Raw genomic sequence first — 72,089 nt, forward strand, 5'->3', positions numbered from 1 at the left:
AGAAGAGAATCGCTGGGTATGGATGGCTGGAGGGGGCAGGGGAGAGAAGAGAATCGCTGGGTATGGATGGATAGAGGGGGCAGGGGAGAGGAGAGTTGCTGGACATGGGTGGATGGAGGGGAGAGGAGAGTTGCTGGACATGGGTGGATGGAGGGGAGGGGAGAGTTGCTGGACATGGGTGGATGGAGGGCAGGGAGAGAGGAGGGTTGCTGGACATGGGTGGATGGAAGGGAGGGCAGGGGGGAGAGGACGGTTGCGGGACATGGGTGGATGGAGGGGAGGGAGGAGGAGAGTTGCTGGACATGTGTGGATGGAGGGGAGGACAGGGGAGAGGAGGGTTGCTAGACATGGGTGGATGGAGGGGAGGGCAGGGGACAGGAGGGTTGCTGGACATGGGTGGATGAGGGGAGGGCAGGGGAGAGGAGGGTTGGACATGGATAGAGGAGAGGAAAGGGAGAGAGAAATGCTGGATATGGATGGAGGGAAGGGAAGAGTGAGGAAGGAGATGAGATGATGGAAAAGGAAGAGAGGAGAAACTGCACATGGATGAAGAAAATAGGTAGAAGCTGGATCCACTGGGCAGTCAAGTCTGCGGAGGGCCCAGCTTTTACTTATGGATGTAGGGCAAGAAATGAAGAGGAAAGGAGGGAAGTAAAGAAATAAATGGAAAGGAAGCCCTGGAAACGGAGTTAAGAGGACAGCAGAGCTGTCAAGTTTCCCATTCCAGGAGGGAGATGTTTTGGCCATGGACTACAAGTCCCACACTGCTTTGGGATATGTTTAAAACCAGGACTTGACAAAACGTCTACCTCCTGGAATGAGTAACTTGGCAGCTCTGGGACAGATAGCAGCAGAATTGGATACTGGGCCAGTATGATCAGAAAAACAAAGTCACCAGGCAACAAAGGTAGAAAAAAATAATTTTATTTTCATTATAGTGTTTGTAATATATCCACTTTAAGAATCAGGTGCTCAATATTAAAAGTTTATATTTATTTACAGCATTTTATCCCACATTAAACATGAATTAGATTGAACCTGGGATCATTTAATTTTTTTTTCCTGGAGTAATGCATTGCCCCTCCCCCCAGGTTCTCTCCCCGGCTATAGCCAGCTCTGCAATTTGGGGGGGGGGGGGGGTACACAGGTGGACCGGGGAGGAGAGAGCCTGTTCTTAAACATTTACCAGCACACCACTGGTATGTATTACAGGTGGAAGAGCAATCGTGGCCTACCGGCATTAAAGGTAACAGAAGAATCAGTAGTAGTAGTAGTAGAAGAAGAATCATGGGTCCCCCCTCTTGCACTCTTACATTTTGGAGGCGATCGGAGCTCTCCTGCAGTGAGTGGGGAGACAGCAATAAGCAGTAGGCCAGCTGTGCAGAGACACCGCCCCCTTCCTGTCACATGCTCGTTACGTATCCCGAATCAGCAGCCGTCACTGATCCTGCTGCCTGCCTGGGTTTAGTAGTCTCTATGGGGGTGAGATGGAGCCTTGTTTTCGGGGCTGCTGTAGACTGACCGCTGGATCTCTCACTCCCGTACCCGGAGAATGGCCGAGAAGGTCCTGGAAGACTGGATGGGCTCGCTAGCCCCTCGGCTCAGTACCCTGCCTCTGGCCAATCTGGCTATTCCAGGTAGGGATTCAGAGCTATTAAAGGTTTTGTTTTTTTCTTCCTGGTACACTAATATAAGTGGGAAGGATCGAGCGAGTCTGTCCCGTTTGAATGAATTCTGCATTTCTCTGTACATAGGGCACAGACAGACTTGCCCGGCTCCCCTAGCCCGTGTTTCTAGAGCGAATTCACCCTCTTCTAAACTGAATTCCAGAGGATCTTGCAGTCCTTAGGTACGGCCGCTCATTCGTAGCATTTGTGTGGGGTTTTTTAAGCTTTCATCCGATCTCTGGTCGCCTTCACCCAGCTTCCTGCTGAACAGATTCTCTGAATAGGAGATCATGAGTCGCAGGCCAAAGGTTAGGCACACCTTATGGGTACTCATCTCCTAAGCGTGAGGTAGGAGGCTCTCTCTGAGACTTGGAGCATCATAGCTTTCGTCATAACCAGTAGGACCGGACCCCCCCCCCCCCCCCCCACACACACAAAAAAACCACATAGGTGTAAAGGAGGGAGTCTAAGGTATCCGATCAAAGTGTAATGCAGTGAAAACAAGCTGTATAGAGTTCCACTCAAGCTGGAAATTATGTACTTTTCTGTCTTCGGTATTGTATAACTGGTTCTATGGAAATAAGGGAATTTCTTAGCTGGTTTTAAGGTGGTAACATTACGTTGTACATGTGCTGTATGCCTGTAGTTAAAACTACTCCAGCTGCTCTTTAGGTACACTTACAATTTTCTGGATACTTGCATGAATATGCGTGCCTTGGTGTTCGTTATTAAGGCAGGTCTTCCCAAGCCTGTTCTGGAGACCCCACAGGCCAGTCTGGTTTTCAGTGTGTCCACACGGAGTGTGCTGAGATAAATCTACAGGGTTGCAGTTTAGCATTTGATGCAATTAGATTGCTGATTGATTCTTTGGTTAAATTGATTCAGTTTACCTAGATTTTTCAACAGCTTTGAGCATCAACATTGTTACTGGTTCATCCATATTGTTCAAGACTCCTGATGCAGGCTATTCAGCTGAAACAAGGCCCATGTCAAGTCCTTAAAGTTATCCTTTCACTATTTATACTTTTATGGTTTGTTGGTCACCTCCAGCAGTAAAGTAGCCAGACAGCCAAATTTGGGTCGGTCTGAGCCCAGATTGGGTGTGGGCACAACTATCCAAGCATATGATTTCTCCTTTCATGGGAAGACTCATCATTGTTAGGGCTAACAGGATAGATAAGTAGCTGCCACGATGGCAGAAGAATTCACATCTTGATCATATACACATGTAGCTCTGTTCTTCCATCAGCAATTACTTATCTTTTTTTTTGGGGGGGGGGGGGAAATCCTGCTTTATTAGGAAGCAAGTCTCTACACAAACATAACAAAAACAATTACCTTCACTACTACTTTAATCTTAACTGCCTTACTGAACCCAACAGTGATCATTTCTGAAAGGGATTTTTGAATCCACTGCATATTCTAGGATAAGCAGCATAAAATCTGTTTACTGTTCTGGGATCTTGCCAGGTACTAGTTGAGACCTGGATTGGCCACTCTTGGAAACAGGATACTTGATGGGCCTTCGGTGTGTCTCAGTTTGGCAACGCTTATGTACATATGGATTTATCTCATGCATTTTTCAGTAGTAGTTTAAGAGGCCTGTTATATTCAGGTACTGTAAATCGGTATTTCTTTGTCCCCAGAGCATTGGCGTAGCCGCCGGAGACCTTGCCCCCCTCCCCAATTTGGGGTTTGGGTCCCCAAGGTCTGATGGTTTGGTTGGTAGAGGTCCCCAATCCCCGCCAGCAGAAGCTTTCCTGTGGTGATATTCAGCACTGTGCTGCCTGTCCTGCTTTCTCCCTCCCCCATGCGCATGCTCAGTTTTAGTGAGGGCCAGAGGGCTTACAGTTGGTTATTTGCTCAAGATCATTTGGAAATTTTACAGATGCAAGAGTCTCTTGATAACAAATTAGCAGGACATTGGTTCAGCATCAGCTTACGAATTCTATTGATAAAGCCAAGTGCCTTCTGTGTACTCAGGCCCAGATGCATCAAACAAACGTAAAAAAATCCAAAACGTTAAAGTCCTTAACGATTTCGAAAAACATGTTCGTAGCGTTATCAAGAAGTACAATGTATCAATGAATCGTAATCCCCGTCGGTAATCAGCCCCTAAATCATGCGCAGAGCAGCCAAGCGTTATGCTGGCTGCTCTGTGCATGCCACAAATGTCAAAAAAAACCCACAACACAAACACGTGGCTCCCCACTTCCCCCTGCACTAACCAAAAACAAACAAAAAATCCAAATAGATCGGGAGGGGGTGAAGGCGCTCGTCAGGAGCGTCTGGGCACCCCCCCCCCCCCCCGAGTTCGCTGCTGTTCCCCACTTCAGCCGTTTTTAATAAAAACAAATCTTTCCAAATTTTCTCAGCCCCGCTCCCCCTCCCTTCCTGTGTCTCCTGTCCTTCAGGGCTCCACCTCCCGCCCCCCTGGGGTGGTCGCCGCTGCTCCCACCGGACCCCCCTCCGCATTACCGTCCCGCGCAGCGCCTCTCACCTGTATGTGAAGGCGCTGCACGGGATAAAACAGCAGATCACCAATGGCTTCTCCCTCCTCCGACGTCAGTCTGTTGTTCCTGGGCCCACCCTCCATTGACGTCAATGGAGGGCGGGCCCAGGAACAACAGACTGACGTCGGAGGATGGAGAAGCCATTGGCGATCTGCTGTTTTATCCCGTGCAGCGCCTTCACATATAGGTGAGAGGCGCTGTGCGGGACGGTAATGCGGGGGGAGGTCCGGTGGAGGGTGGGAGCAGTGGCGACCACCCCAGGGGGGCAGGGCATGGAGGCGGAGGATGGCGGGAGGTGGAGCCCTGAAGGACAGGAGACACAGGAAGGGAGGGGGAGCGGGGCTGAGAAAATTTGGAAAGATTTGTTTTGTTTTTATTAAAAACGGCTGAAGCGGGGAATAGCGCGATCTCGGGGGGGGGGGGGGGGGGGGGCAAGGGCGCCCATACAGGACAAGATGACTTACAATAGAAATTGTATAAACATTGCTGAAAATATGTTTCCATTATTCCCTGAGATATGAAATACTGAGTCCCACCACACAATTTTTGTTGGTTTGTCTACATCAACAACATTTAATATAGTTCTACTTTATCCGGTTAGTCACTATTGCCATGAGCAATCGTAGATCAAAAACATAATATGCGTTTTTAATTTATTCCAATAAATCTAACAGGATCATCTTACTTACCACCTCCTCCCACTTTAGGTATTTTGAGTGTTCAAATACCAGTGTGGTGAATGCCAGGAAGAAAAAATGTTCCCACAATGCCATCTGCAGCCAAAAGATTTGTGAAAATCAGCTTGGTTACGGCCAGCTGAGCCGCAGCGCTGGCAACAGATTTTTCTGTGTGGTGTATGCACCGCGGGAGCACTGGGAAGCAAAGCAGACACTGTGAGACCCAGGTGAGAGGAGCGCACTGCGGCAGGAGCCGCGATGAGGTGGTAAATTGCCCACGGAGCACTCCCAACTTCCCTACCCAGACCCGTCCCAAGCACTGCACACTGAAATGTTAGGCAGGTACTGGTAAGAGAGCTGCTGATGTTTGCTGTCGGCTGCTTTCATGCACGTGGTGCTGAACTAAAAGGTTGTGCACTGCAACCTAACAGTTGCCTAGAAGACCAGCACTAATTGGAGGATCATGACAAACTGGGTACCCAGACCCACCCACAGCTATGCCCCTGATCTCCACTGTCTCCTGTGAGATAAATTTACATACATGGGATTTCCAATGTCTGTAAATTTATCTCATGCATGTTCATTGTGGATGTCTTTGGGGCCCAGCTGGCTGTGGGATCTCTATGTCAAGTTTGAAAAGCGCTGTTTGAAGGTCCAGCGGCTGACTCTTACCCTGTACACACACTCCTTACCCACCCTCTTCAGAGGGTTGGTGCTGGTGCTACCGAATAGCTATTCTGTTTTTGTTCTTGGTGAGTTTGAACCACATGGTTTCACAGCTTCTATGCTGTTTTCCTGAGCCTTTTCAAACAATGAAGAAGTGTTGTCAGTAGGCACCACATGACTTAAACTCACTAAGAGCTGCTTGGTGCCAGAAGTGGTGCTGGTGGCAGGCCTCCAGGGAAGGTGAAAGGGGATTAACAAAATAGGGCCACAGCCAGCTCAGAGGAGTTGGGCACAGGATGCTGATGGCTGACTAGTGGGGAGGCTAGTAGGGGTTGAGACTTGCAGGTTTGGATTTAGGGAAGAGACTGTGTGGGGGAGGGTTTGGAGAGGAGGAGTGTTTACTAGGTGAGATGAGTTAGAGGAAGATGGGTTAAGGGACAGGGAGAGGGTCTAGGAGCTCAGACTTCATTTTAGTTACCACCATTGGAGGGGATACCCTCTCTCCTTACTCCATTGCCCAGGGTTCAGCCATTTTGCCAGCAATGGTTGTAGATCTTTCTATGGTTCGTGCATACCACGGGGATTTTAAAGTATTTATCCAACCTGTTTGAAAAAATAGCGAAGACCACTGGTATACAGTGTAGGGTGTGCAATGTTTGCACATCTGTTTCATGCAGACAACTGCAGATATCCTAAAAAAAAAAAAAAACAGATGAGGTTGGAAACTGCTTTAGTAGAGGATGCCCCAGATGCCTATAGCAGATAAGAACTTTATAAAGTCATGAGTGGAACTGTTAAATAGGAAATAGCTGTTTTCCTTTTCAAACAACACTAAAACAAGTGGAAATTCTATGAAACTAATGACCAGCAGACTGAAAACAATTCATTAAAAATGCATGCAATACACAATTAACCTGTGGAATCTGATGCCACAGGACGTGGTCAATTTAGTGGAGTTCCTGGAAGAAAATTCCATAAAAAGTTATTAACCAGGTGGAAGCTGTTGCTTATTCCTTGTAAATGATTATGAAAGAGCTGCTTTTTGACACCTCAGTACTTAGCTGATCCCTATGAGAAATGTATGTTCTTCATCGCATAATCTGGTAACTCTGCTTTCTGCCTCTGGATATGTTTGAAATCCACCCTCCATTCTTCTTTTTCATATCAGGTCCCATTTATTGAATATTCTGACAGACGAGCTCAGAATAAAAATGTTTAGTCCAATATTCAGTGGCGCTTACCTAGATAACAGCACCTGCTATGTGGATAACTGCCTGGACTGGTCATTCATTGACCCCACAAGGGTAATTTTTCGCAAGTCACCGAAAGTTAGGTTCTGGGATGCTGTGTGCTAAGCAAAAATATTGTTGACAATTACATGCATAATTGCTAATACAGAATACTAGTATAAGTCCGCGGTTAATGCACCTAAATTTAGGTGTGAGCATTTATGGTTTATTCGACTCAATATATTGCTCTTCCTTCAAAGAATAACAGAGCAGTTCACAATGTAAAAACTAGAAACAGTGAAAGGACCGCCAGTTTCAAACAGGAAAGAAGATAGAGGGTATAGTTAGAAACAAGAAAGACAGAACAAAGGAGATACTGAGGCATTTGCGGACGTTAGTGGATCCCTAAGCCAGCAGAACCACCGAGCTGTAGGTTGAAAGCTTTCTCAAACAGGTAGGTTTTAAGAAGAGATCTGAATTGTTGATAGAATGACTCAAGTCTCAATATACAGGGAAGAGAATTCCACAATGAAGGTCCAAGTTTTGGTATTGAGCTTATTGTAATGTGGGAATAGAGAAGGCAGTTGTCAATCAGGGAGTGGAAGGTTCGAGAAGACGATATATAAATACTATGTTAGTATTACTGCCTAACCCAGTGGTTCCCAAACCTGGTCCTGGAGGCACCCTAGCCAGTCAGGTTTTCTGGATATCCACAATGTATATTCATGAGAGAGAAAGCAGTGGTGAAAGCAGTGCATGCAAATCTGTCTCATGAATATTCGTTGTGTATATCCTGAAAAGCTGATTGACTGGGGTGCCTTCAGGACCAGGTTTGGAAACTACTGGTCTAACCACAAAGCTCAAAAGGGTTTACATAAAAAGGTGGTTTAAAAAAACCCCCACAGAATAATTTGCTCAATTCAGCAATTACAGTAGCTAAATAATAAAACTTATCTATCTATATATATAAAAGGCAAGACCAACGTTCTATGAAGCCTCCAGCCGGAAGTGTGAAGCGCCAGAGATATCCGCTTTCCCCATGAGTGAAGGAAAACAGCACAGCACGAAATCTCACACAGTGAAGGACTCAGAGGGGGGAGGGGAGAGAGATGCCCTCACTCTCTCTGTAACAAAACCACAGAACAGCAGGAAACTTAACACTGAAGGACTGGACTCGGAGGGGGGAGGGGGAGGGAGAAAGGGCAGGGACACACACTCCCACATGCACACTCTGAAGAAAACCTTGCTAGCCCCCGTTTCATTTGCATCAGAAACGGGGCTTTTTTACTAGTTGTAAATATTTTACAAATAGCCAAGTTTTCCAAGCTTTTCCAAATCTCAAATAATCTGATTTGCATCGCAATTCACATGGTATGGAATTCTATAAATTTTGTATCACAGTACCTAAAAACCTCTTATGCATAAGTTGACTTCTGAAAATAGCAGCTGATGGTAATTCAAATATACTGACCTCTTAGATCTTAGACCAAATATTGTGACTCAATATTTTTCCAAATAAACTGGACATTCACCATACATTTAAAAAAATTAAGCATAAAAATTTTAAATGAATTTGTGCCGACACTGGCAACAGAGGAGTTTCTGTTTTCTATCTCTGTTTCCTTAATACAATTTTTGCAGTACATGGTGAGTGATGCTGAATCAATAGGGACAAGTAAGACGGAGTGTCAGTATGTATGACTTTATGAGTAGGGGCAAGAATTTTGAACTGAATGCTAGCTCATTGACTGGTGTAAATACCTGCTTGATAGCATTCTTTAATCTGCTCGCATAAGTGCTATGCATGCCCCGACCCGCCATGCCCCTCCCAGGTGCACATCCCTCTAGCAGTTGTACAGTATGGATTTTGCACGCTCACCCCCAAATTCTATAAATGGTTCTTTAAATTGCACATTTAAAGGTGGGCATGTGCCCAATTTGAATGTGCAATTTAATTGAATAGCGATCTAGTTAGCGCTGATAATTGGACCCTAACAATCAATTGTCAGTGCTAATTGGTATTAATTTAAATTTACACATGCATATTTTCATGCCCAGATCCACGCAGTCCAAAAAGGGGGTGTGGTCATGGGAGGGTCATGGGCGGTTTGGGGGTGTTCCCGCAATTTATGCACACTGTTATAAAAAAAATTCATGCACACTGTTATAAAATAAGGGGGGGATCTGCGCTTTATTTAGGCATGAGGATTTACACCAGTTTTCAGTTGGTGTAAATGCTCTTGCCTAAAAGTAGTCGCAGATCCCAAGGCTCTTTTACTCTGCTGTGGTAAAAGGTGGCCTTAGCGTGCCCTTATGCTGGTCTTTCCTGTGCAATAAGGCCATTTTTATCACAGTTGAAAAAAGTGCCTTTTTTCCTTTTGCATTAATAGCCAAGCGCTAATGTTGCCATTAGTGTGTGGCAAACAAAAAAGTGAGATGGACTCAAGGAGGATGTCAAGAAGCCTTTAATTCTCAGAAACTTAAAATCGACCCGATACGGCCATTTTTTGGCACAAAAGGCCTTCGTCAGGGGTCAAGTGGATCTCTTGTGTTGTGATGACAAAACGTAACTTTTCCATAGCTTACGTCACCAATGTTTGCCGATCAGATGGTGTTTGTATCACTGTGCTTTTTTCCTTCTGAGGATTACATAGAGGTTTGACAGCCAGGATCTTAACTTCACTTTTAAGTTAAGTTTTGTAGTCACAACAGAAGCGATCCACTTGACCCCTGAAGCAGGCCTTTTGTGCCGAAACACGGCTGTGTTGGGTCGATTTTACGTTTCTGAGAATTAAAGACTTCTAGACATCCTCCTTGAGTCCACCTCACTTTTTTGTTTGTTGCTCACGTTTGTGTGATGTTTTTTTTCCTTTTCTTTTTCTGCCATTAGTGTGCGACCTTTACTTAAAATTACTGTGTGAGCCCTTACCGCCACCTGTTTTGTAGGCAGTAAGAGCCCACCTGGTTATGTAAATACACTAACTGCTTAATGCAAGAAATCCCACTCTCTGCCCCTGACATGCTCCTTGAAAAATTAGCATGCGATTAGCGCATGCAAATTTCAAAGTTACCTCAGGATGCCTGAGCACTTCCTGCGGTACTCCATTTTTTGCTTTATTGGTGTGCTTTAGCACCTAACACCAGTGGCGTAGCTATGGGGGGCCTGGGCCCCCCAAATTGGATCTAGGGCCCCTGGTTTGGCTTGTGGGGGACCCCAGTCCCCCGTCAACTGAAGCCTTTCCCCAACATTGTTCTCTGCGCATTGCCTGCTGTGCTTCCTCTCATGTGACATGCATGCTCAGTTTTAGTGAAACTGAAAACGTTGAGGTCTGGCTACGCCTGCCTAACGCAGCTTAGTAAAAGGACCCCTTGGATTGCCAATGGAATGGAGAACACACAGCAATAAAATATTATTTATTTTACCTGCTGAAATGTATTTTTTGTGTATGTGTATTTTTCTAGGATCACATGATTCTTTCAGCTTTTGGTTTGATGAGAAGTCCCCTGTTGGACCTGACCAGGCAGCTTCAATCAAACGCCTAGCTAGAATTTCCTTGGTGAAAAAGCTGATGAAAAAATGGTCCGTTACTCAAAGTCTGACATTCAAGGAACAGCTTGAGTCTGGCATAAGATACTTTGACTTTCGGGTGGCGTCTAAACCTGAAGAAGCTGGAGAAGAGATTTTTTTTGTACATGGCTTGTTTGGGATTAAAGTTTGTGATGGACTAACGGCGATAGACACATTCCTCACACATCACTCTAAGGAAGTTGTGCTTCTGGATTTCAATCATTTTTATGCCATGAAGCCTGTGCATCACGTGTATCTCATTAACACGCTACAGGAAATCTTTGGAAATAAGCTTTGCATGACTGAACAGGTTGAGAATGTGACTCTGCAGTATTTGTGGAAGAAAGGTTTCCAGGTATGTTAATTTATATCTATGTGGAACTTTCTGAATTCTCTCAACAACATACACAGCTGTCATGGTTGTGCCCCTGGTTTATCGTTTCATTTATCGTTTATTCATTTTACCATGCCGTTTCAAATTGTGGTTACAAAACAAAAATGGTTTACATGGAGGCATATTTTCAAAGCACTTTGGGAGGCTAAGTTCCATAGGTTTCTATGGAACTTTGGGAGGCTAAGTGCTTTGAAAATATGCCTCATGGTAATATAAAATCATAATAAAACAATCATAAAAGAACTCCATTGGAAAGCACCAATTCTTACTCCAACAACCATTCATAACAAGTACATGAGACACATATAAAGTTCTGCTTATTTAATGCTGCCTACCTAATATTGCCATTTGTCACAAATTATTTTCAAATGTATCCTGGAACAAGTGTGTTTTTAAAAATTTTCGAAACTGAATGTGTGATTCTTCCAATCTAAGGTGTTTTGGAAGACCGTTCCAAAGAGAGGGGCCCAGAAAGAAGAATGCTGAATTTCTAGTAGACTCCCATCTGGCCTTCTGTGGTGATGGGATAATCAATTTGTTGTCTGTAAGTGAACGAAGTGTTCGCTGAGGTGAATAAGGCAAGATGAGATTTGATAAATACGACGGAATTAGTAGATATAGTGCTTTATGAGTCAATGTGAGGATTTTAAATTTTATTCTGGCTTCTACTGGAAGCCAGTGAAGTTGGACCAAAAGTGGCGTAATTCTATCGTATTTTGAGGCCCTGCAGATGACACGAGCTGCAGTGTTCTGGATCATCTGTAAATGTTTTATGTTTATCTTAGTTAGCCCTGCATAAATAATATTACAATAATCCAGACATGTTGTGATGTATGCATGTGTTAGCGTACATAATGAGGCTTTATCAATTAAATTTCTAATTGAACGTAGTCTTCGAAGATGATAAAACAAGTTCTTGACTACCATTGATATTTGTTCATTAAAAGATAGGGCTGAGTCAATAATGACTCCTAAATATTTAAAGAATTGTACTGTTGGTATTGGTTTATCAAATAAGATAGGTATAAGAGCAGGGACAGTATCACAACCCGTGATTCATGATGTTACAGTCTTGTCTGGGTTCAGGACTAAATGATGTCTTTTAAGCCAACTAGCCACTTCTTTAAGGCCATTCTGAATTTCAGTAAGGTCAAAATCTAACTGTTTTACATAGTGAATCAGAAGAAAATCGTCAGCATATGAATAAAAATTAATACCCAACGATTGAATAAGTAGAGCAAGAGGACTGACGTATGTATTAAACAGGAGTGGCGACAGAACCAATCCCTGTGGAACCCCACAGGAAATAGGATGCACTTTTGAGGTAGAACAATTTTGTACTACTTTGAATGACCGATTTGCAAGAAAAGAGGCAAACCAATCATAAATAGCGCCTGCAATACCAATTTCTTTTAGCCGATTTAATAGGAAGTCATGATCTATAAGATCAAATGCCGCTGTTAAGTCCAGTGAAATGATTAAAGCAACCCTGCTCTAGTCTAGCATGTATTTCACTTAAAAAAAGAAGTTATAACTGTTTCGGTATTATGTCCTTTCCGAAAACCCGATTGTCTAGGATGAAGTATATTTTTAGATTCTATATAAGATTGAAGTTGATTAAATACCACTGTTTCCAATACTTTAGATAGAAATGAGAGATTAGAAACCGGACAATAATTTCCAGGAGAGGAAGGGTCAAGGGAAGGTTTTTTCAAAATAGGCTTAACTAGTGCTTCCTTGAGTGATGTTGGAACTATTCCTTCTGTGAGACTTTTTGTAATAATTAGATATAAATGAGCTTGCAGTTTTACTGAAGAACTTTTCAACCAGTTTGATGGAATCGGATCTAGTGCACTATATGTGGGTGAGATATGTGATATCAATTTTTGAAATGATATTAAAGATGGAATCTCAAATTGATGCCATACTCCTGATAAAGATAATGTATTTGGAGTTGGTATATCCTCTATTTTGTTAGGCTTATCAAACTGCAGCCTTAAGTTGTCAATCTTTGATATGCTGTCATTCACCTCGCCCCCTGGTGGTTAGACCTGGTGGCTGCTATGGACTGACTGCTTGCTGTTTCCCATGTTCCAGAAGATATTCCGGTCCGGATCTTCCAGCCTTCCAGACTGTTTTGGAAGTTTTTTGGAACTAAGCAGTACCCGTACCTGGTGAACTCCCTTGTATGTTGCCTTTATTAATCACCTGGGAACTTTCTAGTTTGCCTTGCAACAGAGGTCATCTGATGAGTTTCCCATCGGTGAGTGTTGTTGCAGTGCTAACCTGTTTTATCCTGTCTTTGACCCTGTCTGGTTTCTGGAGTATTCTACTGCTTGCTGCCTCTTTGACCCTGGTCGGTTCCTGGTATATGCTACTGTTCGCTGCCTGCCTTTGACCCTATCTGGTTCCTGGAATATTCTTCTGCTCGCTGCCTGTCTGGGACCCTGCTTTGGTTTTTGGAGTGTTCTACGGTTTGCTGGCCAAGTTGTGAATGCCTGAAGTATAAATCAACATACGCGTCAAGTTTCTCTTACATATGCACTGCTCTGGAATTCTCTACCAAAACGCCTGACATCTACGAATAATCATTTAGAATTCTGAAAAAACCTAAAAACTCACCTGTTCAAGAAGTCATACCCCACAGTATCTGACATAAATATCGAATAATGAAATATGTCATTTCAATCAGGAAACGGACAGTATTCAACCCCGACACATGATCACAGCCTAACAAATTGTTTGAATCCTCCCAACCTATTTACTGATACTTCTTTATTGTATTTGACATTGTAATAGTACCCTTATACTGTATTTGTTTACACCGGAGTCTGTAACCACCTCTCCAGAACTATGTAAGCCACTTTGAGCCTACTAGTAAGTGGGAAAAGGTGGGATACAGATGTAACAAATAAATAAAATATTGGATTCTTAGTCCACCCTTCCCATAACGTAGGCACTCATACATTGCACTCACATTTATACTATAAAATACACACAAAACACTTATCTGTGTGGCATAACCGCCCTCAGCTTTAATCAAACTATTACATTTGTAACAAACTGAAACACCCCCCAAAATGGCCCGCTATAAATACATAAATCAGGTCTGTAACAAACTTGAACATATGTAAAGCCAAAACTCCATCCATAAAGGTCATCATCCGTCAGGATTTGTACGCTTTGGTCAATGTTTATGCACCCAGTTCTGACCCAAAAACTTTTTTGATAAAATAGGCACCCTGCTTAAGGCAAAGGGTCATCTTATTTTGAAGGGGGGGGGATTTTAATTTGACTTTTGATGTTCAGCTTGTTAACACCTCTAACAGGGTCTAGTACGGACAGACTGATAGGAAGTGGCTAAAGGCACTTTTTGACACGTGGGACCTCCTGGATCCATGGCGCCACTGGCATCCCTCAGCCTGCAACTATACATGTTACATCGGTCCACAACTTGTACTCCCAAATAGATTTTTGGGGGGGTCAGATAGATGCAGTGACTATTGAGCCTAGAGTATGGTCTGATCATGCCCCGGTCTGTCTGTCACTGTATTGTGACTCCACTTGCTTTGGTAGGCGCTTTTGGCGATTTGCAGATGGGCTATTATTGGACCTGAAGAATGTGTCCACCCTGGAGGGGGATCTACGGGAAAACCTGCAGTTCAATGCTGGGTCAGAGGTCTCTCCCTGTAGCTACCTGGGAGGGACTACTTGGAGCTATCAATACTGTTAAAGAGTGGGATGGAATATTCAAATGCTTACTTAAGCTCTCTATAGCAAGTAACCTAGTAGAGAATGGCTATAACTTGCTGCATCACTGATATCTCACGCCAGCTCACGTGCACAAAATATATCCAGCAGTTCCTGATGTTTGTTGGTGGGTCTGTGGTGGTTCAGGCACTTTTATTCACATATGGTGGACCTGCCCAGTGGCAACAAAATATTGGGACATGATATTTGACTTGATTTCAGATATCCTGGGCATTCCCCTACCAAAATCTATGGGATGTGCCTTGTTACACATCATTACCTGAAACATTAAATCCCAATGGGAGAGACAACCCAACTATAACCAATAAAGAGTCAATCCCTAATATATTCCTCAGGGATGCCCTTGCCTGCTTGTGAACAAGTATCCTTATTACCAAGCAATTTTTAAGATGTCAAGTACAACTTACAAATGGATCCTCCAGTTGGAGGGTCCATTTTATAAGTTGTACTTGCCACCCCCATTCTTCAGTTCTCTCCTCAGTAAATATGTGTCCGTTACTCTTCCTATGAGTTGGGTTCTTCAGGATGCCATGGCTCTTCAGCTCCCATGGGCGCAGCTCTTTGGATCCATTTCACAGCATCTGCAAGAAGAGCACGTGGCAGAGCTCATCTGTTTTCTGGATTTCCAGGACCCTTCCATTAGTCTGCCACATTGAGCCTGCAAAGAGGTGGGAAAATGTGGGATACAAATGCAATAAATAAATAAATACTTGCAAATGTGCACATGCCACTCAGTGATTACAGACAGCACCTCTGACTGCTACTAAATATAGAGGTTATTCTATGTGTTACATATTATGCACTGTCAGTGTGCATAGCACAGTAGTACAAACTAAATTATTGTGGCCTGGCCTGGTGGCTCAGTGGCAGTGCTCTGTAAGGAAGACCTGGTGGAATTCCCGGGTCAAGTCTTCTCCTTCCTGTGTCAGCCAGGGCTGGGGATGTTGCAGAGACACTACTTTCCTTCCCTGGGGGAAGGGAGTCGCAGTCGTCATTCAGTGTTGACTCCAGTGACCGAATTTATGACTGCAGAAAGCTCTGGCATGGCCCCCAGCTCAGGACCTCTTCTGCAATTATTATTATTATTATTTATTAGATTTGTACCCCGCGCTTTCCCACACAAGGCAGGTTCAATGCGGCTTACATAGTAGCTAGAATTACAGAGTCTTGTAAGGAGAAATATTACAGGCTGAATAAACATAATAATAGTGAGGTTTTAAAATAAATGAATTGGATATGGGAAGGTAAACAAAGATAGGATAGACAAAAGGATTAGAGACTGGGAGGGATATGGTATAGGAGAGATGGAGAAGAAAAGACTGGGGGATGAGTATAAGGAGATAGGGAGACAGGGACTAAGGTATAACTGGTGTCAAAGTCAGTATCATTATCATCTCTAAGGTCGACCTAAATGTCAAGATTTGGGCATCCCCGACCGTATTACTACTACTACTACTATTTAGCATTTCTATAGCGCTACAAGGCGTACACAGCGCTGCACAAACATAGAAGACAGTCCCTGCTCAAAGAGCTTACAATCTAATAAGCTAATTATAACTGGGCAAGGTGATTAAGAAAGTAAAGGTTAGTGGGTAAAAAAAAAAATTGTGAATAGTTGCAAATGAAGGCTCAAGGCACCATAGGTCAACAAAAGTTGGCTCAGATTGGTTGGAAGCCCAAAGGAACTGCCAAATCCCTGCCATTTCCACCAAAAAATTACCCACCTAAATTATCTGAGTGCAAAGTTAATTGTTACACTATAATATAAAATATAAACGTTCTGTAAGAAATTGCTAATTCATTAGACAAATAATCAGAATTCTTGGCTTAAATCATGGTGAATACAGAGTTTTATTCTATCTACACAGGTACTTATATTTTACCATTACCCAGTGAGCCAGGAGTACCCATTCTTGTGGCCTGGGAGGAAGATGCCTGCACCTTGGGCCAACACCACAAATGTACACAAATTACTACAATTCCTAGAGACCACTCTGACTGAGCAATCGAGACATGGCACCTTCCATGTGTCACAAGCTATTCTCACACCCAGGCTCAAAACCGTCCTCCGTGGATTTAAAACCGGCCTGAAGAATACACTTGTTGAAAGGTGAGTGCTAATACCATACAATATATAAAAACAGCTTATTTATGTAAATGTTGATCATGACCTCTTTTTGGCTAAGATCGTGTCTAGGCTGTGAGCTGTGATCTAAGGATGTTCCCGTCTTGGTCTTTGGCTGAGGTTGAAAGCTTATAGGGTTGAGCTTAGCAACCTACCACATAAATCCCCACTGAGGAGACAGGACTACTATAACCATTCCCCTCATTCTATAAAGTTGTGCATCCAACTTGACACCCCCAAATTCTATATATTGCGCCTTAATTTCTGTGTGAAAACCGAAGCGTATTCTATAACAATGTGTGTAACTTAATTGGTAAACTAGCTAATCAGCACTGTCAATTGGAGGTTAAGCAATTAGCACTAATTGGCATTAATTACGATTTATGCACACAACTTGCTAAGCTATAATGTGGTGCGCGTAAATTCCAAGTCAGACAGTTGAAAGTCAGCTGCTCTGTGCCTAATATAGGCATCGGGATTTATGCCAAGTAAAACATGGCCTAAATGGATGCAACCAAATTTGGTCACGTGGAGAGGCGCTTGGCAATATTCTATATACCACATGGAAATTTAAGCCTATTCTATAAAATTTAGGCGTACTTTAGAGAATATTCCTAGGTGTATTTTTTTACTTTGCAGATTGTTCAGGCGCCATATATAGAATCTACCCCTTAGCACGCAAAGGTATTTGCCCAAGTTATAGAATAAGGGCAGTTAATACACATGACTTAATTACTAGTTGGCTTTAACAAGCAGTTGACTATAATTGTTAATTGGCACTGTCCCGAAACGCCTAGCCACCCACCTGTGTGTACCCCTGCGACCACTTAGAGGGTCTATTCCCCAGAACAGCTCAGGACCGCCTGCACCTGCCACTTGTGCTTTACACTAGCACCCTCCTCCTACCGACTGAATTCCAACCGCCTCTGGGCGAGTCTCCCACTCTCAAATTATCCCCAGTGATTCCTAGGTTACTGAGGCCACACTCCCAGTGGTCCCACAGTTCCTAGAAAGCACCCACAGACCCAACACACAAACCACCAGGATTCTTAGTTCAGAGAAGTAGAGGCAATAAACTAAAAGTGTTTATTTTCATTAAAAATTAGAACAGTGAACAGAAAAGGTACAGTCTGCAAACAGCAGGTAACTGAAATATGGATCAATTATGACACTATCTAAACATTTCTTTACTATCTAAATAGTACATGGGGAGATCAGGTTATCAAATATAACTGATCACAGGACTTCAGCAAAGAGATCCTTTTCTCTTTTCTCCCAGGCTAAGCCAGTACATCCTAGCTGAATTTTGAGCTCCTGGGCCAATCAGAGCCCAGAACAAGTTTTAAAAATAGCTGGCCACATCACTGCAGCTTACCTCTTATCTGTGTTAACTAAAGAGGGAACAGTCATTTGTCTATAGCTGCTTTAAACATAAACATGCACCACCTGCTGGCCAAACTAGAGAAATACATTTCAAGAAATAATACATTTTTACAGGCTTAAAAGCCCACTGTTTTGTTACAGGCACTAATTAGCAGGCCCTTTTCCTGTCCCATTTTTTAAAAATGCCATTTTTTGTAGATTCTGTAAAAACTGGCCCTGCGCAAGCCCAATACAGGCACCTACACTACCGCAAGCCACTTTTTACTGTGGCTTAGTAAAAGGGCCCCTAAGAGTTCAGGTTTTTCCAGATGTAGCAAAACCCACACAAAAGCATTAATTTGTTCTAATGAGGCCTAGGGTTTTGGCCCTGGGTGATTTATTTTCTCTGAAATTGCCATGCAAATGTGTGGTTAAATATCAATCTCAAACTTACTTTTTCTTTGATCCCTCTCAATTGATACTGCTTTTGAGTAATAAAATTTTTTCAGCTGGTCAGAGCTCCTTTACCTGAGTAAAGAGCCTCAGCTATAGGAAGAGTAGCCCTTCTCTTGCCTCTAATTATTTTGAAGATTTGAAACAGTTACCAAAAAGTATTTTCTAGATTTTGTGGATTTTTCCTTATATTTTATTGGTATTATGTGTTATTCTGCACAAAATTCAGTAACGATAAAAAAAAGTAAGCAGTAAGGTATAAAACCCTTGATTATCACATTAATACTCAAACTTGGGCAGATCCCCGAGAGCCCTGAGAATTCAAAAAACCATGGGCCTCTATTATCAAGTCACGCTAGTGATTCCTGCACGGCAATGCCGACGGAGCCCATTCAAAGTGAATGGGCTTTGTTGGCATTACCGTACTGGGAACCTGATAAAAGAGGCCCTATGTAATTGGATTGGATTAAGTATATGTATGTTTTATCCTTAAGGCAGTGTTTCTCAACCCAGTCCTCGGAGTACACCCTGCCAGTCAGGTTTTTAGGATATCCACAATGAAAATGCATGAGAGCAATTTGTATGCACTGCCTTCTGAGTATGCAAATCTCTCTTATGGATATCCTGAAAATCTGACTAGCAGGGTGTGTCCCGAGGACTGGGTTGAGAAGCACTGCCCTTAGTTAAACCATACATTTACAAGGAAATCAGAGTTGGAAACGAGAAATCACATCATGGTGGAACGCCAAGAATCTTTTCCTTCTTTCTTGTGTCCAGATACATCTGGAAAGATCTGAATCTTTTCTCCCTTAAAAATCATAGGATGAATAATTTTTAAGTTGTTGTACTATATGCACTTATGTATATGTTTGGATTATGATTTTAAATATTATTTTATTAAGTGTAAAAATGCAACCATTTAACTAGGATCTGCACAGTCAAAGCTGCACTCTAGAATATGAATATTTTTATTTTCTGAATCCATTTTATGTAAATCTTGTATGGTACTAGATAACAGCTCTGTGGACTTGTAAAGCAGTGAGACCCATAGAGGAAAATGTCCTATAGTAAATCTAGAGTGACTTCCTAGTGGTATCATAACGTTGTTTAGTGATGGCAGGGAAAGGTCAGTTGGCCCATTTATTTATGCTCCAAATTTATGTATCACCTCTATTCTCCCCCAGTTCAACATTCTCCATCCCCATAAATTAAGTGTATTAAACTGAACAAAGGAGAGGAGTGGGAGCAAAATCAGGCTCTGCAACAAACAGACCGAGGACATCCAAGATTGAGGTAAAGTTTATTAGGAGAAGACTCTACAAGGTACCCTGTTTCAGCACTGGAAGTCTTCTGTTTACCAGTGGCGTCTAGAAGCCATATTTTAAACTATATTCCAGAGGTCTTTCTAAAGACTCCTGAAGAAAGGCACTTCCAGTGCCAAAACAGGGTACCTTGTAGAGTCTTCTCCTAATAAACTTTACCTCAATTTTGCATGTCCTCAGTCTGTTCTTTGAAGAACCTGATTCTGTTCCCACTCCTCTCCTGCTCCTGAGATTATCCGTGGGACATTTTTGTTCTTTCCACTTTTATGGTCGTGCTTAAGCTGAACAAAACCATACAAAGCATCCTATGAACCCTCTCCCACCTCCAACCTATCACCTTGCAATTCCCCTACAGACCAGCTGGAGCCCAAATATTCTGAAGTCCTTCCAAGTGCCTGATGAAGTAGCCATGTGTGCCTCAGCTGTGATCTCTAGAAACATGACCAATTGCAAGCTGCTACTGCTTCCTCTTCAAAATATGCACAACCCACACATGATTGATTTGATTTTGGATTGTGCTGTGCCATGGCAGAGACTGAGTTGGAGTATTTGTTTTTGGTTTTAATAGGATTTCCCTTATCTATGGGTTTCATATGAACACCTACAGCAGCCTGGCTAGTCTTATATCTTAAAGGGCTAGTACTACCATCATTACAGCAGAGTTGTGTATCTTTTCACTGTTGAGCTCATTTCAACACTTGTGAGTTGACCTCAGTATGACCCCTACATCATAAAGGGACCATCCTCAAACAATAGCAGACCAAAAAGTGTTACAGTCTGTCTTTCACCATAATCATAGGCCTTAGGGCTAGTAAATATTTTGTCATGTTTGCTGTTCACCTGTTGACTTGGATGCAGAGACAGTTTAGGGCCTCCGCCTTCCAAGTGGATCATTCCATCTCTTTCCCTGTGGGAAACTGCTAAGTCATTCAGATACCTATTCTAATCCCTGTGGCAAGATCTACAAGTAATGGCTGCCACATTTCCTCTTATAGTGTAATTCACAGGTGTGAATGTTAATTACTTTCATTGAAATGAGGAAGTTCCTGTGTTTTTGCTGAGTTAAGAATGTAGAGAGGGTGTGTGGTGTCATCTGTACAGTGACTCAGTGTTGTTTGTATTGTGTGTCCCATTTTATGTGAGCTAGTGCATAGTATTTCACTGGGCCTTCTCTTGATTTGGCTGCTCAGGACTTTTCTGATATAGATCAGGTTATCTGCTGAGGGATGGTATGGTTTTGAGTGTTTTGTTTTAATGTGATTACCTTTTTCTTTGCAACCCAACTCTGCTTGAATGTGGCTATCTGTGTATTTTTTGTTTTAAGCTCCTATTTTTCTTTTCACTTTGCAGAAATCTTCCACTTATTTTAAGCTGGATAAAGTCACAGAAACCTGGCATTAAGGGTGTGAACATCATCACTTCTGATTTTGTGGAACTGGTGGACTTTTCTGAGACGGTTATTGGACTAAACAATCTGCTTCTGCAGGACGAGAGGCCTTCTGCTCAGTTGTAGCGTGGGTACTTCCTCCCCTGCTTAGCCAAAGGTTAATTGAGCTTCGTTCACAGACGTTTGGCAAGCTTAAAATATATAAATACATGGGTTTTTAATTTCATAAGTCAAGGATAGTATTTTGACAAACCTACTTTTCAAGAGAAACTGTTAGAAGTGTGCTCAGAGGGAATGAGACATGATGGGTTTGATTCCGGAGCATCATAGCTACCTCCTATTGTGTTCCAGATGCTCCTGTTCAGCTTAAAGTAATGGGAGAGGAGCAGGGTCGCAGCAGACAGCATCTTAAATAGACACACGGTGGCTGATTCTATAAATAGATGCCCAGTGAGAACCTATTCTTTAAAGCAGGGGTTCTTAATCCAGTCCTCGGGACACACGTAGTCAGTCATGTTTTCAGGATATCCACATTGAATATGCATGAGATAAATTTCCACACAAACAATATTAAAGTGCTAGAGTCCAAATCACCTCTGGAGTGGAGGCGTGGCCTAGTGGTTAGGGTGGTGGACTCTGGTCCTGGGGAACTGAGTTCGATTCCCACTTCAGGCACATGCAGCTCCTTGTCACTCTGCAAGTCACTTAACCCTCCATTGCCCCAGGTACAAATAAGTACCTGTATACGTAAGCCGCATTGAGCCTGCCATGAGTGGGAAGCGCAGGGTACAAATCTAACAAAAATAAAATATCATAGGCAAAATATATATTTTTATGCTATGCAGGCCTCAGTAGTGCAACTCTAGCCTCAAATATTCTGCCATGAGAATTAAGCACTAAGTTTGTCATCGGTCTTCTTATAAACTCTGTTGTTCTTTTACCTTTACAACTGATATATTGTGATTAAATATTTGTTTAACAGCGTTGGTCGGCAAGATAAGGAGCATTGGCTAGATGGGGGTATGTCCTTGAAACAGCTTTATACAAAATATGCAGCATGTCGGACCACTGCCCCTGAGCCGACAAAGCTAAGTTTATTATTATCGTTTAAAAAAAAAGATACTCAATAGTTAATCACAATATATCAGTTGTAAAGGTAAAAAGAACAATACAGTTTATAAGAAGACCGATGACGAACTGAGTGCTTAATTCTCATGGCAGAATATTTGAGGCTTGAGTTGCACTGCTGAGGTCTGCATAACATAAAACTATATTTTGCCTATGATAGAGGCGATCTGGATTCTTTGTGTGCCATCGTTACTAAAGTTGGGGTGAGATAAGCATCAAGATGTGTGAAAGTTTAACTGGGTCAAATATGGCACTTGCATGCACTGCCTCCATGGTATGCAAATCTATCTCATGCATATTCAGTGTGGATACCCTGAGAATCTGGCTAGGTGCTGGGTTGAGAACCACTGCTTTAAAGGAATATAGGTGCCTACTTATTCTTATAGAATATTAGCATAACCTGATACATATGTGCATGTGTGCATTTAGGTGCAAGCACTTAGGCCAGCCTTAGAACTGGTGTAAATGTGCATTCCTAAATTGTTAAAACACGCATCTCAGGTTATAACTGTGCATCCCACCCATGCTCTGCTCATGTGAATGCTCACATGCAAACTGTGCTCTAATGAAGATATGGGCATAGTCCAGTGGTCCCCAAATTTTCTCGGGTCACAGCGCCCCTATGCTACACGTTTCTTCTCAAGTCTTCCCCTCCTTCCCAACAGTGTTGAGTCCTACCTTTACTGGCAGGGATGCCCAAGCCCCGCTAGTTGAAGAGGTCCACTGCCCGAGGCCTGAGCTCCATGCTACGCAGTGAGCAAATCTGTGGCATGCTTCAGCCATGGACACCTGCATTCTCACGCATGCCCTCTTTCTCTTCCCCCTTTCCATTCAGTGTCTGCCCTCCCTCTCTCCTCACTTTTATCTAACCTCTGCCCTCCCTCTCGCCCCACTTTTCATGCATCTTCTGCCCTCTCTCTTCCCTTCCATCCAGCCTAAGCCCCCTCTTAGTCCCCCTTTCCCCCACACACACACATCCCTGCTGCTGCTACTGCTTCTCTAGATGAGCAGCAGCAGTGGTGAAGCAAGCTATGGCCACCGCAAGGCAGGACTCTTCATTCACGCGACTGCTGGCTGTGCCCCAGAACAGGACGTGACGTCCAAGGGAGCAGGACCGGCAGCCACGTGTATGGAGAGTCTAGCCCTGCGGTGGTTGCAGCTTGTTTTGCCACTGCTGCTGCTCATCTAGAGAAGAAGCAGTACCTGCTTGGGTGACGGCAGGAGGAAGGAGGGGAAAATATACCACAGCACCCCTGAGAGTTTGCTGAGGTGCCCAGTTTGGGAATCACTGGCATAGTCACAGGGATTTCCAGCAGCTGTGCAAACATTAGCGCCTTCTGTATAGAATTACCCCGAGTAGTGACAGCACAGGAGCATGGTTTGGGTGTGGAGTAGGACTTGAGCACCTGTCATGGGAATATAAGGGGTGCAGTGCTGAGACAGGCCGGTGGTCCATCAAGTTCAGAATCCTGTCTCCAACAGTGGTAAGTCTGGATCAGATCCTAGAAAGAAAGTCAATTTCCTATTGCTCGCTCCCTTAAGTATAAAGTTTGTCTGGCTAATAACCATGGCCGGGCCTGTTCTCCAGAAGCTTGTCCAGACTGTAAAGGGCTGAAATTCAAGCACTTGAAGGGCTGTAATTTTAAAAGTAGTAAAACTAATTCTCCACAGGTGACAAATGTGCACTTCTCTTTTTCTTATTATCAAAGAGATTTATTTCTAAATTCAAGCAAATTCACTCAATGTGTCCTTAAACTCTGGGATTCATTGCCAGAGAATGTGGTTAAAGCAGTTAGCTTAGCGGGGTTTTAAAAAAGTTTTGATAACTTTCTAAAAGGAAAGTGCATAAGCCATTATTACGATGGACTTGGGGAAAATCCACTGCTTTTTTCTAGGATAAGCAGCATAAAATGTATTGTACTGTTTTGGGATCTTGCCAGGTACTTGTAACCTGGTTTAGCCACTGTTGGAAACAGGATGTTAGGCTTGATGGACCTTCGGTCTGTCCCAGTATGGCAATGCTTATGTTTAAGTTGTCCAGATAGAAAAAATTAAATCAGCAAATGACAGATGTGTGATTTGGGCACCTGCTTGAGAAGATCTGTATTTCCTTTCTATTTATTGTTTTGTATTTTTTGTTTTTTTCTATTTCGAAACAGAAACACTTGAATTTTATGATACTCTTAACTACTTGATATGGTTTGGAGGTAAGGGTGACAAATAAGAGCCTGGTGTGGTGATCACCATCTCAGGGATGAGTCCTACAGCAACAGGTCATTACTCCACACTAGAAATTAGAGCCGAAGCTGGTTATGGCAAGGAGATGATCTTCCAGGGAGAGCCAGCAGCAGCCCAAGGGATAATCAGTTTAGGAACATGGAATGAAAAAGAAACAAAAGAAAACCAACCCTGGATTTTGTCTGTGTTAAGGTGCTAAATCATTTGCACTGATGTCTGTGGGATCTCACTGCAGACTGGCAGGAACATTTCATTTTAGTTTTTATGTTAGTTAATTCACTGATCTGCTTGTAATTTGCATATTCAGCATTCACTGATTAGAGCCATTTACAGTGCACTGATTGGTCCTAAAATGCAGTACTAGAGAGGCCCTTCCCTTGTGCAGTTGGTTTTGAAGGCCTTATAAATTAAAGAAGAAATTAGCTGAGTCTTCTTAAGAACATTTCGTGGGCTGGTCATTCTAATGAGGAACTTGGCAATGTTTTCAAGGCAAGGAGTGTCTAATCACAGTTTCTGTGGGTTATAAAATGAGTCTGGTTTTCAGGCTGTCCCTAGTGAATATGCATGAGATACTTAACATATTCATTTATTTCTCTATTTTTTATAACGCCTTTCCCTGAAGGCTATGAGACGGTTTACAACAATCATAAGTTACAGGTAATAAAACAACAAAATCAATAACATGACCTGGAGGTAGATTTGGAGAGGGGAATTCCAAGTTCTGATCAGGACCTGGGTAGATCCCATACTGTTGTGCAAGAGGATCTGCCAAACCTAGAGCCTCTTTTAAATAAGTGCAGGACTGTACTGCACGTCAGCAGCAATTTCAAAAAGCTACACTTGGGGAAAAATACATGCAGTACTACCCCACATACACATGGGAGCGCTGCTTCTAACACCAGCCATGCCCTTACCTCTTGACACCCACCCCCCAATAGCACCAACCCACTTTCTGATTTCCCACCTCCCACTACCAATATCCAGAGTCCTTCTGATTTCTGCCCTCTCCCCAACATCCATGCCCTTTCTGATACCTCCCACCCCAGCTCTGACTAGGGGTCCCTGGTATCTACACAGCAGGAGTAAGCCCCAGGGAGTCTTTTACTAAGGCACGCTGGCGTTTTTTGCGCGCGTTAAAAATAGGCACGCGCTAAACGCTAAAGACGCCAGTGTATTCCTATGGGTGTCTTTAGCTTGTGCCTATTTTTAACGCATACTAAAAACGCCAGTGCGTCTTAGTAAAAGACCCCCCCCCCCCCCCTAGTTTCTTCTGCTCCTCACTAGACACCTTGGACCCCCAGTAAGAGCCAGGGTTGGGATCAGAGGAGGGGATCCCTTGTCTAGAGTGGTGATTGGAAGGTTTCTGGATGGTGGGGGTGGATTGGAAAAGGTACATGGGAGGGGGATTGGATGAGGGGATGAATGTGTGGGGGGATTGGAAAAGGTAGTCATGTTGTGAATGAGATTGGATGAGGGGACTGGAAGAGGTAGATATGTTGGCAGAGGGATTGGAAGAGAGAATGGATGTGGGTGGGATTAGAAGAGTTAGTAATGTTGGGAGGGGGGATTGGAAGAGGGAATGGATGTGGGGGGGATTAGAAGAGTTAGAAATGTTGGGAGGGGATTGGAAGAGGTAAACATGTTGGGAGGGGCTTGGGTGAGGTTATGGATGTGTGAAGGGATTGGAAGAGGTAGACGTGTGACATGTTGGGAGGGAGGTTGGATGAGGGTATGGATGTGTGGGGGGGGGGGGGGGTTGGAAGGAAGGGGTTTTCCTAAGCCTTTACACTTGCCCTTCCAACAGGCACTTAGTGCCGACATGAATATTTTTTTCATATCCACCCGTATTCCCCTTGTAAAATGGGTTACACATTGATATATTTGGCCAGTCTCCGTGCCCTAACCACAACCCTTTGTTGTTTAGACATGGTGAACTTCTCCAGTGTATAACCCCCTTCTAAAATAGCTTTTATACGTGTATATCAATCTACACATGAAAAGCTGCTATTTACATGTGGGAATGTTTCTAAAATTAGAGCCATAATATCAATTAAAAACAGCTATAAACAGCCAAATGTTTATGAAACACAGCAGTAGCCTCTAATAATTTCAGTTCCAGAGGAAGCGTGATCCTAAAGTTGGGCCCTTCCCAGAGAACGCCCTGCAATCTGTAGTTATTATTCTAATGCTACTTGCCGCAGAGCCTGTCCTGCAGAATGTAGTCTGTGGAGGTGGAACATAATGTTGGATATGTGAGCAATAAATAAAGCAGGGCCTTTTCACGAAGAATTCTGAAACCCATGAATAAGATTTTAAATGCAACCTGTTCATAAACTTTAGTACTGGTTTATTGTTCTTGTAAATTTTCACACCAGAAATAATATCTGCTGCAATCTCTGTAACTGGCATTTGGCAATATACAAAGGACACACTAGATAAGTGGCTTCTCTTCAATCACCTCCTTCTTAATTCCTCTAAAATGATTGCATCTTGGTTTACTGGTTGTCCTTTGCCTCCTACTGCCACCCCCACTCTTTCGGTTCCCCCCCTAATACTATTTGAGTGCTTTAGATATCTTGATGTTGCCCTCGACTCTCAACTCTTGTCACATCTGTCCTCAGTAGTGAAATCCTGCCCTCTGACTAATGTGAGCCATTCGTAATTTCATTGATAATCTACCTATGCTACCCTCAATTCACCAGTAATCAGTGGAAGATTCAAGATTGAGCTTTGGTTCTCACATCAGATGAAGAATTATTGGGACTCTATGTTTCTCAAGCAGTGAAGTTTCTGAAAGTAATAGTTTGGGAGAGTACTGCAGAGTTAACTGGGCAGAGGAAGTATTGCTTGTGTTCTAGTGAAAGAACTGGAACAGTCCAGCCCGAGAATGTGGTTCTTTCAAAGCATTCTGATAATTTGCAACAGACTATAAATGGCACTAGTATTACTTCTGTCCATGCCGTGATTCTTAAACTTTGAGCATGAGCTCAAAGCATACATCCTGTCTTCATTACTGTTACATACCGTACACTGGTCTCTCTTCTTATCCTCTTAAAAGACTACAGTCCATCCAGAACATTGCTATCAGACTTCTTACTCATGCTTTGCATTATGACAGGGTCACTCCCCTGCTATCAGAACATCATTGGCTTCCTCTTCCTTACAGTATCCAACATAAAATCCTAACTTTCTGCTATAAGGTTCTTCACTCAGGTATCCTTCCTTATCTGTCATCCCTAATCGTGTCGTACACCCTTTCTCGTACTCTGTGCTCTGCCTCTGAACATTTCCTCTCTGTTCCCATCTTGAATCCACCTGTCATTCAACTTTCTTTTACCCTCCCCCATCTTTATGGAATTCACTTTCTGTCCCATTTAGATCTGGACAGTCATATCTTTGATTTTGGGCTTTCCTAAAGTCACACCCATTCACCATTACCTTTGGCAACTCACTGGAGGTTTGTGACAGGGGCAACCAGTGATGATCACTACTGACCCTCTCCTTTTGTTGGATTAAATACTTGCTTTCTTCTCCTCTTTCCTATCTGCATTTTGTAGTTCCTGTTCTCCCTCTACTTAATTTTGTTTATTGTAAACTGCTTTGATTGTTTTTGCTGTGAAAGCGGTATACAAATGACTATTGAATCATAAACTATAATTCCAGTAATCCAAACTTGTTATAATTAAGGCAGGTTAGATTTTCCAAAACTGCATACAGATATTATCTCAAGAATATTCATTAGGGGATATCCTATACCAAACCAGTATGCAAATCCCAGAGAAGTGTAGTTTAGACTTCCCTGCTCAAAGTTTTTAAGAATCGGGGCATGGGAAGAAGTAAGACTAGTGCCTTTTATAGTCTGTTGCAGTTTATCAGATTGCTTTGAAAGAACCACATTGTCGGCTGGACTGGTTCAGTTCTTTCACTAGAACACAGTCAATACTTCCTCTGCCCAGTTAACTCTGCAGTATTCTCCCAAACTATTACTTTCAGAAACTTCACTGTTTGAGAAACATAGAGAGTCCCAATAATTCTTCATCTGATGTGAGAACAAAAGCTCCATCTTTAACCTTCCACTAATTACTGGTGAATTCTCAAATTCTCGCTTTCAGGATCAGCAACATAGTAGCAGGTTCCGGGAAATTTCACAGACTTATTCTCCATCTTTACTTTCACTGCTATGGATAACAGTTACTACTTTTAATAATAATAAAGATGAATTAAGGAAAATTCTCTGAACTTTTCAGTGGTGCTTTTTGCTACAGATAAAGTTAAAAGTTTTTATTCAAGGCATGAAAGAATTTTGGTTGCCCTGTTAATCCGCTTGGAGGTATGGGACTTAAGGGTTAACAGACAAATTGTAGTTGATACCTTTTTATTACATTAACTCAGTATATCTGTGAGAAGCTTTAGAGTTATCCTCTCCTCATCAGATCAGTAAAGAAACAACACAGTTATACTGGGTTCCAACAGTACAAACTCATCTGGATCTTAGGCTATCTGCAGGTGACATTTCTGTGCAGTAAAAGGGGATGGGAGGTAGACTGATATGATGAAACAGTAACACCTCATTCGTGTTCTCCTTGCATGTTCCTGAATTTCCTTTTAGTATCTTAATTGTTAGGTCTTCAAGAAAGCGATCTTCCTTGGAGAAGTGTTCATCTACTAAGCTGTCACTCAGTGCTCTCTCTAACATTTTCTGTTACGTCTGGGAGAACCGATATGTTTCCTTAAGGTTTTTTTTCTTGTTTCATGATGTAGACACCCTGTTTTCTAATTTCACAAGATCCTTTTGCAAATTCTCAGTCTTCTGCTATTTTAATGACAGAATAATTTTTTGTTCTTTGCAAATGTGATCACCTCACTCATCTTTTCTGTCTTCTGATCCTTTATGAATATATCAAACAGCACAGGGCCTAGTTCAGACGCTTGGCACCCCACTACTGACCCCCTTTCCATGTGAAAAACTGTCTATTTAGTCCTGCTTTCTGGTTCTTGTCTTTTAGTCAGTTTGTTAACCTCAAAAGGAACATTCAACTGTTGTTATCCCATTACTTTTTTTTTTTTCAATTTCCTGAGGAGCTTCTCACGACAGACTTTGTCATGTGCCTTCTGAAAATCCAAATGTGCTATATCAACTAGCTTACCTTTATCCACATGTTTCTTTATACTTTCAACAAGCTTACTTTTTGGGGAACTGAGCAAATATTCAGGTTTTGTACTTGCACTGGGGGGGGGGGGGGGGGGGGGGGGGAAGAGTCTCCCTTCTGCAAGCTCAGTTCCCCAAAAAGTAAGCATGTACATGGGGATGGGGTTTGGACAGTGCAACGGCGGCCCAGGAACAGTTCCACCAACTGTCTGGCTTTGCAGAGTTGGGCTGCCACTGATGGGGCTTGGGGACCCCTGCCAGCTCAGGGCTTGCAGCAAAATTTATGTTCCTCCCCCCACCCCCCAAAAAAAAAAATCTGAGGTCTGGCTACATGCCTGGTGTGGACTCTGCCATCTTCTGTAGCAAGCAGGTAGTATACAAAACAGTCCTTACACCCACCACCTTCTCAGCTATTTACATTCATAATGATTGAATCACTAATTACAACTGCCATCCTGACCCTTCTTACATCTTGGCTGCAAGAGAATATTGAATTACCTTGAGGAAAATGCTGGCAACAGGATCACATTCTGCCACCCCAAAATGATGCTTTCCTTCCAGTTGGCATTTTTTCCAAGGCAGCACAGAAGTTGCTAGACTGAAGATGGCACTGCTGTACTATGTGTATGAAGGTCTCACACATGCCTGTCTCAGTTCCTCCAAGGCTGCCAGTCTAGCCTCTAGAAATTGGATGTTCTCTAGAGCCAGGAGCTCTTTGCATAGAGTGCATACGTACAATCTCTTGCCAACTGGGAGATAATCATGCATATGGCACTCAGTGTAAAAGACTGAATAGCCCCCATTTTGATGCTGGACTGTTGTCTACATCTTAATATTGTTGAATTGTTTAGTTATTTAAAGTTGCTAAATAGGAATGCTTAAACTAATAAAAGTCCCTTAAACGTATGTGGATTAATATATCATTAAGGTCAGGGTTACTTACTTGTTGATGAAAACTTCTAATTAACTCTCCTATCTTCCTGCCTGTGAATGAAAAAATATGCCTTGGGTGTATATCTAGGAATCAAACACAAACTAGAGTTTTTAAAACTACATGGTGGCTAAATTTTACCTAAACATAGAAGGTATCAGTTTAACCTGTAACATCTCTTTTTCTAGGTCTTGAGAGACAGTTTACCAGTAGACCAACTCTCATAAGTGCACGTTCCTTTACCACCAGCAGCAGATCCTGCCTTGGTGCGCCATCTACCTTCTCTTCCTTTTTATTGAGCTGTAATAGCATATGCAGGCAGTGTAAAGCCTAATTTAAATCCAGTGTAACTGCTCTGTTTATTAAGACCTCATAAAAAGAGATGATAATTTTTGAGAGCTTGTCAATGATATTTAAGTATCTTCCTTTGCTTCTTCCTTTCTAATTTCTTTACATTTGAGTTTGGTACAGGATCTGACTGATGAATGTGTGTGTGTGTGTGTGGGGGGGGTGTTGGGGTGTGACTAGGTTTTGTTTCAGTGATGGGTGGTGTGATTTATGTGGATGGAGGATCGGGTTACATTGGCTTAAAACTTGAAGGGTGCTGGACGCTTTATGGAGGACTTGTATATTGGTCATTTTCAATTTGATCGGCTGTAATGCCTGTTTTTGTTCATGGGTTCATTGTCCAGGCACTTGTTGATATTGTTTCCAATTTTTGGTCTGTGTTTTTACTGTATGATGTTGTTCTCGCTTGTCTTTTCCTCCAGTGTTCCTTCTTCAATAAAGATATTTACAAAAAAAAGAAAAAAAGAAAGAAACTGATGTCGCTCACGACAACTACTTGTTGACCTTTATTCCCATATCCCCACTTAAACTATGTATGTAAATCCCAGTCTCTTGGCTTTCAATACTGCTCACCAGTACAACTTAAACTCTGTAACCTGTGTTTCTCTCTCTCTCTCCCTCTCCATAAGTCAACATACCTGTCTCCTTTTTTAGCATGTTGAAGAGTTCTCCCTCAGGGTTATGCTCTGTATGATGGAAAGTTACAGTAAAGGTTTCTGGACTTTGTAATTTTGTCACAACTGCTTTTACTCGGTGAGGACTTTTTATCCTTCTATGTACCCGGCAGCTTCATGTGCAGGGAGAAGGCACACATACCCCATTACAGCTTCATTTTGTAGGTGCTCAGCTCTCTCCATATGTTGTGGGGAAGGAGAGAACGCTGGAGGTGGTTTTCAATTTTCTTTTATGGTGGGATAAACAAATGAAACACATTTTTAAAGAGCTCACCTCAGCACAACCTGTCTGTTACATCTGGCACTGCCAGTTCATCCACTGTTTGGTCTCAGATCTGAACGAGGGCATCTGTACCCTCATAAACTACTAATGTGGCCCCAGACACTCTTCTGACTGCTAATGATGCTCTTCCTCTAAAAGGATTCCCCACTTCTGGGTTAAATGTTTGGAGAAGTACACCTGAAGAAATTAGGAAACCTGTTAGATATATTTGGGGTTTGTTTTTTTTTTACTAAGGTGCGCTCACGTTTTTAGCTCTCGCTAAAATTAGGCGTGCACTAAACGTTAGAGATGCCCATAGGAATGCATTACTCTTCAATATGCCAGGTTCTAAATATCCAACTTAATTCTCCCTCTTACTCCTTGGAAATATATCAAGCATTTGTTTAGAGCATTTATATTATTTTCTTTTACTTATAGCCTCAGCGGTGCTCATCACCAATAGTTTACAATGGCAGTGGAATTAGCACCCACCTCCTCATCGGCTTCTCTTAAAGCTATCTTTCTCTATTTTTCATTAATTTGTTCTTTTAGTTCATTTCTTATGTTTAATTATCTTTTAGTACTTATCTTTTATGCTAGTCTGACTGGGGGGTTAAGTTTGTCCTATCTTTAGTACTTATCTTTTGTGATAGACTGGGGGTTTGGCATTGCATTGGCATCTTTAACATTTAGTGCGTGCCCAATTTTAGCTTGCCTTAGTAAAAGACCCCCTTTGTTAGGAGGGTTCTGGGACTCACACTAGGGGGAATTGGGACTGGCCAACTGTTATCTAAAAAGCCCCTTGTTCAGCCTGCTGAAACTTTTGAATTAGTGTATATCTTGAAAATACATGCTATAAGGAATTTACTGTCCAAACACATGAAGCTCCGTATTGTGCTGGGGACGGGTCTCTATGGTCATTGGTGCCACATGGCGTTGGATGGACCAGCTGGCTCTGGCTTGGGTGGCCAGTTGTAATTCTCAAACATCAGAATATTTCAGTGTCTTGCAGCTCATGTCTCTTGTCTATAATTTAATACAGTATGACAGAAAAGTTTACTGAGGTTTAAAAAATGGAAAAATCCTCATGTTTGAATGCTTTAGCTGTTATCCACTGAAATTAATTACAGATGCTTCACCCCCTTTGCCAAGCCCATCATTCTCCTCCCTCCCCCATCTGATCTAGCCCAGCGGTTCTCATCCATCTTCCCTTCCATCAAGGCCTGATCTGAGAATTCTGTTTCCTCATTATACCCTGGAGCTGCGGCCTCCTCTGCATGCCTTCTCTCCAGATCAGCTATCCATCCAGTTTTTACCAGTGCTTCTAAAAAAACATATTATTGTTCTCTTTTGAAAAGTACATATATTAGGAGACCACCAACAGAGGTATACCATGCTTGCTGTTAAGTGTATTTTTGATAATCTGTGGAAAAAGGTGACTAAACTCACCAGAAACAAAAAATGAGATTGTAAAGAATTCTGTTAAAATAAACAATTTGTAATACAACAGTCCAAACCTTAACCTTTTATGTAAAAAAAAAAAAGTTGCATAAGTTCAAATATGTAACTTTTTCAGATTGCTTATGGACCCCCCCCCCCCCCCCAATGGTTTCTGAAGGATTTTCATCCAAAATGCCAGTCTTGCAAATTTCTGGCACTCATGTAATAGGCAGCCACCGGGGGGCGCCCAGGAAGAGAACAGCATGCACAAACTCCGTATTTAGAACTGTGAAAAGGAAGGGAAAAGCAGAGGGTCAGTAGCATATTGGTTTGTTTTATTTTAAACCAGTTTATTTATTTTGTATTTATTTTGGGGGATTTTTTAACCAGTTATAGGCTGTCCAAATAAATATCAAAATAACTCATGTCATTGATGATACTTTTACATGTTTCATTTCCTGAAGTTGCTGTATATTTATCATGGGCTCTGGAAATGATATGTCTACAAATTCCTTACCACAAAACTGGCAAGCTGAGGCCCTCATTTTGTAGTTGCTTTATAGTAAAATTTGCAAAGTAGTGAGGATCTCACTTGTGGCAGGATCCTAGGCTTCTGAGGTACCTGGGACAGTGCACAGTGTACCTGTAATACCCGATAGTTCACTCATAGATTCTTGGGCAGACTGGATAGGCCGCGGGGTCTATGTTTCAGCTACTGCCAGCAGGATACAGTGCCTGACTGTGTAGGCCAAACCTGTTACATCCTCCTCCTGTACTCTGGATGAATCGATCCCAGATAGGCACGACAGGCAGGTTGTGCAGCGAAGGGCGACTAAAATGATAGCGGGGATGGGACGACTTCCCTATGAAGAAAGACTAAGGAGGCTAGGGCTATACAGCTTGGAGAAGAGACGGCTGAGGGGAGACATGATAGAGGTATATAAAATAATGAGTGGAGTGGAACAGGTGCATGTGAAGCGTCTGTTCACGCTTTCCAAAAATACTAGGACTAGGGGGCATGCGATGAAACTACAGTGTAGTAAATTTAAAACAAATCGGAGAAAGTTTTTCTTCACCCAACGTGTAATTAAACTCTGGAATTCGTTGCCGGAGAAAGTGGTGAAGGCGGTTAGCTTAGCAGAGTTTAAAAAGGGGTTGGACAGTTTCCTAAAGGACAAGTCCATAAACCGCTACTAAACGGACTTGGAAAAATCCAAAATTCCAGGAATAACATGTATAGAATGTTTGTACGTTTGGGAAGCTTGCCAGGTGCCCTTGGCCTGGATTGGCTGCTGTCGTGGACAGGATGCTGGGCTCGATGGACCCTTGGTCTTTTCCCAGTATGGCATTACTTATGTACTTATGTTCATTTTCTACCTCCTCTCTCCCTTAAATGAAGGCTGGCTTCAAATACAGACTTGCTGCCTTCATTACCTGTTTGGAAGGGGTGTATTAAGATTATGGAATTTTTAGATGCTAACTAAAATCCTGGCTTTTTAACCAAGCTCATGTGTGAAAATAAATTGTACTGCACATTTTATGCTGATCTTCCTGTACTGGCATTGGGCTTACAGGTCTGAGCCTTTCATACTGTAAATATATTACTACTATTTATTGTAGAGATTATTCAACCTCTGGATTTATACATTTAATTTTATAGTTTTTAACGTTGTTATTCTGTTCATATATTTCCTTTAAATTAGATTTTTTATATTTGTATCATGTTTTATAGTAGGTGTGCAATAAAGTATCTTTGTGTTCCCTGCATGCCAATTAGCAGCATGTAAATTGGGTCATGCTCTGGTACAACCAAAACAGTTTACATATATTCTGTGCAGGTACTTTCTCCGTCCCCAGTGGCGTAGCGAGGGCGGCTGCCACCCGGGGCGGTTTGCCGCTGCGCCCCCCCCCCCCCCCCCGGGTGCAGCATGACATCCCCCTCAGTGCATCAACCCCCCCTCGGTGCATCACCCAAGCCCCCCCCACCCCGAGTGCATTCTTGCCTGCTGTGTGCACGCCGCGGGGGGGGGGGGGGGTCAGTTCCACTGGTTCCCTCTGCCCCAGAACAAGAAGTAACCTGTTCCGGGGCAGAGGGAGCAGGGAACCAGCGGAGCCGACACCCCCCCCCCCCCCAGCAGCGTGCACCCGGGGTGGACCGCCCCCACCGCCCCGCCCTTGCTACGCCACTGTCTGTCCCTACTGAGTTCACAATCTGTTTTTGTACCTGGAGCAATGGAAGGTATAGAGACCCTTTTACAAAGGCATGGGAGGACCTACACATGTATAGCGTGTGCCAAATTGGCACTATCGCCTGGCTAGTGCGTGAGCCGGGTGCTAATTCTGAATTTGGCACGCTCTGAATCCCACAGTAGAACATAATTTTCTACTGCGGGCTGCTTACCCGGCAGTAAACAGCAGTTGGTGCGCTGTATGCTTACAGCTGGGTAGCGTGTGAGGATACACTGGGCAGGGCTGGGTGTCGCCATTTTGCGGCGTCAAAGACAGAGGAGGGAGGCAGGCTACCTCCCTCCTCCGACCCACAAGGTAGGGGGGGTAGGGAGAGGGGGGTGGGTAGGCAGAGATGGGGCGAATTGATCACTGGACCACCAGGGACTCTTTGCTGGGGGGTTGGGGGGGGGGCTGGAGACCCACCAGATCTCCAGCCCTCCCTGAACCTAGGGGGGACCGGCGGTCCAGTGGACCTCCAGCCCCTCTGTCGCTGGTGGGGGATTTGGTCGCCCACTGGGCCACCAGGGACTGGTTGCACATGTTGAGGGGAGTTGGTGGGGGCTGGAAACCCACCGGATCGCCAGCCCTCCCTGAACCTAGGGGGGGACCAGTGGTCCAGCAGACCTCCAGCCCCCTGTCGCTGGCAGGTTTGCCTTGTTGGGGGGAATGGGGGCCTGCCAGCATGCAAATGCATGCTGGACAGTGCTCACCATGCCTCCCAAACGCCGGTGCTAGTATGGCGCTAACAGCCTCTAGCGCCGGTGTTTGCTTCTGATCATCCCCCTGAAAGAGCTGCAGTGGGAATCAAACCCATTTCCCCAAGTTTTCAGCCCACTTGCATTAACCATCATGCTACTCTCCAATGATGATAACAATGTTATTATTCTTCACTCCAAGAAGGACATCATTGGGTTTCTGCTCTGTTTTCACTACAAGCTAATATGGATGAGGGGCTGAGTTCTGGCATGTGGGGCCATGTGTCTTTGTAGTTTCAAAACCAGAATATGTCAGAATTTGGCCACCATTGTCAACTTGTTAAAAATATTGGTAGAATTTTTTATGTTAAAAAAAAACCCTTGCCACTAATTTTCAGCTTTGACCCCTACTAATATGCCAGTCTCTATATGTGCCCTTCAGTTACCCAGCAGACAGCACAGAGGGAAACACCACCACCAAGGTCGCAAAATACAAAAGAAGGTGTGATCGGCCATAGACAAAAGCACAAGGCGGAGCCAAGTAACAGAGGAAGCAATAAAGTTCTTAAAATATATATACCAGTAGGAAATACAACATAGAGTGTGGTCCTTTTCAACTCTTCACTGCAATGATATCTCTGTAATACATTGTTTATGAGGTTTTTTTTAATTGTTATTTCAGTAAATAAGAACAGAAGAATAGCCATACTGGGTCAGACCAATGGTCCATCTAGTCCACTATCCTGTTTCCAACACTGGCCAATCTGGGTCACAAGTACCTGGCAGAAAACCAAATAGAAACAACATTCCATGCCACCAATCCCAGGGCAAGCAGTAGCTTCCCCGTGTCTGTCTCATTAGCAGACTATGGACTTTTCCTCCAGGAACTTGTCCAAACCTTTTTTAAACCCAGATACACTAACCGCTGTTATTACATCTTTCAGCAATGAGTTCCACAGCTTAACTATTCATTGAGGTTAAAAATATTTTCTCCTCTATTTGTTTTAAAAGTATGTCCATGTAACTTTCTTGAGTGTCCCCTAGTCTTTGTACTTTTGAAATAAGTGAAAAATTGATTCACTGCTGTTCTTTGCAGGGAAAAGGACCACACTCTGTTGTATTTCCTACTGGTATTTATAGTTTAGGAACGTTGGGGGGGGGGGGGGGGGGGGGGGGGGTTAAATTAAGTTTATGGTGTCATGTTCTGTTTTTAATGTACTCTGTGTGTTTTTATGGTAACATACCCCTGACACAGACATTTGCCGAAACACGGGCCTTGTCAGGTCATCGAATAAAGATAGCTTCCTCTGCTTTTGGCTCCACCTTCTGCTGCCATCTGTGGCCAATCACACTTTCTTTTGTACTTCAGTTACCCAGGACAGGTGATGGTCATAGGCCACACAGACGCCCTAGTCTCTTCCTACTCAATCCTCCATGTCATACAGAGCATCTTTGTACCCGCTGAATACGCATTCAGTATGCAGAGCCCCATTTTACATAGAATGAAGAGACCAGAATTGAGACATCCAGGTTGGGATGTGCAGAGCCTTTTCTAATATCTGCAGAAGTGGAAGTGGGTGTGTATTTGCCGGGACATGCAGCAGGAGCAGCCATTTTACAAATCTATACATTGAAAAAATGAATAGCACAAACCTGGCATCTTCCACAGGGCAGTACATAAGAACATAAGCATTATCATACTGGGATAGAACAAAGGTCCATCAAGCCCAGTGTCCTGTTTCCAACAGTGGCCAATCCAGCTCACAAGTACCTGGCAAGATCCCAAAACAGTAAAAGAGATTTTATGCTGTGTACCCTAGAATAAGCAGTGGATTTTCCCAAGTCCATCTTAATAATGGCTTATGGACTTTTAGGAAATTAGCCAAACCTTTTTTAAACCCTGCTAAGCTAACTGCTTTTACTACATTCTCATAAGTACATAAGTATTGCCATACTTATGTACCCACATGTACTAAGACAGCCGGCTGCTCCCCAGCACTATCTAAACTTACACATGGAAGTAGCACCACTTTCACACATTTGCTGCCCCATTTTACAAACTTACATATGTAAGTGCTGCCAGATCAGGAGTGAGGCCATTATTTTAACATAATTTCATTTTGTAGGTGGAATTAAGCTACAAGGGATTAAGGAGAATGACCCAGCTAATCTCTCATGTAAAGCCCTGGCCTTGTCTGTGTTTGTGAGCTAGTGTAAAGCCCCATGTGAAAATTCTTCCCCATACACATGTATCCCCTTTGTAAAATGGGGAATAGTCATGTAGGTTTTAGTCCTGCCCAAAGAACACCCCTTTGAGATCTCTGCATTGAGGATCTCCACATGGAAATAACGGCCTTCTGAAATTGGTTTTTATGTGTGTGTAATATACATACATAAATGCTGCTATTTACACGTGGATATGTTTCTAAAATAATGACCACTGCTACTTGTGTCTAAGCTGAGCATGAATATACAGTGAAAAATATTTGCCATTTCCCATGCTTCCAAATTTTGCACATTATTTCTGAGCACTAGGGGGCAGCAGAAGGTAAAATATTTCCAAACGTTCACTGAAGAGAAAAAAAAAATTCATGTAAAAAGTGTTACCACACAAAAACTTGCTTGATACTTTGAGAGTGTACAAGGTTCATTAAAGAAGATGGCAGAAATCATTGCACATAGATTGGTTCGTGTAATGTACATGATCACCCACCCACTGTGCACAGGTATTTAATATCAGTCTCCTTGTCTTAAAGAAATCAAGTGCAGAGAAATATGTTTGCCCACTGGAATATAGAGAAATAAGAGACCCCAAACAAGTTGTAGGCAAGACCTTTGTTTGGACTAGCTCAGTATATCTGTGATTATCTCAAAAGCTGGTATTACTGAGTTAGTCTAATGAAAAAGATTTAACCTACAAATCGTTTGTAGACCCAGAGCAGGGTAGGGCAAGCAGGGAAGTTGCCTGGAATGGCACAGAACAAGAGGTGACAGTAGGGGGTTTCAGCTGCACAAACTGAGAGTACCGCGTGGCCCACTCATAATCCAATGTGTCACCCTCTCTATCTGAGGGGTGTGGCTAGGGGCCACTGCCACCTCCCACCCCTGGTGTCATACACCCCAAAACTGGCCTTTGTGGTTACCCTTAGAGAACACAGAATTACAGATTTCTAGATTGATAGTGGCAATTAGCACCTCATTTACTGACTAAATTACACATGGAACTGCTACTATACTCTATATGTCTGCAATTTTAAACGCTTAGAGCAAAGCCACGCAGGCAAGATTATACACTCTTCATTCTTGTCACCTGACCCTACATTTCCAAATATTTTGACTCTGCCTTTTCCCTGTTTTATTTAAGGAGCATGGTGATGGTTATCAGGGGTTCCTATCAGTTTTTTCATTGTTCCCACTGAAACTAATGGGCTATTTTATTTTCTTAAACCTTAAACACAGCACAGTGGTTCTGTACATTTTTCTGTGTGACATGAGGATACTAGTAAAAGAGGCCCATTTCCAACAGAAATGAAACGGGCGCTAGCAAGGTTCCACACCCCCCTCCCTACCTACCTCCCTCCCATCCGAGTTTCATGCCCCCCTACCTCCCTCCCTCCCTTCTTCTCCTCTGAGTTTCAGGCACCCCTCCTCTTCTAGTTCCAGGACCCCCTGCCCCTCCCCTTCAAGTTCCAGGACCGCCCCCCTTCCCTTCGAGTTGCAGGATGCCCCCTCCATCCCTCCCCTCCGAGTTCCACGCCCCCCCTCCGAGTTCCAGACCCCCTGCGCCTCCCTCCCTCTCTCTCCCCTTCCTGCGTGCCGGCTGTAATTTAAAAATTCTTTTTAAAATAAGGGGAGGGGGGTCCTGCAACTTGAAGGGGAGGGGGCCTGTAACTCGGAGGGGAGGGGGCCTGTAACTCGGAGGGGAGGAAGGAAGAGGAGAGGAGGGCCTGGAACTCGGAGGGAGGACGGGGGGAGGGAGGGGGCGATTGTCTACTCACCTCCAATGTTCTGTGGCTGGCTGGTGCTGGCTTCCCTTTCCTCTCACTGATCCGCCCTCTGACGTCATCGCCAGGGCGGACCAATGGGAAGTGTGTTACAAACCCAGACATCCAGACGGAGGTGCAAATTATTATATAGGATATCTATTAATCTAGATTTAGCACTCAGCTTTTTTTTTTTTCAGTAGAGCAAATACTATTTAAAAATGCAAGCAGACTGCTTTCCGTGTACTGCATCGAAATGTATGTGCAACGTACAGAATATTATATCGACTAACTCAGTCCCACCAAGTTTCTTAACAAAACAGTCTGGTTATATATTTTTAATAAGCACACTAAATCCATATGTTCTGATATCACAACCAGTTTTTCAATCGCTCTTAAAATATATGGTCTGTTTTAATTATATTCGGGTCTGAATTTCAATTTGACACACGTCACACACTGATCAAGATGGCTCGAGACGTTATTTTAATCCCTTTTGAACATCAAAGCTCTCAACCAATATTAGCTCGCACATATCGTGTACGCCATCCATTGATTAAAATAATGGCGCTCTCTGGCACTGGCCAGTTAACTGCTATTTGAATAGTACCAGCGGCATGACTTTCACAGAATTCCATCTGAGAGTACTTATATATCAGTCAATTACGCACATATATATATGGATCGAATCCGCTATCTTTGCTATGGATATTTCATTATCATTTTTATTTTTATTCACATTTTTATCCAATTCGGCAGCAAATGTTTATATTTGTAGGTTTTTATTCCAATTTAAATAGATTTCGTATGCATTTTTAAGGCTATATTTTAAAGTGCCTACGATAGATATTTATATATATATATATATATTTTTTTTTTTTTTTTTTTATATGATAAATATCTTTTGCCATATACATTTGTGCATTTTCCCATATTTACTAATACAAAATTTTTTGATTCATATCTTTGCATTTTTTCTGTCCAGATCATCTCACTCTTTTTGTGAGACCTTTTTGGAGGAATACCAGTATAAGCCAGTCTGAAGGTATGACAAATATTGAATAACACTTATGAAAAAGTTGGTGTCTCTATAATTAATAATAATTATTATCTTTACACTTATGTTTACACTTATCTTTACACTCGTTTGTATTCTTACACTCGTTTGTAATCTTGTTGTTTGTATCTCTACATAGATTTTTAGTAATTTATTGTATTCTTAAATTTCACATATTTTACCGTTTTGTATGTATAATATGCATGGCCATTATAAGACTACTGTTTCTATGAGCTTTTCTGCATCCATCATGTATATTTTATTTAAATATATTTTATCTGTATACTTTATTTGTTATTTTAAATTTTATACATCTTTGGTTCATTATATACATGGGCCGTGATTACACACACTCGTAATATAAATGGGTTGCGATTACATATATGCACTTTAAACGTATACTTTTGATAAAAAAAATTTATTTTAAAGCCACTATTATATATGATATGTGTCTTTATGTTTTTATTATATATGTTATATATTTTTGTTTTAGACCCCTGAAGAAGGCCTTTTCGGCCGAAACACGGACCGTGTTGGGTCGTAATAAATTATTCTGGTTTCCAACATTTGTGGCTTCAGTCTGGTCCTTCTGGATAGCTTCCGCTCGTTTTGTTGTGGTCAACGTACAGAATGCTCATTTTAATACTAATGAGCTTGTTGTAATACATTTGCATAGGATTATTGGTAGCTGCTACTGCGAACAGTAAAAGTGAGGCAAAACTCCTTTGTTCACTAGACAATGGATAACATGTAAGCTTTGAGCACTGGGTCCTTAGTGTACCTGAATGTAACTTACCTTGAGCTGCTATTGAAAGAGGGAAAGGGAAATGGGACTTGATATACCACCTTTCTGAGGTTTTTGCAACTACATTCAAAGCGATTTACATATATTCAGGTACTTATTTTGTGTTAAGTGACTTGCCCAGAGTCACAAGGAGCTGCAGTGGGAATTGAACTCAGTTCCCCAGGATCAAAGTCCACTGCACTAACCCCACTACTCCTCCACGCTACATCCAAATAAATATCTAAATATAAGAACACTTTGTGGTCAGTAGGTAATAGGCATTTCTAATGGCATTTTCATCCCAAAAAGCACATTACAACTTTATTTTCTTTTCTTGAAATATATTTTCCTTCACAGGCAATTTGGAAGTCTGATTAAAAGTATGATTTGTGGAAATGCAATAAAAGCTGCTATCCCACCTAGTAGATAAATATTTTCTTCTGTTATGGAGCACTGTGGGAGATCACTCTTTCAAGTCTTCGGCAAACAGCAGGCCCTTCTAGCAGAAACACTCAGGGATGTTTTTCAACTGTTCATATTCCACACTTAGGAGGCCCCAGGCAAAAATTAAAGGAATATCTGAAAGTGATGGAGCTGCTGCTTTACAGCTCACATTCTGAGCAAATCGTTATCCATGGGTTACAGGTGCTTGTTTCAGGCCAGAAGAAATGTTGAGCAATGCAAAAAAAATACTGATTGCTATAACTCAAGATGACTTCAAGTTATCATAAAGAGAATTTCTGTAATTTGGCCATGTGAGACCCCGGGCCTGGTTATGGGATAGCCCTGTGAATAACTCTGCCAAACGAGATATATATGTGAAAATAAATGTTTTATTCACCAGAGTCCTTGGGCCTGTTGCTTCACAGGCCAGGAACATCAGATACAGCAGTTTTTCTTTAGTAACAGTATTGAATAGGCCTCTGGCTACTAGCAGGCCAAGCAGTCTGTGACTGGTGGGGCTGCCCCGCTCCAAACACAGCCGGTTAAGTTCTCAGGACTTCTGAGACTCAGGTCTGGCCCCAGCCAGACCTCAGTAAGGCTTGTAGGTCTTAACAAGAAACAAATTGGCTTATCTAACCTGTTTAAAAAGGCATACCCTAACGATCCAACTTAAATGCCTGATTTATTTATTTCTTTATTTGTTGCATTTGTATCCCACATTTTCCCACCTTTTTGCAGGCTCAATGTGGCTTACAATGTTCGGTTATGGCATTCGCCATTCCCGAGTAGAAAGTTACATTTGGAGTTGTAGACAAAAAAGGGTAATAGGCATAGAAAGAGAACAGTTAACTATCAGGTGAAGTGGTAATGTGTTGCATTTACAATGGTTGATTGGTGTTGTGGTAAGCCTTATTGAAGAGATGTGTCTTCAGAGATTTGCGAAAATTGCAACACAACAAAAGTACGTAATGGACATAACACAACTCTCCTGCTGTACGATTCCCTAATGTGGCTGTGCCACACAAACTTTACCTACCGTAACATCACTTTGTATTTGTTCACACCGATGTCGGCAAACGCCTCTCCGGTACTATGTAAGCTACACTGAGCCTGCAAATAGGTGGGAAAATGTGGGATACAAATGTAATAAATAAATAAATAATTCTCAGCCAGGTCACAGCAGCTCAACACGTTCAGTAAAGGAGTAGAATTGGGCTTCGGTTCCTCCTTCCCAGGGCCTCCTTAATCTCAGCCTGACCCTGTCTTTTAAACTCCCAGGTATTGACCAGCCCCTTCCTGGCTCACTTCCTCCCAGGGCAGGATCAGTGCTCTTAAGGTAGCCCAGACAGGTTAGTGCTCTTAAGGTGGCCCAGGCTAGTTAGACTTTTCTTAAGGGTGAAGGGCAGAGTTCTATAAACCCCGTCACAGGCCATTACAATGAGCCAGCTGTGCTGCCATGCAAGAGACCCAGTTTGGATTTCTGGGCCTCTCATACTACTACTACTACTACTACTTAGCATTTCTATAGCGCTGCCAGGGTTACGCAGCGCTGTACAAGTTTAAACATGGGGAAGGACAGTCCCTGCTCAAGAGAGCTTACAATCTAAAGGTAAAAACTCATGTGCTTCTCTGGCTGATTAGGCCAGGGGCTTCTGTGAAAGTACTGCTCACAGCCTCCCCTTACTAACTTGGTTTGAGTGGGTGTCCCAGCTGTCATGCAATAGTGACACCTACTGGCTGGCTCCAGAATGCAGGCTTAAGTTGCTGAGTTGACTGGGAAGGACAGGAGAGTGGAGTGAGAAAGCAAATGAGGAGAAGAATCCCCTAGTAAATGAAAGTTCACAGCACTGTAACTCTTATCAGAAGTTGCTTCTGAGTGAGTTGGAAGGCCAAAAGAACAGGAGAAAACTAAATATCACTAGGTATTTTATCTCTTGAATAATTAAAAGTATGAAGCATTCTTGTATTCGCTAACCTTAAAAACATACCAGCTTTGTTCTTACTAGTTTGCTGATATTTTCTTAAGAAAATTAGGTGATTGATTGATGCATGCACATTTTTAATTCATTCTTCTGAAAACAAAATATGTGTTGCCTTTGCATCAACCTAAAAGTTTGAATTAGAGTTGGGAGAACCTGATTTTTACATGTCTACTTGCAAGTCTTAGCAAGAAATATCGATTCCCTGTGTGCGAACTCACCCTGCACATACCTTTCAACTTGCTAATAGCAGCCAGGGTGTGTATAATTCACAGGCAAATCGGATGACAAATAAACCTAGCTTACTGCTCAGCTTTACGTTTTCTTCCGTTTACTGTATGGTTTTGGTGATAATGGTGACTACCGATGGGGGGGGGGGGGGGGGGGGTCAGGAGTGAACCATGGCTCACAGGTGCCTGAAGGGGGTGCAGGAGGAGGAGTTGGAAAGTAAAAAAATAAAAGCACGGGGCTTTGTGATGCAGTGTGTGTTGGAGTGTGCACAAATGTAAATATTAGTCCCTGGGTGCTGGAGAACCATGGTATGCTACTGGGTGGTAATTACTGCTACACTGTTTTGGTGTAATGCTGGCTAAGTGTTAGGTACGCCCTAATCCCGCCTTCAAAATACCCCTGACACACCCCCTTGTGATTTGGACGTACTGCAAACGAATTGCAAAATAGGTTTCGAAAATACCAATTTGGACGTTTTGAGAAGAAAAATGTCCAACTGGTGCTTTATGACACTTTTTGAATGTTTTTCTCTTTCAAAAATTAGCCCCATAGAGGGGCATTTTCGAAAGAGATGTCCAAGTTGCGATTTGGACGTCCTTGCAAAACGGCGAAATCCAGGGGCGGGGAAACCCGTATTTTCAAAACATGATGGACGTCCATCTTTCGTTTTGAAAATACCACGAGAGACATCCGTCCCTAGACATGGACGTTTCTGACTTTTAGCGATTTTCGAAACAAAGACGTCCATGTCAAAAACGTCCAAATGCAAGCCATTTGGGCATGGGAGGAGCCAGCATTTGTAGTGCACTGGTCCCCCTGACATGCCAGGACACCAACCGGGCACCCTAGGGGGCACTGCAGTGCACTTCTTAAAATGCTCCCAGGAACATAGCTCCATTACCTTGTGTGCTAAGCCCCCCAAAACCCACTACCCACAACTGTACACCACTACCATAGCCTTTACGGGTGAAGGGGGCACCTATATATGGATACAGTGGGTTTGTGGTGGGTTTTAGAGAGCTCGCTGTTTCCTCCACATATGTAACAGGTAGGGGGGCATGGGCCTGGGTCCGCCTGTCTAAAGTGCACTGTAGTACCCACTAAAACTGCTCCTGGGACCTGCATGTGCTGTCATGGACCTGAGTATGACATCTGAAGCTGGCACAACATATTTTTAAAGATGTTTTTTGAGGGTGGGAGGGGTTAGTGACCACTGGGGGAGTAACGGGAGGTCATCCCCGATTCTCTCCGGTGGTCATCTGGTCATTTTGGGCACCTTTTTGTGCCTTATTCATTAAAAAAAACACATCCGGGTGAAAACGTCCATGTGTTCATCAGGGACGTCCTTGCTTTTTTCGATTATTACTACTACTACTACTACTTAACATTTCTAGAGCGCTACTAGGGTTACGCAGCGCTGTACAAAATAAACATTATGGGTCAAAGACGTCCAAGTGTTAGGCACACCCAAGTCCCGCCTTCGCTACACCTCTGACATGCCCCTTTGAAATTTGGACGTCCTTGTGACGGAGTGCAGTTAGAGATGTCCAAAATCGGGTTTCGATTATACTGATTTGGATGTCTCTGGGAGAAGGACGTCCATCTTCTGTTTTATGTCGAAAGATAGACGTCCTTCTCTTTCGAAAATGAGCCTGATAGTGAACTTTTGCAAGTTAACTTGTTTATTTCAATGTATGTAATGCTTATCCTAATATATGTTCTAGTTATAAAAAATAATATATCAAATAAATTGTACAACATCAACAGGCATAATACATAAAAATCATAAAACAAAATCATAGCACCAATTAAAAAACAATATAAAAAAACAGCAACACAGGCATGTAAAGGCCTCAGCATCATTGTACATTAATTTTAATATATGGTCTGTATTTATACTGACAGATGTATTTTACAAGTAAAAGGAAAGCATGAAAATAGATATTTAAAACAGCACACACATAAAGTAAAGTTTTCTGAGGTAAAACTTCACTTATTGTGTTATTTATATATATAACATAATCAAAACCTATGTAGCAAACCAACACACCAAAACTCCAATTCACAGGGCTCATACAACAGCAACTCTACCTATGAAAACGCAAATATACCAGGCCTTTGAACACCAATATGCTTACTACTGGACAAACAGACTACTACAAATCCATGCACTGAGTCTATGTATTAACATACAAAACCCAGACCTTCATTAAGTACAGGGTAATTGACCACAGATTAGTGGAAAAAATACCATGCAGACAAAACCTAAATTGGAAATCCCAAGAAACCAGACTGCATATAAACAGAAATGCACTTCCTGCTGTGCTGTGCAAAATATAACAAGTGGGGAAAGCATGCAGAGCAAGGCTCCTGCGGTACAATTCCTTAATCACTATGAGGCTCTTTTACCAAGGCGCGCTCACGTTTTTGGCGCAGGCTAAAATTGTGGGCGCGCTAAACGTTAGAGACGCCAATGTATTCCTTTGGGCATCTAACATTTAGCACGTCCACAATTTTAGTGTGTGTGCTAAACGAGGTTGGAAACAATTGCATGTATGCTGCAGAGGTTTGAACAGCTTCTCCCATAGAAATATATTGGAATATTTTGGGGGGAGGGGTAATTTCTCTTCTGCCCCACCCTAATCCCCCATCCCTTCCACACCGCTATTTTTTTTTAAAGGAGAAGCTGCTGTCTTCCAGCATGGAGCCGCTACACATCTAGCAGCTGCTAAGAGCTCTTGTACCATATATAAATATTTACAACATAAAAGCCGACTTTTCAAAATTATTGGGGCGGCAAACCAAACACAAAACTACCCTTCCCAGGAGACAGTGATGGAGCTTGCTCAATGCTGGGGGTGGTAAGTATCCACAGAGCTCACATCTATAATTTATGAAGAAGTATAAATATAAGGGTAGATATCCAGCCAGCAGTGGTCAACATTATTTTGTCCATCGCTGGGTTTATCCCCAAATATTCAATACCAGGCCATGTCTAGGCATTAGCCAGATAAAGCATAGCCAGTTAAGTGTGATATTCTGCACTTAACTGGCTACAATGAACCCCATAAAGCTAGGACGCTGTTTTTTAAGCAGTCCTATTTATGCGGTTATTCCACCCCTGAAACTCCTACAAAGTAGCTGGTTTCAGCTTAGGTGCTAACTGGGCATTTTCAGTGGTACAATCCAGTTAAGTGTCACTGAATATGCCCAGTTAGCCCCAGACAAGTGATTTTAAATGACCAGAAGCCATTTCTGGCTATCTAAATTGCTTTGAATATCGACCCCATAATTTCTCCCAGTAAAATACCCATCAAAGTGTATGGGAAATCTGTTGCTACTATTTGAGAAGGGAAGGCGTGTGTTTGTGTTCCAGAAAGATTGAATTGGGGAATTCCACCACATGTGCAGAAAGATATCTATCTGTCCACACTGTCTCCAGTATTCCACCCCCAACATTTAAATTGCAGAGGGGAGCGCTGGGTTTAGTACTCTGGAACAACCTACTCTGAATTGAGGGATGGGGGGATGGGAGGAGGAGGAATACAGAACTGTAGATACAGGTTTTAAACTAAAAAAAAATGTCCAGCCATATTACACATCCTTCTACCTTATGAGTATTAATATAAAATTCTGCTGACTTCTGAAACAAGCCAGACAGTTGGCAATCCTAACCTCCCGAGTCCTGATCTCATCTCAAAGGGCCCCTTAAATATGTGGATACAACAGGAGCGTCACAAGCACCAAATGCATCCTGTGCAACAGGCCCCCAACCAAAGTGGTTTTATGACAGGAGATGTCATGAGCCTAACGTGACCATTCTGTGGGCTGAAGGCAGTGGGCGGAGCTTGCCGCCATATTGTGTGACCCCAAACATTTGCAGACGCTACTGAAAACAATAGCAAACTTGTGAGGTTTATGACTGCCTCTGTGTGTTTTTTTTTTTAATTTGAAAGCTTCCGATATGTAACCCAAGGTTTATTTTTACCTCTGAGGTGGGGGGTGGGGGTTCCTGGGGCGTGAGCCACTGTCCACGGGTGCAGGTGCTCCAGAGCAGCAGACTTGTTTTTGGAGCTGTGAGAGGCTCGCATTTTTGTAGGAAGCAGCTTTAAGAAAGACCCCAGCTCCGCCAGAGCCTCAGGGTCTAGTTATGGGGACACCCCCTGGAAATTTAAAAAAAAAGCCTCGAGTTACATATGGGAAGCTTTCAAATAAATTTTTAATAAGCTGTCAAGTTACTTGTTGCAGGCGGTGTGGTGGACCTCACAGAGGAGGAGGATAGCACAAGCACAGCAAGCCTCTCTCACCCCCCCCCCCCACCCTAGTCGACTGCGGCACCTCCCTCATTCCTTCAACACCCACCCTTGTTGAGGGATCCACCTCCCTCTATTCCTTTCACCCCAATCCTCATAGAACATGCAACCTCCCCCACACCTGTTCCCCCCCAGACCTTAGCAGAGAGAAGTTGATGGAGATGGCACAGCTGCATTGCGTGGGAGGGGAGACACTTGAGCACCTTTCCCAGGTGCTTGAGTATCTCTCCTCCCACATCCCACATAGTCCCGGCTGGGCCGCACCCATGACCTTCTCTCCTTCCCAAGGCCCCCACCTTCCTCCCCCCTCACTCCCTCCCCCTGCCCCATTGGGAACCCCAACCCCCCATCCACACCCCCACCCAGACCCGCGCCCTGAATTCCCTTTAAAAAAAACCTCCCCCTTGTATATATTCCCTCAGTTCCGTGTAAACCCCCATCCCTCTTGTATATATTCTCCCCATTCCTGTGTAAAAAAAAAATCCCCCCTTGTATATATTCCCCCGTTCCCTTTAAACCCCTCCCCCCTTGTATATGTTCCCCCCACCCTGTTTTTTGTACTTATAAAAGTAAAGAATTGTTTATAAATGTTCAGAATGTGTGTTCTTTGTGAGATCCTATAGTAAGGTAAGCAGTTGTTCAAGTAACAAGGAGTTGGTTATTTCTGTGGCTAAAGTAAAGGGGGGGGGGGGCTATGTTTTTTTTTCTGAAAAAAATAATAATAATAATAATTCCATGCTGTTTCTTATCCACTGCAAAGCCTGCACCTTCATTTAAAAAAACCACAATGGTATCGTTCAAGCTGTAAAGGGAAACAGGCCCCTGTGACGTCGGCCATGTCGGCACACGCATATGATGTGCGAAATAGAGGTTACAGCAGGGGAGCCCAGCAAAGAATCCTGGGAAGGTTTCATGTCATAAAAAAGCACCACGCAGCAAGCCCATGCCATACAAGCCAGAGCACACAATTGATGCATTTGTCTTACACATGTTACTTGTGTTTGCATCTCACTGCAACCCGAGAAATGGATGGTGGATTCTACCTGGTACAACTGGACTTTGAAGATGAGCTGAGGCGAGCTGACAATCCAAGACGGAGCCAAGGCGACCAGCAGTCTCACCCCCTGCCCTTCCTCGGTCCTGCCTCCATGTGTTCCATCCTCGGGTGACCTTGGAAGACATGTCAGACAGGAAAGTCGTGAGTGATTACCGCCTGACCTATATGAGCTATATGAGGATATCAGAGCTGATACAGACCTATCCATGGCGAGATCCCATGCAGTACCTAGCCTGGTGAAGATGCCGATTGTCCTGCAGTTCCTTGCCACAGGGACATTCCAGCACATGATAGGGGGTAACAGCAGTGTGGACCAGTCTACCGTATCAAGATATCTGGCCCAGGCAGTAGTTATCTTATCTCCCTCCCCCATATTCTCTTTGTCCTCCCCTCTTGCATTCCCACTCTACGGTGCCCCACCCCTCTTTTTCTTATTGTCCATCTATGTGCTATGCCCTTATATGTTTATTTGATACTGTTAACCTCCTTGGCCAGTCCCCATGCTGTGCATCAAGCATGTGAAGTACCACTAGTGCACAGTCTATCGCATGACTTCACATTTATTAAGCTGAGGTTACGGTTGAGCAATAGAGTATACAGGGTTTAGATTGAGAGAGAAAGAAAGAAAGAAAACCATTAGTACTGCATGTTGCAAAGCAATGAATTGAACAGTACGGGTGGAGGGGGCTTCATTGAACTTTGCAGTGACACATAAGTACGTCACCCTACCTGCTGCTTGTAGGGGGGAGCTCTGAAAGGCGACATACTGTACAGCCATGAAGTTTCTTGTGATCCACAAGTGTTAGTGGATCTTGCTTTTGTTTGGGTCAGGGTGGAGGGAGAACACTGTGGCATACCAAAAAATTCACAACGTACCATATCTGAGGACAGAAGGGCTTGAGGGTACAACTGGTCAAGGTGACACAAAGGCTCGTAGACCGTCTCGGCTACCTATACACATATAAAGTAGACAATTAGATGTGCACATAATGGGTGGGGGGGGGGGGGAATGATATGAATATACTAGTCACAGAAGATACTTACTACTGGGAGAAGAGCTGGGACACGAGGGTGGGAATGGAAGCAAGCTGGTAGTCCTTGCTGTTAGGAGAAAAGATAACAAAGGTGGAGACAATTAAAAGAACACATAATCGTTGGGAAGGGGGGCGCGGGAGAGAATATGTGTGCATGGGACAGAAAGATAGAGGAGTTAATAAGGAAAACTTACCCTTTGCAGCATGAAAATTGCCTATGGGTCATTCTGCAAACCTTTGCACCTTAGCTTCCTCAGTTCCTGGCAGTTGCTGATGCTCCAGGAAATGCCTTTCTAGTTGCTCACACAACTTCTGGAGATGGTTCTCCACCCATTTGTTGTTCTGCAACTCCTCCAACAGTGCATTGACCACCAAGTTCTGCTGCCCACATTCTGCATCTGACACAAGCCACATCTGGTCAAATAAGGTATCTTTGGAATGCTGTATACAACCAGCTATTTCTGACAGAAGTCGATTGACACCTATGTTCCACTCCTCCTGACTCTCTCACAGCTGGCACTGATCAAGCTGAGGTGGGGGCCTCAAGCGGCACTCTTCATGGAGTGGCATTTTGCTACTGCCGCCAGCTGGGCAGCTTAAATGCTTGCATCTCTCCTTCCTCCCAGGCCGGTATCACTCCTTTCCACCCCCCTCTCCGGCCACAATCTGGCTTTTTCCCCCTTCCTTTCTCAGCCCCCTTCTCCAAGTCTGCCTTCTTTTTTTTTTGTTTTCCAAAAGGTGGCGGAAGCAATTCCCATATGGCTTCCCACTTCCCCACCCCCGCCGCCGGCACCAGCTTCTTCTCTGTACTGCAGCCTAAGTCAGTGCCAGCAGCAGGACAGCGTATGAAAATCGCTGCCAATGACAACTTTGGAAAACAAAAAAGGAAGGTAGTCTCAGGGAAGGGAGTCAAGGAAGGAAGAGGGGAGATGTCAGACCATGGCCGAGGGTGGGGGGGTGGGGGGAGGGAGTTTGGAAAGAGAGAGAGTGAGTGAAGGGAGAGATGTTGGACTAGGGGGGCTAGGAGCTGGGGGCACCATCTCATCCCTCACCTCAGGCAGCAGATTGCCTTGGGCCGTCCCTGACTGTCCGTCCTTCTCACCCTCCCTCTGCACCTTCCCCTGCATATGCCCTTCTCCTTCCCCCAAATGTATCTGTCTTTTTCTCCCAGCTCATCCCCATTCTACCATCTCATGTCAGCCCCAGAATCAGCCCATCCTCAGACTCTGCCCCTCCCCCCAGCATCAACCTTAGGCCCTCCCTTCAGCATCAGCCTTAGAACCACCAGCATCAACCTCAGTCCCCTCTGCCTCAACCCCCCTCCCCTGCATCAGCATCACCAGCAATAGCCTCAATCCAACCTGGCTATAGGCCCCTCCCCCAGCATCAACCTAAATCCACCCCCCCCCCCCCAACATCAACCTCTAATTCGGCATCCTCTTCAGTATCAGCCTCAGATCCTCAGCCTCCTCCAGCTTCAACCTCCCCTTCTTACCCCTTACCTGATGAAGGAGGTCCTTCCTGTTTCCAGCAGCAGGAGCTTGGTTTTTTTGTTGTTGTTTTTTTTTTTTTACTCCCACCACTCTACACATCTTTGCGCAGCTCTGCCAGCACCACAAGAGGATTTACAACATGAGAACAAGCCTCTTCTCATGTTTTAAACTCTCCCAGAGCTGTAAGAAGATGGGCAGAGCAGTGGGAACAAAAAGCAGAAGCTCCAGCTGCTGTGGAAAGCAGAGTTAATGAGGCAGGCTTTTGATGCCCCAGTGCCTCACCAGCTTGCCCCTCAGGCCAGCTCTGGACTCCTGGAGTAAAGTTTAACTTGCAAACAAAATGTGCTAAAATGGCAATAAACTCAGTGCACCTTATTACATTAGTCTCAGAATGGGTCTGGAGTTTTTCTGACAAATGTCATTGTTTCACAACAGAAGAAGATGGGAGCCCCACAGAAGCAAACAGCAAGAACAGAGAAGTGAAGCACACAAAGAGAAGGATTCTCAAAGTCCAACAATTCTTTATTGAATAATCTTAATACCATGTGTTGAGAGGACTCAACACAGCCGTGTTTCGGCAACTAGTGTCTGCGTCAAGCCTTTCTTGAAGTAAAACTGTTGCAAGTTGGAAATTTAAACAGTATGATTTAGTCACCACAAGACAGGCTACAAATAGGGATATGATTATAACTCCAATCCTAATGAACTCTCGGTGCGAGTGCCGCGAAGACCAACAGCATCTCTGTGCCAAGGAAATATTTCCGTTCCGTTCTAAATGCCATAGGCGCCGACTCCGTGGGTGCTGTGGGTGCTCGAGCACCCCCAATGTTTTCACCCACCCAGGCAGGGGCGGGGGGCGCCGCTTACCCCTCTGACATCGCAGCCCCGTACCACCTACATAGTGTCAGTGAAAGCGCTGCCCGCTAGTCTTCCCTTCGCTTCGCTCGTTCGTTCCCTGTCAGTGTCCCGCCCTCGCGGAAATGATGTCAGAAGAAGGCGGGACACTGACAGGGAACGAACGAACCAGCGAAGCGAAGGGAAGGCTAGGGGGCAGCACTTTCACTGACGCTGCACAGGCTTAGCTGCTGCGACGGAGGTAAATTTAAAATATTTAGAGAAGAGGGGCGGGTAGGGCAGATGGACATGGGAGCAGGAGGGCAGGGGAGAGCGAAGCATTGGTGGATGGATCTGGATGGGAGGAGAGGGCAGGGCCCAGGGAGAGTGGAGAAATTGTTGTACAGGGAGGGAAGGGAGGAGAATTGCTTGACATGGATGGATGGAGGTGGGCAGGGGACAGAGGAGCACGGATGGATGTGGATTGGAGGACAGGGCCCAGGGAGAGAGTTGAAATTGCTTGATATGGCTGGATGGAGGTGGGCAGGGGACAGAGGAGCACGGATGGATGTGGATTGGAGGACAGGGCCTAGGGAGAGAGTTGAAATTGCTTGATATGGCTGGATGGAGGTGGGCAGGGGACAGAGGAGCACGGATGGACGTGGATTGGAGGACAGGGCCCAGGGAGAGAGTTGAAATTGCTTGATATGGCTGGATGGAGGTGGGCAGGGGACAGAGGAGCATGGATGGGAGGACAGGGCCCAGGGAGAGAGGAGAAATTGCTTGATATGGCTGTATGGAGGTGGGCATGGGACAGAGGAGCACGGATGGACATGGATTGGAGGACAGGGCCCAGGGAGAGAGTAGAATTTGCTTGATATGGCTGGATGGAGGTGGGCAGGGGACAGAGGAGCACAGATGGACATGGATGGGAGGACAGGGCCCAGGGAGAGAGGAGAAATTACTTGATGTGGAGAGGAGGGCAGGGGAGAGAGGAGAATTGCTGGATATGGATGGATGGAGGAGGACAAGGGAGACAGGAGGACCCAGCTTTTACTTATGGATATAGAGCAAGAAATGAAGAAGAAAGGAGGAAAGTAAAGAAATAAATGGAAATGAAGCCATGGAAACGGAGTTAAGAGGACAGATAGCAGCAGAATCAGATACTGGGCCAGCATAATCAGAAAAACAAAGTCACCAGACAAAGGTAGAAAAAATCATTTTATTTTCATTTTAGTGTTTGTAATATGTCCACTTTGAGAATTTACATCTGCTACATCTGCTGTCTTATTTTGCAATGTATAGCAATGTGTTTCTTTCTGTTTGTCTGGTATTGTGCTGCATGCAGGGTCTATCTTCTTAGGATTTCAGGTTAATTTTTGAAGAATTTGAGGAGGGACTAGCTCTGTTCTGCATGTGTGACTGCAAGGCCAAGTGTCTGAATAGGGATCTGTTTGTTAGATTCTGAGATTTTGCTAACACATTGTTTTTCAGAGTTGGCAAGACTGTTCACGTATGCTAATTTGGTTTGTGTCATTTAGAGTATAATGGAGCTGTAACAGCTTACAGAAACTATTTATAATGAAAACAAAAAAGAAACAAGTTATTTTTCTTCTTTACTGGTGTAATATTTTCAATGACGCCATGGCTGGTAAAAGGGGTGTGACTACTGTGATCCCACCCCTGGATGGGTAGGGGCACCGACTAATAGGCTGCAAGAGGGTGCCAGAAATCCTAGGACCAGCTCTGCACCCGCCGGAAGTTGGAAGTTCCCTTCCCAGCCAGCCCACCTGCCCGGTGCCCGCCCTCTTCTCCTTTAGTTCTCTGCCGGTCCGTCCTTGCCTTCCTGCGTGCCGCCCAGAATTTTAAAACTCATCTTACCTCAGGGTCCCAGCGGCAGCAGTGAAAGGCGAGCAGGCTCGGCGCTTCAGCCTTCCCTTCTCTCTCAGCTCTGGTCCCGCTCTCATTTTCTGTTTCCGCAAGGGCGTGACCAGAGCTGAGAGAGAAGGGAAGGCTGAAGCACCGAGCCTGCTCGCCTTTCACTGCTGCCGCGGGGACCCCGAGGTAAGATGAGTTTTAAAATTCTGGGCGGCACGCAGGAAGGCAAGGACGGACCGGCGGAGGACTGTTGTAGAAGAAGAGATCAGGCTGGGGTTGGGACTGGCATTCGGAGGCGGGGGGCCTGGAACTTGGGGGAGGGGGGCAGCGAGGGGGAGGGAGGGGGCGGGGGAATGTGCCACCTGTTAAAAAAAAAAATTCAGCACCCCCAATCATTTTGAAAAGTTGGCTCCTATGCTAAACGCCATTGTTTTTAAGAAATAAACAGACTAAATGAGATTTGCTGCAACTGCCATCCCTAGTGCCGGATAAGGTGCATTATACTCAAGCATGTAATTCCATGTATTTCCTTTATAACTTGCTTAGTATCATCCCTCAGATGTTTATTTTGGAGAAAATTATTTTTGTTTCAGTCATAAAAGCAGGTGGTTGCAGAAGGCTTATGCATTCTGCATCAGCAAAGGCATATATTAAAAGAAAACCCTTTTAGGTTGGAGTAAAAAGCTTCAGCAGAACACAAGGCAGGACATATTATTAATCTGAACAATGAAATTCCAAGGTTTGAGCTGGTAGACAAAACAGACGTTCCAGACATCCTCAGCATTCCAGAAGGTAAACCAGCCATTCCGTGCCTGATATTGGCAGTGCTTGCCGGCAGGTGTGTTCACAAGGACAACAGCAGAGGGCTCACATTTTACAAGAGCTGGACTTCCAACTAGCCCCAAATGCCCTGAGTCCCTATTAAAGAAAGAGCATTAGCATGATGTCTACCCTCTATGAAGAAAGAGGTCCTTTAGACCAGTTTTTCCCAAGTCCAGTCCTGGAGTACCCCTTGCCAGTCAGGTTTTCAGGATATCTTCCATGAATATGCATGTAACAATAAGTAACTATGTTCTAATCCAATACCACTACTGCTACTACTACTTAGCATTTCTATAGCGCTGCTAGGGTTACGCAGCGCTGTACAAGTTTAAACATGGGGAAGGACAGTCCCTGCTCGAGAGAGCTTACAATCTAAAGGTAATAACTATGTAGTCAGTGTAGGTATCATGAATGGGGAAGGTGGTTAGGCGCCAAAAGCAAGGGAAAAGAGATGGGCTTTGAGTAAGGACTTGAAAATGGGCAGGGAGGGTGCATGGCGTATGGGCTCGGGAAGTCTGTTCCAGCCAGGCATAAGGTGATGCGAGGCAGAAGGGGCGGAGTCTGGAGTTAGCAGTGGTGGAAAAGGGTACAGATAGGAGTGATTTGTCCTGAAAGCGGAGGTTACGGGTGGGAACATAGGAGGAGAGGAGGGTAGAGAGGTAATGGGGGGCTGCGGATTGAGTGCACTTGAAGGTCAATAGGAGAAGCTTGAACTGTATACGGTAGCGGATCGGGAGCCAGTGAAGTGACTTGAGGAGAGGGGTGATATGAGAGTATCGGTTCACGCAGTAGATAAGACGTGCGGTGGAATTTTGGACAGATTGAAGGGGGGATAGGTGGCTGAGCGGGAGACCAGCGAGGAGAAGGTTGCAATAGTCAAGACGAGAGGTAACGAGCGAGTGGACGAGGGTACGGGTGGTCTGTTCAGAGAGGAATGGGCGAATTTTGCTAATATTATAGAGGAAGAAGCGACAGGTCTTAGCTGTCTGCTGGATATGGGCAGAGAAGGAGAGGGAGGAGTCGAAAATGACTCCGAGATTGCGGGCTGAAGAGACGGGGAGGATGAGGGCGTTTTCAACAGAGACGGAGAGTGGGGGAAGAGGAGAGGAGGGTTTGGGTGGAAAGACAAGGAGCTCAGTCTTTGCCATGTTCAATTTCAGATGCCGGTTGGACATCCAGGCAGCGATGTCTGAAAGGCAGGCCGAAACTTTGGCCTGGGTTTTGACTGTGATGTTGGGAGTGGAGAGGTAGAGCTGGGTATCATCGGCATAGAGATGGTACTGGAAACCATGTGATGAGATCAGCGAGCCCAGGGAAGAGGTGTATATCGAGAAAAGAAGCGGTCCAAGGACAGATCCTTGAGGAACCCCAACAGAGAGCGGGACGAGGTGGAAGAAGAGCCATTAGAAAAAACTCTGAAGGTGCGTTGGGATAGATACGAGGAGAACCAGGAGAGGACGGAGCCCTGGAACCCGAATGAGGACAGTGTGTCAAGAAGTAAATTATGATTGACGGTGTCAAAGGCGGCAGATAGGTCGAGGAGGATAAGGATGGAATAGTGACCTTTGGATTTGGCAAGGAACAGGTCATTGCAGACTTTAGAGAGTGCTGTTTCTGTTGAGTGTAGTGGGCGAAAGCCGGATTGAAGCGGAAGTCCTTCCTGTTTCCAGCAGCAGGAGCTTGGTTTTTTTGTTGTTTTTTTTTGCTCCCACCACTCTACACATCTTTGCGCAGCTCTGCCAGCACCACAAGAGGATTTACAACATGAGAACAAGCCTCTTCTCATGTTTATACCACCAAGAACGATACATTGTAAGCCACTTTGAACCTGCAAAGAGGTGGGAAAATGTGGGATACAAATGCAATAAATAAACAAATAAATAAATATCCTGAAAACCTGTCTAGCAAGGCATACTCCAGGACCAGACTTGGGAAACACTGCTCTAGTCTGTGTGCTTCTTAGTTACATTTTACAAGGCAGAGACACTTAAACTCCTCCCCCTCCCCCATTCTATAACAGGTCATCTAAAGTTAGGCATCTATTTGTACACTTAAAGTTACAGAATTCTTGCCCTTATGTGCAAGACAGTTATAGTTATGTGTGAAAGTGCTTGTTGGGTGCTAAGCAGTATTCTATAACTTTAGTACACAACTCAGCGCATAAATGCAAGGGGAAGTGCATAGGGGGAGGTGCAAGGGTAGGGCATGGGCATATGCAACAATTATATGCATATCATAGAATACTATACATTACGCACTACAGTGCCACATTTAGGTGCACTGATTTGTGCCTGCTATTGACATGGCATATGTGGGCTCACCTAAATGTTGGTTCGTAAATGCCAACACACTAGTGTCTATAACATAAGCTGGGTGCCAGATGCCAGTGTGCTGCATCATGGAGCCCTTAATAGAATTGCCCCCATACTATACAACGTGACTACCTTTTTAGCTATAAATGACCTTTTTTTACACACAGTTTGATTGAAAGAAGATCCCAATGTGTTGTATGGTAACAAATTTTAAGGGCAATTCTATCTTTACATGATCTCAGTCCCCCCTTGTTGCCATCTATAGTACCCCAGTTATGCAGAGCAAATAGGCTCCAATAAACAGGGCTTTATTTGTAGCTATTCCACTAGCAACATTCCATATTTAGATTGTGAGCTCTTTGAGCAGGGACTGTCTTTTTGTGTATGGTGTACAGCGCTGCGTATGCCTTGTAGCGCTATAGAAATGATAAATAGTAGTAGTAGACAAAAAGAAAGGAATCCTGTTTAGAAGGAATGGATCCATGGAATCTTAACGGAGATTGGGTGGCGACGCTGGTAATTGGGAAGCAAAACCAGTGCTGGGCAGACTTCTACGGTCTACGCCCTGATCGTGACTGAATAGATAGGGATGGTCTTGAGGGTAAATTTTAAGGGGCTTCCACATTAGCTTCGGAACTTTTAGTACAAGAAGAGTGCCGGGCAGACCTCTACGGTCTGTGCCCTGAGAATGGCAAGAACAAATCGAACTCGGGTATACATATAAAGTATCACATATCACGTAAAATTAGTTTATCTTGTTGGGCAGACTGGATGGACCATGCAGGTCTATCTGCTGTCACTTACTATGTTATTATGTAATTGTTGTATCACCTCATAACTTTATGTAATGAGTTTATTTACTCCGACAGACTGGATAGACTGTACAGGTCTTTTTCTGCCATCATCTACTATGTTACCATGAACTGTGGAGCCAGAGGAGGGGGAAGGGACAACAGAAGAGAAGAGGCTATATCGGAGAGCAGAGTGACTTCTCTGCTATGCTCGTAGCTAGAGAATGACACGGGGACAAAGTTTGTCCCCATCCACACCCTGTCCCCGTGGGTTCTGTCTCCGTCCCCATCCCTGCAGTCACCGCTGGTGTCCGTCCCCATGTCATTCTCTACTCCTGGCTCACCTCCTCCCATCTTCTTCTCAGCAGGCTGCTTGGGAGAGGCTAGAGCAGAACACCTCTGTTGTTCTGGAATCTGAAAATTAGCTGAATTGGGTTCCAAGCCGTTCCCCCCAGAAACTAAACTCTGTTAAGACTTTCCTGTGCCAAGCAACAGGCTGCACTCTGGGATTGTTGAATATCTTGTTTTTTGAAAGGATGGCAGGATAATAATCAGAATTAGACACAAACACAGCTGGAAACCGGAAGGTCCTTTGGAAGCCACAGCCCACAGAAAGAGCATCTACAATCTGATATAATTGCTAAAAGATTTTGAAAGCTGTTTCCTTGTCTACAATAATGAATGCTTCGAAGTGTTGCTTGATCCTGGTGATTCATTTTGTGTCTTAAATTCTCTTGCACAAATAGTTTGCCTCTAGCACAGAATAGGCCTTACTACAAAGCAGAGCCATGAGGGGGAAATGCATTTGAATTAAAACAAAATTACTTTGGGAATTTTTACTATCTGCCATTTTGCATATTTACCTTAGGCCCTACGATATATCAAATATCCAGCTTAATTCTCAGCTATGTGGCTGGTTTAGGACAAGACGCACACTACTAGAAATATAAGCATTCATGTTTTCTGCTTCCTTTTACTGTAAAGAATGTTCTCTTAGAAAAAGGATAATAATAACTTAGGGCGTCATTTGGACCTTGAATATTGTGTTCAATTCTGGTCACCGCATCTCAAAAAATATATGGTGGAATTAGAAAAGGTACAGAGAAGGGCAATAAAAATGATAAAGGGGATGGGACGACTTCCCTATGAGGAAAGGCTGAAGTATCTAGGGCTCTTCAGCTTGGAGAAAAGATGGCTCAGAGGAGATATGATAGAGGTCTATAAAATAATGAGTGGAGTGGAACGGGTAAATGTGAATTGTTTGTTTACTCTTTCCAAAAATACTAGGACTAGGGGGCATGCGATGAATCTACAAAGTAGTAAATTTAATACAAATCAGAGAAAATTTTTCTTCACTCAACGTGTAATTAAACTCTGGAATTCGTTGTCAGAGAATGTGGTAAAGGCGGTTAGCTTAGCAGGGTTTAAAAAAGTCTGGACGGCTTCCTAAAGGAAAAGTCCATAGATCATTATTAAATTGCCTTGGGGAAAAGTCCACTGCTTATTTCTGGAATAAGCAGTATAAAATGTATTGAACTTTTTTGGGATCTTGCTAGGTATTTCTGACCTAGATTGGCCACTGTTGGAAACAGGATGCTGGGCTTGATGGACCTTTGGTCTGTCCCAGTGTGGCAATACTTATGTACTTATGATCCCTAAAAAAAATAGTATGTCTCTTTAGCAAGGTCATACCAAGTAGAGCAGATTAGAGGAGTACTGTATGCCATCTTTACTATAGTAGCTCCCTGGAAAGTTGCTACAATGGATGATTCCTGAGCCTTAAGTTCTAAAGTACAAACTGACTTCACAAAATAACTTCAAGCAAAAGATAGACTGAAACACCAACATTTGGGCATTTTGCACTATTTTTCATACAAAATGCAATTTTGCAGTCACTTCATGAAAGTACACTCACTCCTCCATCACTGGAAAATGCACATTGGGGTTAAAGAACTAACGTCTGAAGGATACAAGAAGTCTTGGTGTTCACTGTGGCCCTGTTCAATAAAGACAGCCCTGAGACAGGACTTAGAATACTTTGCCTTACACTAGACCCAGACATCTGTTGTTGACAGCTGACAACAGCTGGTTATCAGGGGGCAGAGGGGCTGAAGGTTTTACTACCGGTATGTAGAATTTCCATGGTTGTGCACAGTAAATAAATTAGATTTTCTGTGAAAAGAGCTTTAGAGTATTACAAAGGAATTTATCTGTTCTGTGTGTTAAAATTAGAGACTTCCCAGGCTTGGGAGGGCTCGGTAGAGGTGATATTAGAGTAAAGTGCTGTCCCATTCTCTCCAGAATACAAAATAAGAACTCCATGAGTAACAGGATGTCATCACCTGAGAGAGCTGTAGGAGACAACCATGATGGTCATGCTCCTAGAGGTGTCCTTGGGAGGGGGAAGAAGAGGCTTTCCTTTCCAAGGAGAGAGAGAGTATCTCCAAAGTGTTGAGATAAATAAGGAGACTACACGGAGAAGTGTACAGCCAGGTGAAGATCCTCAAGACAAAGGGGTCCTTTTACTAATCTGCAGTTTAAAGTGGCCTTAGTGTGCCCATATGCAGGTTTTTCCCACGTGATATGGCTATTTCTACCACAACAGTAAAATGGCCGATTTTCCTTTTTTGCATTAATGATGCTAATGTTTCCTTCATTACGTAGCTTCCCACTATTCCAGAACCTGTGGGATAGTTGTGTCCATCAACCAGCAGGAGGAGATAGAGAACTGAAACTGAGCTAAGAAATATCTCTCTTGGCATCCAGTCTAGCTCCTCAATATTTTCTGTCTCCAGCAGGTGCATGGACACACTTTTCAGCCTCTGGTTCTGAGTGATTGGCCCCTTAGTTCTGGAGGAGAAAGATAAATTGCGAAATATCTTTCAAGGAAACATCACCAACGGAAGCTGGGGAAGAGTCTCCATAATAACCACACAAGGTATTGATGCTTTAGGTAAAACCAACTTTTACTTTTATTCATTGATAACTCCAACTCTGGTCCCCAAGATCACAACTGAGTCAAGGGAAGAACTTAAAGAAAGGCTGAAGGGAGATCTCCCTCCAAGCTTAATGAGATCCCATAAGAGGACCCAGACCTAACACCATGAGTTCCAATAGCAGTAACCACCAAGTGTCAATTTATGGACTCCCTGATTACAGCAATGACTAAGTAGACCACCTTGCCAGTGGAAGGGGGCATTGCCCTAAAGACCTACAGAATAGGGAGCTAGAAGGCTCACTGAAACAAGTTTTTGAAGTGGCCTCTTTGGCCTTCAAGTGACAGTGTGCAGCTCATTCATGGCAAGAGCATGCCTGAAGTGGCATCAGCAATCGACAACACAAGATGGGCGCCATAAAGCCCAGCTGGAAACAGGGCTGGCTTATTTGGTGCATGCTATTTATGATGTTACGGGTTGCAGCCCGCAGTATGCCTTTGGCTGTCACAGCATGAAAGCAACTCAGGTTGCATCATTGGGCAGCAGATGCAGTGTCAAAGTCACATCTAGTTAAACTGCCTTTTTGGGGCAAGTGGCTATTTAGAAAAGATCTCAGTAACTTGGTGAAAGAACTGGAGGATAAGCTTAAAGCTTCACTGTGGATGCCCTGAAATCCAGACCAGCTGGCTGTCTCTCAAGGACTATGTTCAGAATTCCTGGGTTAGAGGAAAAGAAAACTCATAGTCATACAGGAAGTAGTGGGAGCTTCAAGGTATCTAGACAGTGTTTGTTCAAAGAGCATGAAGTAGATGCCCCACTGAGGAGGTGGACTGGGTGCCAAGAGAAATATGTCTCAGCTCAATTTTCAGTTCTCTATCTCCACCTGCTGGTTCATGTCTGTCTCTGCTCTAAGAGGTGGCACCTAGATTCCCTGGGCAAAACCCAAAGAAATAGGGAGCTGTTATAGGTGAAAGTGCATGTCTCTGGTCCCTGGGAACAGGAGAGGCTGGGCACTTGGTGGTGGTTGTAGTGGTGGTGGGGGGGGGGAGGATAGGGAAGATGCTGGGCATGAAGAGGAAGGGCCTTGAGCCATTCTTGTTGGGGAAAGGAGGAGACTGATGGCTAAAAGGTTTGCCTAAGGTGTCAAATACCCTTATGTCAGCTATGAACACAGTAGGAATAATGGAATATAGAGACCCACAAAATCTGGGAAGTCCACAGTTGAAGTGGACTCCAGTTTATTCTTTCCTCCCCACTTGCACATACCTGCCAAGATCCTGCTCCTCAGCATACAGACACCCAGCTTTCTCCCCTCCTGCTGCATCCCCCTCCTGGCACACAGACATTAACTTCCCCCACCCCCGTTCCGTGGCACATAGACACTGATCTCTCTCTCCCCTGCTGTCCCCCCACCCAATGGCACACTGACCCATGCGGACTCCCCTTCTGCTGCATCCCCCTTCCTCCAGGGACACACAGACACTCTCTCTCCCCTGCTCTCTCCCCCACCCCCTCCCTGCAGCCCCTGCCTGCTGCTGATCACAAGCAGCGGAAGAATAGAAAGCAGTTGCACAATGGACCTTGTCCTCCTCCTTTGCTGCTATGCAAAGTTTGAAGTATGTGAGACATCATTGAACCTTTCAGTTTAAATTTTGTATTCAGCACTGCATAGCAGGATGCAGTCTAATGTACAGTCATTCTATTCTTCCTCCTCTGTTTGTGCTCAGCACTGGGCCAGAGAATGGGAGGAGGAGGGTGCAAGCATATGCATTCATTACAGATGCCATAAGGGAGCAGAATAGAAGAGGACAGCAGGAGAGCAAGTGAGAGTTCCGCCACTGCTTCCTTGTACCTGTGCACAATTCTGAAGCAACTTCAGAATTTTGCACAGAAGGGTGCAGAAATCCCCCAGGAGTATGGACACCGCAGAAGAGTGTTATTGTTGCAGCCTCTGAAGGTGGATGCTCTTACTTTAACCTCTACTTGGGTTGTGTCCCACAAAGAATGGTTATACATTACAATCTGCCTTTATTATATAAATCAGTCTTCCATGGTTGCGGAGTGAGGTGAAGAATTTCATCAAGCTAAGGCTAGAAGAAAATCAACCTTGTATTGGCCAGCAGGAAGCCTGGATGGGCAGAAATGGATGACCTATCAAACACGAGGGTACAGATTTGAGTAGGAATATAAGCGATATTCTTGGTGCTGTGCTTTTTGAGGTGTCACTGGACAATTTAGCAAAGGTAGCTTTCCAGCACGACTGAAAATATATTCACAATTGGCACAGGTAAGGTGTGATCTCATCTACCAGCATCTGGGTATAAAGGGAGCCTGCGTTTGTAGAATGCAGCCACAAGCACATTAACCAATGGGCAGGTTTGGCCCCTATGGAGCCCCTGCACAGCACAGAGGAGAATGTCAGGGATCTTTTTCATCTGATTTTTATGGGTACTTGATATTGTTTACTTATAATGGGCAAAAAGAAGGTCAAGAGTCATAGTCCAGTTGTCTCTTACCAGGTGGTTTTGAGACCCATAAATCGACACGTGGTGGTTACTGCTATTGGAACTCAGGGTGTTAGGTCTGGGTCCTCTTATGGAATCTCATTAAGCTTGGAGGGAGATCTCCCTTCAGCCTTTCTTTAAGTTATTCCCTTGACTCAGTTGTGATCTTGGGGACCAGAGTTGGAGTTATCAATAAATAAAAGTAAAAGTTGGTTTTACCTAAAGCATCAATACCTTATGTGGTTATTATGGAGACTCTTCCCCAGCTTCCGTTGGTGATGTTTCCTTGAAAGATATTTGGCAATTTATCTTTCTCCTCCAGAACTAAGGGGTAGAGTCAAGCCAGAACTAAGGGGTAGGTCTTTAGGGCAATGCCCGCTTCCATTGGCAAGGTGCTCTTCTAAGTCATCGCTGTAACCAGGGAGACCCATAAATCGACACGTGGTGGTTACTGCTATTGGAACTCAGGGTGTTAGGTCTGGGTCCTCTTATGAGATCTCATTAAGCTTGGAGGGAGATCTCCCTTCAGCCTTTCTTTAAGTTCTTCCCTTGACTCAGTTGTGATCTTGGGGACCAGAGTTGGAGTTATCAATGAATAAAAGTAAAAGTTGGTTTTACCTAAAGCATCAATACCTTGTGTGGTTATTATGGAGACTCTTCCTCAGCTTCCGTTGGTGATGTTTCCTTGAAAGATATTTGGCAAGTGGTTAAATATACTAAAGAAATGGTACAAGGCAGAGTTAACAATTATGTCAGTTTTCTCAGGATACTGTGAAGAAGCTATAAGAGTTGAAAACAGTTAACTCAACTCTTGCTACACAGTTTGGTGTTCCTGCTTCTTTCCATGTTTCTGATGTTGTGTTACTATATTTCAAAGCAAATTAAGGTTGCTAGTGATGCCAATAGACATTTTAGAGCCATCTAGCACTTTAAATTTGATTTACTTTCTAGAAAATTTGCAGATATCAGATCAAGCCACACTTTTGGTTCATTTATCACAGAGAGTGATGAGAATCTGATCTTGAAGGCATATTTGTAATATAAGGAGTCTCTCTTTTATGGTATAAAGATATGGGGTTTTCCTGATATATCACATACAACATAGTTGTGCAGGAAATTCTTTATGGCCCTGAAGCCTGATGTTTTGGCTATAGGGGAACCTTTTTTCCTTAAATATCCATGCAAATGCCTTGTAATATATGAGGGTAAATTTCCTATCAGATAAGTTGAGAGACTTAGTGCCTGAGATAGAAGGAAAGAAAGGGACTACTTTTAGGATAATGGCATGTCTGCAAATAACATAAGGAAAGCAAAGGATAACAAGTCACATGCACATGGGCCCTTTCTCCAGCTGCCCTTTCACTCATGGCTTTCGGCTCTAATCTGCCCCCATGGTCTGCTATCTCTTGCTCCCTCCCTCCCTTTCCTTCCCTTCTCCCTCTACCCCCACCCCTGGCCCTCCAAACTTGTGTGGCCAGCAGTGGAAATGCTGAAGACAAGCTGCTTCCAGCCACAGAGATATGTTTGGAGGGCCAGGGGTGGGGGGGTGGAGAGATAAGGGAAAGAAAGGGAGGGAGGGAGGAAGTGAGCAAGCGAGAGATACCAGACCATGGGGGAACGTAACAAGGAGCTTAGAGCCAAGAGCCATGACAGTCTTCCCCCTGCCATGTCCTACCTCCTCTGATGAAACTTCCTATTTCTGGCAGGCAGGATGCATTAGAGGGAAGGCCCTGAGGCAGCCGACCCAAAGCAGCCTGTCTTCAGTGCTGCTGCCTCCAGCCACAAAGACAAGTTTGGAGTGCTACCTGGGGGATAGGGGGAGAGAAGAAGGGATGCCAGAACTGAGGGGAGAGGGAGAGAGGAAGAGATGCTGGGACCTATGGGGGAAGGAAGAAGAGGGAGAGATGCTGGCCCTGTGAGGTAGGAGGGAGAAACAGGGGGAAGAGAAGAAAGAAGACACTTGCTAGACCCCTAGGGAAGGGGTCAGGATGAGGGAAAAGAGAGGGAGAGATGCTGGCCCTGGGGGGTGGGGGACAGGAGGGAAGAGGGAGACTTGCTAGCCTCATGGAGGTGGTGGTGTGGAGAGGATAGTGCAAGACGAAGGGAAGCATGAAGGGAGAAGCTGGACATGGAGTGAGATAGGGAAACAAAGGGGCAATGCTGGATACATGGGGGAATAGGGACACAGATGGGTGATGCTGGACAGAGGAGGAGAGATATGGGCATAGAGGGAAGAGCTGAACAGGGCAAGAATAAGGATACAGATAAGGAAGATGCTCAACATGGCAGGATGATAGGGACAGGGATAAAGAAGAATGATGCTGGAGAGGGCAAATAGAGATGCAGAGCAAAGATGGATGGCAGACATGAAGAGAGAAAAAATCCAAAATGTACAAGGAGACTCTGGCAAGAGAGTTAAGAGAAGTCAGAGGAAAGTAGAAATCAGAGACTGGAGCAAACATAACTAGAAAAATAAAATGGCCAGACAACAAAGGTAGGAAAAGGAATTTTATTTTCAGTTTTTGGAATATATATCTGCCAGAACCAGTGTTAGACATGACTGGGGCCCCCTTATTGACCTTCAATCTAAATCATTGTGTGGGTAATTCTCACTTTTTGGGACGGGCCTTGGCATCTCTGTGTTTCTTATAATAGTCTCAATTCCTTCTCAAGATGTTTGATAATGTTTCCTAGTTTCCTTGACATTTCACGTATGACTTTTCCTTTGTATGTTTGGAATTAATATATTTTCAAACTCAATTAAAAAATAGTCTCTGCAAAACTATTCACCAGAATTGAGAGAAATGTGTTTTTGAAAATCAAATTATTTGCCTTTCCTTAATTCTTAGGACACTCTGAAAGTGTAGATCACCATAGACTGGTTACAGGACGACATTTACCACATGCAGTGGGGTAAGACAAGGCCTGGCTCAGCATCTCCTTTTGGACCATAACATTCATCCTACTTTGAGAATCTGTCAAATCAAATATTCTTGGCTTAATTTCAACCTAAATGTTCAGGCACATTACAACTAAATTCTTGGGGTGCCTTTATCAGTAGGTTCAAACCACCTAACCTCATTCTATTCTGTTTGTTTGTTTATTTATTTATTTATTTACTAGTAAAAGAAGCCCATTTCAGAGCAAATGAAACGGGCGCTAGCAAGGTTTTCATCGCCAACACCCCCCTCCCTCCCTCCCTGGCCAACCCCTTCGTTGTTCTGGCATTGCTCCGCCGCCAACGTCATGACGTTAGACGCGAGGGTAGGGCCCGGAGCGATTTTCCACCCCCCCGCCTCCCTACCTCCCTCCCTGCCAACCCCTTCATTGTTCTGCCATTGCGGGTGGGGCCCGGAGCGATTTCCTACCCCCCCCCCCCCGCCTCCCTGCCTCCCTCCCTGCCAACTCCTTCGTTGTTCTGCCATTGCTCCGCCCTCGAGGGCAGGGCCCGGAGCGATTTCCCCCCCCCCCCCCGCCTCCCTGCCTCCCTCCCTGCCAACCCCTTCGTTGTTCTGCCATTGCTCCGCCCTCGAGGGCGGGGCCTGGAGCGATTTTGGTGGTTTCACCACCATGAACCTTCGAACCTTTTTGAAGGAAGTCAGAGCTTGGCTTCACTGATGTCAGTGTCCTCAGAACGTTGAGGGTGAGTTTTATTATAGTAGATTTGGCTTTCTTAAGCACCTTTCTGACTGGTTGATACAGAGTTCCAGGGGGCCGCAAAATGTATTTTTGGGGGGGGATGTGTGCAGCAAAAATTTTGGTTTGAATTTAACCCTTTGAAAACAATTAAGTATCCCTTCAGCATTTTTAATCCTTTTTGTCTTAATATACTGTTGCCCCCAGAGACAGCCTCAACTCTAATTTCTCTCCCTTATCAGCCTGGGCTTGAAAGGAATTCCAGACTTTATTTGTATGTATTGCCTTAGTGCACACAAAATCCTCAGGAGTGATACTGAATTTCTACTGCTGAGCCCTTGGCTTGTCCCTTGCCTCACTTCCATGTTTACATTTATATATGGCACAACCCTAACTCACAGTACCCTCCGAAGCAGAGCTGCCAAGTTACCCAGTTCCTAGAGGAATACTTTTTGACCAGTCCTGGCTTTAAACTTACATCCCAAAGCAGTGTTCTGTTTCTAGTTTACCCATTAAAATCAGTGCTGCAGGTCCCATAATGCATCAAAATGGGTTTGTCAGAAACTGGGTACCTTGGCTGGTCTTCAGAAGATGTTTGGATTTATGTAGAGAGCAAGTTTCAAAGTGAGTTCTACAGATAAAAAGCTTTTTAATGAGGCAAATCAGCTCTCTGAAAAATCCTCACATTGTAGATAAAAAAAAAAAGAAGCATGCCGTTCCACAACACATATGCCAGGATCATAGCTATAGGTAGACCTGGGTAGACCATGGCCCCACCACTTTGGAGTCAAAGCCACCCAGTCAGTGGCAGCAGCATGGCCCAATGAGAAGAAAAATGGGTTAGATATCAACATCTATGCTGCTTTGAGCCCACCAAAGTTAACCACAAGCACCACCAAAAAAAACAAAACACAGTTCTAGCTATGCCACTGGCACTGGTTCATACTGTTACCTGCATCTGGGAGGGAGGCAATCCTGGGACAGAGTTAGGCTAAGGATTGCAACAGCACTCATAATTTTGTATTTTTTAAAAGAGCTTCAAGTTATACTTGCAGGTACAGGTGTGTGCAGGTACTTTCTCCTCAGGCATTTTCAAAGTGAGAGTGTGCATGTACTTTTACTTCAAAAATTACTGGAACATTTGTGGGTAAAAAGGAGCCACTGACTCTGCAGCTATGAGAGTAGTATGAAAATTGTTCCTTGCAAGGGGAACTGCCATGTGCAGGTACCTCTCTGAATGGATGAATGCATGCCAAAATTTGTTGAATGCTAATAAAACCTGCTTTATAATACATCTTCAAGCTGAAATTTTTGCTGTGATAATATTGTATTTTATGGTACATTTTATGATAGTTTTTTTTATTATGTATAGTACAAAAGTCAGGGAAAAGGTCATAGCACTATATCGTCCCTATCAGCTAAATTCTCACTTTGATATTTCAAGACATTTATGAAAACAAATTTTGAATACATTCTTTTTTTTTTTTTATAAGTTTTCAATAGGAGAATTATTAAAGTTTTTATTTTTAATAAATGTATGTTTAAAGTGTTTGGAAGGATGGAGGCGAGAATGACAAATGATTATATTTAGTTATACCCGCGTCAAATGAAGACATAGCAGATAATACTTGGAATTCATTCCACATGGTGGGTAACAATATGATAGAAAAACTGGTGAAGAGCCTATCGACCACCAGAGCTCAGATAGATCCTTGCTCTTTGACAATATTTAGATCAATGTCGGAGATAATTGATCCTCTTTTTTTTTAACCTAGTAAACAAATCTCTGCAAGAAGGTGTATTGGTGGACTCACTTAAAGAGGCGACCGTTAAAACATTACTGAAAAAAAACATCACTTGGTGTAAGCATAATGAATAATTACAGACCACTTTCAGTCATACCGTTTTTAGCAAAACCTATTGAGAAATCTGTCTTACACCAACTAATGGAGTTTGTAGAAGAAAATCATTTATTAAACGACTTTCAATATGGCTTTCGACCAAACCATAGTGTGGAATTTTTGATGCTATCAATGCTAGATGAATTAAGGATTGGAATGAACCAGATCACTCATCTCTACATTGTCACACTCGACAGTGCATCAGCATTTGACACTATTGACCATCAGCTCCTACTCAACAAGTTGTCAGATTTTGGCATTGGTGGACAAGTCCTATCCTGGTTTCTCTCGTACTTGCAAAGAAGAAGATTTCACGTCAAAGTATAGGACACAGTTTCCTCTAGCTTCCCAATCATGTGTGGTTTACTGCCAGGTTCAGCCCACTCAGCAGTATTGTTTAACTTAGTTGTGGCATCTCTGTTTTCCAAGAGTTATACATATCCTATAGAATATACTCAGATGATGTACAATTCTTTATCTCCATTAACAAACTTGAACAGGATCTAACTGTACAACTGAAGAATGTATTTGACAAAATTGTTGATTGGATGAGACAGGTTAAGATGTCTTTAAATGTTACATAAACAGAAATAATGTATGTAGATAGGACTCTGGACTCATCTCTACCAGAGGGTAGGGGAGGAGTTCAGAGACAGAAGCGTGGAAGAGGGAGCGACAGGGGGCATCTCGGTCCCAGGGACAAAGGATGTCAGGCACGTGGGAGAGAAGTACTGGGCCCCCCAATGCCCTGGGCCCTCAGGCACTGCCCAGTTGCCCGAATGGTCAGTCCGCCCCTGGGAGATGGTAATGACTTTTGCTACTGCCAAACAAGCTGCATTTGAACTAGTGAGCTGGAAGGGGGAGACAGTAACGCAGTCCTTGAATTGCACCTCAAAGTTGCCCTCAGTATCTTGGTCCTTTTTCCGTTTCAGGAGTTTTGCTCTATTCTGACTGCTTAGTGCTTCCTGCTCCCTTTTATAAATAGCCCTTGCTGCTCTGTATTGAATTATATGAAATTAAAAGGCAAATGCAATCATTTAAAAATAGGCCTGGATCAAAAAATGAAGCTACTTTGAATTGAAAGGGGGTGAGATGTCAGACTCAGTCTGCATTTTTCAAATTCTTCCCTTACCTTATTTGGGCAGGGCAAACTGGAATTCAGAGCTGTGCCAGGACTGGCGTTTATTGCTGTAGGACTGTTTAGAGAAAAGTGAATACCGTCAACGTCTAAGGCACATGGCTAAATATGGCTTGCATTAAGAGTAAAGGATTCCAGTTTTTTCTGGCAGCAGCATCTACACCCCCTGTCTTCCAGAGTCCAACGTAAAGACAAGTGGAGCTGCAGGGGTGCTCAATTACAGAGCGTAGGTGGTAGCACCGATTCAGAAAGTAACATGTCACGCTTGTATTAAGAGAAAGGAGAGGGTGGAGAGAGCTTTGAAGCAAGAAGCCTTGCTGTTACAGAAGAAAACAGAACAGCAGAGTAGATAATATGAGGATACAATAGCATTCATATTTACATTTCGGGACTCTAGTACGGTGCAAAAAGACTCCTTGCAGGCTGTCATCCCTTTCAGAGATGCCAGGTCTCACTTGTTAGGAGTGTGTCACACTCATTTGAAAGCTCGCTCACACTTTGTCCCTCTTCTCTTTGAGCAAAAATGGGCAACCTGCGGGGCTGCACGTGGCCCGCCATTTAATTTTTTGCGGCCTGCAAAACTAGAGGAAGTATATACAGAGACAACAATCCGCACAAACATCATTAATCTGAGTTTTGGTGATTTTAAATGGTTCTAGGTCAGTTCCTATCTGGACAGTTCCTACCCACCAATTCCCATTGAACCAATTCCCACCACACCAAGGAGGACAATT

At 43.8% G+C, this 72,089-nt stretch overlaps 1 protein-coding gene across 5 annotated transcripts; it reads left to right on the forward strand.

Annotated features, from left to right (window-relative positions):
* Positions 1–1,431: 1,431 nt before the first annotated feature.
* On the forward strand, positions 1,432–41,798 carry PLCXD2 (phosphatidylinositol specific phospholipase C X domain containing 2). Of its 5 annotated transcripts, none has more exons than XM_030204194.1 (5): positions 1,432–1,637; positions 10,215–10,675; positions 16,354–16,595; positions 41,197–41,256; positions 41,762–41,798. In XM_030204194.1, exons 1-4 carry the CDS (start codon positions 1,553–1,555, stop codon positions 41,252–41,254), a joined length of 846 nt encoding a protein of 281 aa, XP_030060054.1. In that variant the 5' UTR covers positions 1,432–1,552; the 3' UTR covers positions 41,255–41,256; positions 41,762–41,798. The 5 variants fall into 5 exon arrangements, with proteins under 5 accessions (XP_030060054.1, XP_030060052.1, XP_030060053.1 ...); XM_030204192.1 differs by lacking the exons at positions 41,197–41,256; positions 41,762–41,798 and adding exons at positions 21,098–21,291; positions 30,769–33,443; XM_030204193.1 differs by lacking the exons at positions 41,197–41,256; positions 41,762–41,798 and adding exons at positions 21,098–21,291; positions 24,422–25,656.
* The last annotated feature ends 30,291 nt before the right edge of the window (positions 41,799–72,089 follow it).

This window comes from Microcaecilia unicolor, chromosome 5, assembly GCF_901765095.1.
Source record: "Microcaecilia unicolor chromosome 5, aMicUni1.1, whole genome shotgun sequence".
Classification (NCBI taxonomy): domain Eukaryota; kingdom Metazoa; phylum Chordata; class Amphibia; order Gymnophiona; family Siphonopidae; genus Microcaecilia; species Microcaecilia unicolor.

Bases quoted from the DNA above. Each gene is read 5' to 3' on its own strand.
- PLCXD2 (XM_030204192.1), top strand. From the start codon at position 1,553: ATGGCCGAGAAGGTCCTGGAAGACTGGATGGGCTCGCTAGCCCCTCGG. The intron at 1,638-10,214 runs GTAGGGATTCAG...GTATTTTTCTAG, and splicing joins GGCCAATCTGGCTATTCCAG to GATCACATGATTCTTTCAGC. The intron at 10,676-16,353 runs GTATGTTAATTT...CTATCTACACAG, and splicing joins TGTGGAAGAAAGGTTTCCAG to GTACTTATATTTTACCATTA.